Source organism: Nyctereutes procyonoides, unplaced genomic scaffold (assembly GCF_905146905.1).
Source record: "Nyctereutes procyonoides isolate TBG_1078 unplaced genomic scaffold, NYPRO_anot_genome, whole genome shotgun sequence".
NCBI lineage: Eukaryota > Metazoa > Chordata > Mammalia > Carnivora > Canidae > Nyctereutes > Nyctereutes procyonoides.
In genome coordinates, this window is record NW_026575024.1 from 5,238,364 (window position 1) to 5,307,524 (window position 69,161).

General features: G+C 57.8%; 1 protein-coding gene across 4 annotated transcripts; it reads left to right on the forward strand.

Annotated features, from left to right (window-relative positions):
- The first annotated feature begins 3,719 nt into the window (after nt 1–3,719).
- On the forward strand, nt 3,720–60,316 carry PMEPA1 (prostate transmembrane protein, androgen induced 1). 4 transcript variants are annotated; one of them, XM_055303929.1, is made up of 4 exons: nt 3,720–4,324; nt 50,646–50,797; nt 55,566–55,619; nt 56,054–60,316. In XM_055303929.1, the coding sequence occupies exons 1-4, from the start codon at nt 4,216–4,218 to the stop codon at nt 56,600–56,602; spliced, it is 864 nt and encodes a 287-aa protein (XP_055159904.1). In that variant the 5' UTR covers nt 3,720–4,215; the 3' UTR covers nt 56,603–60,316. The 4 variants fall into 4 exon arrangements, with proteins under 4 accessions (XP_055159904.1, XP_055159897.1, XP_055159921.1 ...); XM_055303922.1 differs by having other exon boundaries at nt 3,721–4,324; nt 50,643–50,797; XM_055303946.1 differs by lacking the exon at nt 3,720–4,324 and adding an exon at nt 15,210–18,885 and having other exon boundaries at nt 50,643–50,797.
- The last annotated feature ends 8,845 nt before the right edge of the window (nt 60,317–69,161 follow it).

Genomic DNA, 69,161 nt, shown 5'->3' on the forward strand with positions numbered 1-69,161 from the left:
GGGATATGCCACTAGGAGCCAGCCCTCCTTACTGGCACGGATAGGATCTTTTCTCTCTAAAGATCCTCCTGTGGTAGATCCAACCCGTGATCAGGACAGACAGCAGCACTGTACCGTCTGGAGGCCCTGAAAGGCCTGTCTTGGCGGTCACCTGAGGACATATACCCATTTCACAATCCTATGCCCTGTAACCAGGTTGGGAAATGCATCTCAAGCCCCAGACTTCATAGGACTATAAAGATCTCTTTGCTCTTCTTCCCCTCAAGGGTTTTCCTTGGGCACCTGCTGCTCCCGGCCTGGGACTCCCGCCCTGCTGTCCCCTCTGCCCAGAGAGGCCACTTCGTGGGCTCCAGCTATAGCCAGACCATGTCCCTTTGTAACATTTCTGGCTTTGAACTCAGTGACCCTCTCAGTCATCACCTGGACGTATATGTTTCCATATTCGTTGTCTGTTTCACCTACAAGCAATAGGAGCCCCAAGAGGGAAGAAGGGGTTTGTACCTGGCTCTAGGTAGATGTTCAGTAAATATGAATTGAATAAAATGCCACCTCCTCGGGGGGGCTTTCCTGATCTCCAACCTGGCCTCTAGCTCATCATGACCATATCTGAAGTGACCTAAGTTTAACTATGGGTTTGTGTGTGAGTCTATAATCTCTCCCGTTCCTGCCCCCTATCCCATGTGACACCCCCTCCCCATGTCACATGAGGGTGGCGATTTTGTTTTGTTTGTTGCCCTGCGTCTGGTACCCAGCACAGAGCCTGGCACTGAACAGGAACACAGTATTTGCTGAATGTATGAAGGAGATCTCTTTCCCTGACTTATGGCCTCGCTCCCATGGACTCAAGCTGGTCCAGCAGAGGCGCCCCGTCCTCCCGTACCCACACTCCCAGTAGGGGGAGTGCTCCCGCTCGCACTGCACCATTCACACCTTGGCTCCCCAGAAAGAATCTGTGGGTCTTCCTGTGCCCGGCCTGACCGTGGGCCCTGTTCCTCCTCACTGAATCCCCAGCACTACAGTGCCTGGTACACACAGGGCAGTCAGATTTAGCAATAAAGATACAGGCATACAGTTAAATTTGAATTTCAGATAAGCAACACACAATCTTTTAGTGTAAGTCGATCCCAAATATTGCACGGGATATACTTACACCAAAAATTATTTGTGATCTATCTGAAATTCGCGTTTATCTGGCAGCCCTAGGCACATGCAAAGCCTCCCCTGAGTGTGGGTTCTCAAGCGTATGCTTCTCCCAAAGCAAGTCTGTCCTTTCCCATTAACCACCTTAGCCAAGGATGCTGTCATTGGGTGAAGCCTTCCCGATTGCCGATCCTCTCATCTGCAAACAGGAGGATAAAATGACGCCAGTTGCTCCCCTCCCCAGTGTGCCATGAGGATTACACAAGACCACCAGCACATATTCAGCCTCTTACACACTTTCACGGCACTGACTCCTTTATTCGTCACTCACTATCACCTCAGTCAAGGACACCATTAGGGATGCAGGCCATTTTGCAGAGGAGGTAACTGAGGTGGGACAGGTGAAAGGACTTGCCAAGGTCCCGTGTCCCACCCATCTTTAGAGATGCAGTTGTGGCCACCGTGCCCGACACCCCACTTCAGACCCCCAGCAGAACCAACGTTGGAACCAGGGCACAGACCACGAACCAGTCCCAGGGCCACCGTTAGAGCAGTGATGGCATACTGTAGGTGCTCAGTAAATGTGGCCCGTGCTGTTGTCCCAGGCAGATCAACCAGAGGTCAATGTTGTGGCTAAGGTGGTTTTTTTTTTTTTTTTAATCCATTGAATTCACTGGTTATTTTTGTCTGCTGGTGGTTCAGTCTTGATTGAGTAAATGCTGCTTCATTTCCAAGACAAAGTGCGGGATTTTTCACTGCCAGACAGCCTTGGAGCCTCTGCGAGAGATTTAGAGGGCAGGGGTTGTTCCTGGCATCCTGAGTGCCCAGCAGAAAGGGTCCAAGCTCCTGAGAGTTTGTCGATGGGCTGAAAGAAGGAATAGCAGAAAGGAGGGGCTGTGATGGTGGTCTTCTTTGGCCCAGGAGGTGAGTGGGACCCACCTTCATCCCCAGGCCCAACCTCCATTGTTAGGGTTCCCCAGGCAACCATCAGGACACCCTCCCCCCAGTTTTTCCTCCAAGATGCAGAGGCCAAATTGCAGCAAGACCTCCCTCACCCCAGACCTGTGGGTGAAATCAATCCCTCCTCAAGCTAGGGGCTGAGACTGTCCAGGCATCCAGGCCCTGAGCGCTTCCCCCCTCCTCCTGGTCCCTGGGGTTGGGCACAGCTCTGAGAGGGAGCCTCTCTTCCCAAACAAATCGGGGACAGAACCTTTGAACCTCCCTCTGTGTGGGCACCTTGAGCTCCTCCGTAAACCTGGAACACCCAGTCACCCCTGAATTTGAATTCCTTCACAAAAAGTGCTCTGTGAGAGCAAGGGGGCCTCCCTGGGACCAGCTGCCCGGAGAGATGTCACCCACTTCCTGGGCCAGCTTTCTCTGAGTTCTTCGAATCTCTGGTCTGGTTACAGTCTCTTAAAAGGCAATAATTTTAAAACTCCCCTCCCACCCTGCCCAACACAAAAGGAGTCTCTGCTCTTTCCTAAACTCCAGTAATTGCCTGGATATGTGGATATTTAAAGAAGGAGGAAACTATGTGGGGGTGCAGATACCCCCCACGGGGGGGGGGGTGGGGAGCCGCCTTGGGTGAGGACCAGGCTCTTCCACTGCGTGGCCCAGAGCAACCAACTCCCCAGGCCAGCTCCCACGTCTGTAGAATGGGGCTCACAACATTCCCGTCTCGGGGAGTAGGTACCAGGTTGAGGTCCTATTTGGTGAGTTTCTGGCACTAGGTAGGCGCTCCCCAAGCGCATACAAAATAGAGACTGGAGCAGAGGTCCAGGAGGGGCCCCACCACATTGTAGAGTCTGGAGGTGTGCCAGGGAGAGGACCTCTGACGTAATATCTCCATTCCTTTTTAAACCAGGAGAATGTGTTCTTGTAACACTTGTGTAATTAAAACTTAATGAAATAAAAGGACACCCCCGCACTTCCTCCCCCTCCCCCTCCCCCCTCCCGCGTGTTTTGAACTCGGGAGCCGCGCCCCCCAGCCGGCGGCCCCTGGGGCAGCAGACCACGGCAGTGGTTTCGCCCCGGGCCCTGCCGGCTGGGTCGCATCTCGAGTCCCAGGACACGTATTTACATGACAAGGGCTCCCGGGCGTTCCTCGGAGCCGTCCGGGGCGTGTCTACACGAATTCCAGCCTTCCCCGGGCGACCTCCTTGGGGTCGGGGTAAAGTGCGCAGCGCGGGGCGCCAGGGGACTAGAGGCCTCGATGTTAGGTAAAGGGTGATGGGGGACTCCCCTCATCCCCTCCAGTTCCCCGTGCCCTGAGTCCAGGGACCTGCTCCGGGAGAGGACAGGCTTCCCCTAAACCTGGGGCGAGGATCCCGGGCACCCAGGACGCACCCGCAGCGCGCGGGGGCGAGGAGCCTGCGAGCCGCGCTTCCCCGGGCCCGCGGGTCCGGCCACCGGCTCCAAACCGGCCCCGGGAGGCGCGGAGGCGCTGCGCGGCCCCCCGCCCCCCGCCCCGCCGGCCCCGGGTCTCCGCGGGCCGCCTCGCTCTGGCCCTTTAAGAGCCCGCCCCCTTCCCCGTCACCCCGCCCCGCGGCCCGGGAAGGGGGTGCGGGGGAACCTCGGCGGGGATTGGCGCAGCGCGCGCCCCCTCCCCGGCCCCCGCGCGGTGGGAACCGGCAGCCCCGTCTAGCGCTGACGTCAGACCGTCTGCCTGCCTCCGACCGCGGTCTCGGAGCGAAACCCGATCTCCTTGGACTTGAATGAGGAGGAGGCGGCGGCGGCGGCGGAGGCGCTCGGCTGCGGGAAGCCAGCGGCGGAGGCTCAGCCCCGGCGGCCGCGCGCGCCCCGGCTGCCGGCCCATTTCCCGGACGCCACCCGCGCGCACTGCCGACGCCCCCGGGGCTGCCGAGGGGCGGCCGGGGGGCGCAGGGGAGCGCGGCCGCGCGCACTGAGCCCCGCGGAGCCGCGGGACCTTGGCGGCGCCCCGAGCCCGGCGAGCCGGGGTGCGCCCTCCCCGCCGCGCGCCTCCTGCATGCGGGGCCCGAGCGCCGGGCGCCGGCCGGAACCCCCCCCGGCCGCCCCCGCGCCCCCCGCGCCCCGCGCCGCGCCGCCGCGCCGTCCATGCACCGCTTGATGGGGGCCAACAGCACCGCCGCCCTCGCCGCCGGGCAGCCCAATGTCTCCTGCACGTGCAACTGCAAACGCTCTTTGTTCCAGAGCATGGAGATCAGTGAGTGACCCCGCGCCCCCCTCCCCGGAGGCCCCGTCGGGCTCGGACCCCGAGGCCGGCCGCAGCCGCAGCCGCGGGCGGGGGCGGGGGCGGGGGCCGGGGCCAGGCCGTGCGCGCCCCCTCGGGCCGTGCGCCCTGCGCCCCGGGCGCGCCCTCCTGGCTCGCGGCAGCTGGCGGCCGGCCCGGCTTTGTCCCGCGGCGCGGCGAGCCTGGCACGGCCCCCGCTGCCCGCGCCCCGCCCGCGGGGCCTCGGACCCGGGGCCGAGCGGCCGGGAGGGCGGCGGGGCGCGGGAGGGCCGGGGCGCTCGGGTCCGCGAAGTTTCCGTTTTATTTCCCCGAGGGGCAGTCTCGGTGGAGCAATTAGGCCGGCTCTTTATCAACTTTGGCTGGGGGGGGGGGGGGGAGGGGAGGGGGAGGGGGTGGCGGGCGTGTGAGACGCTGTCTGGCCTGCGGGGTGTCTGGGGCCCCGGGTGTGTGTCTGGAGTGTGCGTGGCGCTTCTGTCTCGGTCTGTGCGAGTGGGTTTCCTCGCGTCTGTGGAGCGTGCGTGTCTGTGTGTCTCTGTCTGGGTCTGGCGCGTCTCCGTGGCTCTCTGTGTCTGTGTGTCTGGGTCGCAGTCTGTCCCGGGCATATGTAGCCTTCCTGCGCCCCTGCCTGTGGCCCGGTCGGGGTGCCTCTTCGGAGCGTGTGCATCGTTCTGGGGGCTTGGGGACCGTTTGTGCCCAGGTGTCTGGATCCAGGGCTCCGCGCCGGTGGGTCTGGCCCAAGGTGGATCTGGAGTGTGTGTCTCATTGTGTGAGTGTCTGTGTCCCCGACGCACCTATAAATAGCCTCTGTCTGGACAGCTTGGCTCAGCCTGGCTGGGACCGTGGTTACAAATGAGTCAAAGTTTGGGGCTGTCTGTGTTTGGGACCGCCTGGCCCTGAAAGGAGGAGATAGACCGAGGGTGGGGAGGGGGTGTTGGCAGCTTGGCACCAACTCACCCTGTGCACCCAGAAGTTGAGACAAATAAGCCTCTACTTCCGCCATTCGGACCCCACTCGGGTAGAGGTTGGGTTGGGTGGAGCGCTGTCTAGCCTGTACCCCCACCCCCACCCAGCCCATCGTTTGGTGTGGGGGGCCCTCTTACCTCTCTGGGCTTCGGTTTCCCTACCCTCACCCCTAAGCACCGAGGCAAGGGAGCACACAGCCCCTCCCCTGCCAGGGCCAGCCTTCTTCCAGCTGGGACCAGGAGCCAGAGGCGGCCACCACTGAGCAGGGCAGTCACTGGGTGACTCATAAGCCAGTTTCCGCAGGCGGCTGCCACAGTGCGTGGCCCCTGAGCCTGTAGAGTGAGGCACAAGACGTAAAAATAACCCGTGACCGGCCCTGCCGGGGCAGGCAGGCCAGCTTGAGTGGTGGGTCCTTCCATCCGTGAGTGTCCCCTCCCTCCAGCCCCGGGATGGAAAAGCCTGCTTGTCCCCACCACCCCCCACCCCCAACCCCCAAGCCGCCCTGCGCCAGGCCAGCGAGGTGCCAGGAGAACCTGCCCAGAGCCAGCATGTGCGGAACTGAGTTGCATTAAACCAGATTGCTTCCCAAAGGCCCTTTATGAACTCAGGAGGCTAATGAAATGCACGAGGATATTATTAAAATATGTTCGCACATGTTTGGAGAGAGCCTCGCCGGTGCTAAACGGATTGCTGTTTAAGTACCCGAGGTGCCTCATTTTCCCTCTTCTGTAAAGCTGCCTTAGGGCGCTCCCCGCCCCAGGGGTCCCCACTATTGTGTTGAACCTATGGAGTCTGTCTTTAGGAGGACTGGGCACAGGCATTTTGCTCTTGTCCTTCCTTTGTGTTCAGGACTTTTAAAAAAAAAAAAATTCATTCTTATTCCTGTCCCTCCTTAGGCTCTTCAGCCCTGATGGTATTTTGGCTGACACCAAGGTGTTGTTAAATCCATCGCCTTCAACCCGTGTGCTTCCCCCAGGCGGGCATCTGAGCTGGGCCCTGGAGGTTAGCGCCTGGAACCCCGGCCTGCTCCAGCTGGCCCCAGGGTGGTACATGAGTCACCAGTGCACAGTGTATTTTTTACACACGGCCCCCTACTTACTGGAAGAAAGCCCAGGGCAGGAAGGGAAATGATCTTTAAAATGCAGGTATAATGTAACAGTTTGTTACAAGTGCTAATCAGATTTCCCCGAAAGGGTCTGGTGAGGAAGCCTGAAGGCCTGGAGTTTCTTTATACAAAAAAGATGGGGAGGAAAATTTGAAGTGAGGAAGAAAGGCCACATTTCCTGTGATACGAGCTTGGGGGGGGGGGGTTGTTCGCAAGCAGAACGGCAAAGATGGATTTGGAGCTGGGCTGCGGGGCCTTGTCCAGGTGGCCCTTGGTTGGTTCCTTAAATCGCCTTAGTTTCCTCATCTGAAAAATGAGATCTGGACAGTTGAAATTTAAAAAGCTTACCATCTTTCAAGATGGGGCCTCTGCCCTCCCAAGTCAGGCTGGAGGCTTCCGTGCCAGCGGTGGCTCCCCTCCCCCGGAACAGTGCTGGGTCCCTGGGGTGGTGTACAGTTGCCCCAAATCTCAAAAGCTGGGTGGAGCCTTGGCCGGCTCGGGCTTTACAGATGAGCGAAGGTGGCAATGGAAAGCTTTGCTCCAGCTCTTCCAGCGCACACTGGACCCAAACCCAGGGCTGTTTCTCAGGAAGCGCACGCACTGTCTCTTGGGACTTTGGCCCCACAGTAGGCCCGTCTTGAGCTGGAGGGCTGGAGGATCTCAGCACTATCCCCATTGCGCTTGGGAGGGGGGGAACTGGGTGATCTCCAAGGAAGCCAGATAGGAGATAATGCCGGCACGCTCCAGGGGCCCCAGTTTTCTCTGAGAGTCAAGAGGTGAGGGACACTGTCTGATGAGAATTGACTCTTCCCAAGATACCCCACAGAAAAAGAGGCTGTTCTTTAGAAAAGCCAGGGGTCCTGGGGTTAAAAACAGCTGGCTGACACCAGAGCTGACAGTGGGGAGTTGGCCGGGCAACTTTTGAGGAAAGGGTTCCTTCTTGGCCTGCCGCTCTCTTGGTGTTCCCTTGACTTCTTTACAGATCTGTCTCTCTTAGAAATTAGCCCCTGCTTTTCTCTTCCAGCTGCTGCTTGAGGCTTTTGGGGAGGGGGGGCAGATGGATGCTGCCTCTGCCTGGACAGACTGACTTGTGTCATACGGCTGTTGGCGCTCGTGCCCCATTTCTGGAGGGCCTTGGGCGGCGCACCCTGCGCTGGACCCACCCTGGACCCCTGCGGCCAGTATCTCTGGTGGCAGTTTTGCTTCCTGACACTCCAGTGTCACTGAGTCTCTGATTCCTCTTGAAACCCAATTCCAAAGAGATATTCCCAAACACTAGAGACTGAGCTGCAGGAACTCCCAGGATGCCCGGTGCCCCATGTCTCAAATCCGGGGCATTTCACCCATGGCACTAGGACCTCCTTGTTGGGAGGGAGGGGGAGGCTGTGTGCGATGCTGGGTATTTAGCAGCATCCCTGGCCTTTGTCTGCTAGATGACCATTGGAGCAGGCTTCTGCTTCCCCCTCCACCAAGTTGTAACACCCGTAAATGTCTCCAGACCTCCCCTGATGTCCCCTGGGGAGCGCATTGCCCTGGCTGAGAACTGCTGTTTTAATCCATTATTTCTCCAAGGGGCTGGGGGGCGGGAGGGTGGAGGTGAGTTGCCAGAAGCTGAACCTCGGTCTCTTACAGAGATCAGCCCCTGGGAAGACCCGTGGTCGTGCTCGAAGTTGGCGCCTGCCTGTCATTCCCTTGGCCTTTCTTGCGCGCCTGTTGTGTGCCACGCAGGAAGGATGGGGAAGGATGGGGCCTCCGAGCGCCTGTTGTGCACCACGCAGGAAGGATGGGGGCTCCGTCTTCAGGAACTTCCCAGTTTTCATCTTGGATTTGCATTTATTAGGAGGAGAGACTCTGGCACCATGCAAGCTTGTATTTTAGGATTTGGTTTAAACTGTGGCTGTCTAGCTGGAGCTATTTCCCCCATGGGCCCTCTGAGCGGGGACTTTTAACCCACATGTTTTCTGACTGTCTGGGTTTTAGGTTGAGGTGCAAATCCTAGACTGGATCTCAGATCAGACAGTTGGCCACAGCTCCCCAGGAGGTCTGGGGTAAGCCAGCCACACCACCCAGTGTGACCCAGGGTCAGGGGTGAGCTGAGTGTTTGTCAAGGCAGAGAGTACATAATTGCTCCTCCTGCGTGCATGCACACAGATGCACGCACGCGCACACACACACATATACGTGCATACTCGTGTGTGCGTACAGCCAGTGCATGCACACACGTATGCACACACATGCTCCACTGCTGCATGTCTTTGCCAGCTTCTCTTCGGGTAATGGCTTTACCTTCTGGGCACGTAAGAAAAAGGGGAAAAAAGTGCACACGCACACAGTTGGGCCTTTAAGTTGTGCAGATTTATGCACTCTCCCTTGGAAGGAGAGGGAAATGGAGCGGTGTGTGCACAGCTGCCCAGGAGAGGAGGCTGTTGGGGAGGGCCAGGGTGGCAGCAGCTTTTCTGGGACAGCTAGGAGCGCTTGCCCCACGGTAGCCCCAGAGCTGCCGGTGCAGGTGCACCCCCGGACCTGCCCTCTGCGCGTCCCGGCCCACGGCTTGTCAGCGTTCCTGGTTTGGTCAGTGGTTCAAACGTACAAATGTGTTGTGGAGGAGGTTACTGGTGGTAGGGCCGGAGCTGGAGGGCCCACGTGGCTTTTCCTCTTCGGGTTTTATCATCCAAAGGCCAGGTTTGCAGGCATCTCAGGGTCTGGGATGCTACCCAAGGAGAAGGAGCCCCTAGCAGTGGAAGTCGGGAGGCTGTCCTCCTGCCAGCCTTGGGGTCTTGCTTGCATGGGGCACGCGCTGAGGAGGTGATCAAAGCCAGGGGCCTGTTCTGTGTTTTTTAAAAGGTGTCGTGTGCATATAGGCGTGCACGTGTGTGTGTGCATGCGCGTGCCAATGCCCAGTTAGGGGCACGTGTGGAGGCCCTGTGTGCTGGCACGTGCCCACTCTTCTCTCGGTGCCTGGGAGCAATGAGGATGGCACCGTGCTGTGCCCGGGACTTCCCGAGGCCAGCGAAGCGTGGCATGGGGTGGCAAACTCAGCTTTCTGGGTGGGTGAGTCCTGTCGTGGTTGGGGGGCAGCTGCCACGTGGGCCCAGTGAGGCCAGACCTTTCAATTTCCGGGACCTGGACAGCCGGATTTTGATGTAAAACCCTTGTTTTTTAAGTACTGGCAATTCTTTTTTTTTCTCTCACTTCGAGGGTCCCGCAAAACCCGCCCGCAGACCTGATCTCCTCGTGGGTTGCAGTGGGTTAAGTGTGGGATTGGGGGCCAGGGAGATGGAAGCCCAGACCGGCTCCAGAACTTTCTGGCTGTCCTGTGGTCCAAATGAAAACGGGGTACCAACAGCTCCTGTGTGCTGGGGGGTTGTGTCTCTTCAGAGAACCCTCTGTGTTCCCCGGGGGTTGGTGGTGACAGTTGAGGGGGGGGAATCTCAGCTGTTCACTCTGTCCTGCCCCCCGGCGGTTGCTCCCTGAGGAGGTCCGCGCTGGAAAAAAGGTTTCCCCGTCCTGAGGCTGGGGTGCTGGCAGGGCCGGGGACGTCGGAATAGGCAGGCCCACGTGGGGACCGTGACCTTGAAGGTGGAGATGCTTGAATATCTCCCTCTCCTTGTCCCTGCCAGGCCCACCGCAGGCCTGGCTGGGAGACCCCCAGCATGCCCACCCCTGGGCAGGAAGCCCCCAGGCTCTCCTAGGGACGCCCTCGGGCTCCCGCAGTCCACTGCCAGCTTTGGAGGCTGGGGGCCAGCTGGGGCTGTGAGGCACAGACCCATGAAGTCAGCAGCACCCCCGACCTCCAGACCCCCCCACTAGGTCCAGCTCAGAAGACTCAGAGCACAAAGCCCAGGAACTGGTGATGCTTTGCGGCTCCCATTTTTTGAAAATTAATGTCAGGGTTTTTTTTTTTTTAACAAATAAGGGTGTACAGGCCGTGGACCCTCAAAATAAGAGCCTGATCTTCTTCGCCGATGGGGGTGGGTGGGGGGGCACATCTGCTCCCCGTCTCCGAGAACCTGTGTCTTCTGTGCTGCCCTGCCCCCTCCCCGAGGTGGGCTGCACCCCTCCATGAAGTCATGACAACTCGGAGCATTGACAGTCAACCTCCCTTTCCCTTCGGGTGACACTACAGAGCCAATCTGTGACACCTCTGTGTCTCGTCAGGGCCTTGTCAGGTACCCGTGCAAGTGCCTGTCACCACGCTGGGAAAAGTCCCAGAGCGGCTTGCTGACGAGAGCGGGGGCTTCGGTGCCCTGGGATGGGCCTGGAGAGGGTTGGGGCATCCCCGGGCTTTCCGAGAGCCACAGAACGGCGTTTCTCTTCTGTTTCCAGGGTGACTGATGGATTTTTGCTTCCCCTCCCTTTCCTAGTTGGATATAGAGAACTTATTATGTGCCAGGTACTAGTGACGCATTTTTCTTAATCTTCAAAACAGCTCTGCGAGAGCTAACGCTGTCGCCAATTTGCAGATTCCAAAATGGGTCCAGAGAGGGTGAGACACTTGCCCCAGGTCACACAGCCAGGAACTGATGATCTGTTGGAATTCAGACCTAAGCTCCCTGACCCCCATGCTCGGGCTCCCCTGATTTCTAACCCCACAACACCACATCGACTCCCTGAGCCCCAGCATTATCTTTGCAAGACTCGACACGGCAGTGGTAGTTTGGATTTTGTCCCAAGACTGCAAGCGCCCATCGGACTGTTCACTAGGGAAGAACGGGAGCAGATCTCGGGTGTGCGGTCGGGTCCATTCCACTCTGGCCGGACACTAGCTATGTGAGATGTCCCCCAGGCAGGTGAGATGTCCCCCTGGCAGGTGTCCCTTAGGAGGCTGCACCGGGAGCTGGCATCCCTGTCTACACCCCCCTCCCACCACCACCACCGTCAGATGTTGGGGCAGGAGATTGCTGCATGGCCCAGGGATGTTCCCGGAGGAACCATGTCTGTTAACCTTACCCTGATTTCCAGGCCATCTGGGGTCTGCACTGCCAGGTGAGGAAAATGCAGACTTTCCGGGGGCGGGTGTGGGGCACGTGGCATCCTTTAGGTGCTCAGCCATCCAGCGCTTCGTCACGTAGTTAGTGACTGTGGTGCAGAATGCCTGGACCGACCGTATAGACACAACCCTGCCCTCTGAGAGCCGCCCTTCTAGTGAGCAGACGCAAAGTGAGTTAATTCCAGGGAGGGAGCCAATTGGGAATGAACCCGAGGCGACTCTCAAAGCCTCTCTCAGGCAGGTCCCCCCAGGGTCTCAGACCCGTCATCCGGTTTCGACTCCAAGAGCACGCCGGGCTCTCCTGTTGCACTTGTCGTGTTGTGTGGGGTACCGTTCAATTAGTTGTCCGTTGTGTTGCTCCTGGTCCCCAGACACTGAGGGGTTGGGGACCGTGCCCGTTTTGCTCAGTATATCCCCCTGAACCTGTGGAAACCCTGAGTGTGAATGAGGTGGGGAAGGAAGTGGGCATGGGCAGGGCGGTAGGCAGCCTGGAAGAAGAGTCCGGAGTGGACAGGATACGGTCAAGATAAAGACTCTGAAAACCATCTTTTTTGGGACAAGGGCCGAGTCCCTCCCGGGCCTCCACTAGCACGTCTGTGAAATGGAGAGAAGGCTCACACCTGCTTCCTAGGTTGGCAGGGCAGTTGCCTGAGCAATGAAAAGTGCCTCCGGCACCAAGTAGTATTCTGAACCATCAAGGAACTTTCCACTGTTTGGGGCAGGAAAGGTGCCTCAGCCTCCGGGCTTCGTCACCTCGGGGAAAGGTCAAAGCCGCACTAAGGGGCAGGCGGAGAAATGCCCTGCTGCAGACCTGCCTCCCCTGCTTCAGCCACGGTGGTCCCACGAGGTTGAGGTCTCTTCCCTATTGTCAGTCCTCAGAGTATCGAGATGACAAAGGTGCATTGCCACCCGCCCCGGCAGGAGAATTTATAGGGCAGTTCTTTTCTGCACAGACCTGCTTTAGACCTGGGGTGTTTTGGAGGGTTACTCTCCCACCCATTGTCACCCGCGAGCAGAGCTGGAGGTCGCTCTGAGGCGACGGTGAGACGCCACGTGTTGAAAGGAGCCTGGGTGGCTCCCGTGACTCACCTGCTGAGGTATCAGGGATCATGGGATCTTCCTGATGTCCCGGCAGGTTCTAATATGTATTTGTTTTCTGTTGGGTCGGGGGTGGGAAGAAGAAGGGGTGGGTCCTTTGGCTTAGAGTTGGTGCCTGCAGTGCCTGGTGAGGATGTCAGAAGCCTCAGGGAACCTGGAGTCTTGAGTTTCTTCCCTTTAGACGTATCGGATCTAAAATCCATGAGTATCGTGCCAGTGGGTTTGGGAAATAGCTCTACTAGCAGAAGAGTTTTAATTATTTGGTAGCAAGTGTACCATCCCCAGTGGCCCTGGGATCTGGAAGCTGAATACAGTTTGCTTCTGGCCCCTAGGAGCCAGCTCTGAACGCTCCTAAGGCTCCTCCGTCCCCTACAGAAGCACCTGCCAGCTCTCCTTGGCCTGCAGCACTGGGCTCCCCCGGGGCCTGACAGACAGACACACCTACAGCTCTGAACAGCCGCGCAGGTTCAAGATCCCACCCTGCCTTTTACGTTTGGAGAGCTTGTCCTGTGTCTTTTGTCCCTCGTGGAGATTTTGGCGGTGATGGAGAGGGGGATGGCGGTGCCGAGTCCTGGTCGGCTTTTGCATGCTCTTTGGCTCAGAGTAGGTGTTCAATAAACAGTGAAGCAGCTGGTGAGGGGATGGATTTACGATGTCCCTCACTTGCCCCTGTGACCACTGGGTGCGTGGGTGATATCCTGTGAACTGCTGACACATGATGGGGTCTGTCGGGAGCAGCCGCCGTCCTTTACTGTCACCGATGGGGAGTCGTCGATCCCTGGCATGCACATCACGTAGGCTGCAGGGGTCCGAGAGTCCCTGTTGGTCCTTAGGTCTCCAGGACATGGTGGTTCCATCCCTGGCTTTGGTGGGGGGTGGTAAAAGTGACAAATCCAGCTGCGGATTTGTTTGGGTGTCAGTGGTTAAAAATACCGCAATGTGTGCTTTAATATATAAAACCGCATATCTTTGGATCTATGAGAGATACATAAATGTTTCATGATACAAAATACGCATGTTTTAAAATGTGTGTGTTCCACCCACCAAGCCTTTTTTGAGGTCCCTTGACTGGAGGCCCCCGTGGGGACCCTGCCTCCCACAGGTGTGCCCAGCATTGAGCCTGAGCCTTCCCCTGGCTATGCCCGGGTCCACCAGCGTGGGTGAAATCGGGGTTCCCAGGCCCCTTTTTGAGAAGAAAGAGACGCAGGGAGCTGAGTCAGATTTCTAGCAAATTTTGGGGAAAGCAAACAGTCCTTTCCCAAAAGAGGTTTTTCTGCCCCAGTGGCCTGCGTGACCTGGCCACTACCAGGGGCTGGCGTTGCCCAGGGCACCTGCTTGCTGTACCCATGAATGGTCCAGGGAGCCGGTGGTTAGAGGCCCGGCTGCCTGAGAGCATAAGCCAGGTGTAAGCTCGGTGTTATTCTCTCCCACGTCGGTTTGCCCACAGGATCTGACATTCCTGACGGCGATGCTCCTACACTTTGCAGAAGTTTGTCCAGGAAGCCTGGCCAGCAAGCCCCAACCCAAGGCCTGTGGGCTGACTCATCCCAGAGGTCACACTTTGTTAACGGAGAGGCTCAGAGTTTGCATGTGGCCACAGCGCATGCTCTTTCTTCATCTACCCCCAAGTTTTATAGTAGGTAAAATAGCTTTGGTCTGAATTATCTGCAGTCGGTTCGCATGGAGAAATTGTGTGAGCGTTTGGTTGTGGTAGATGATGTGTTTCCAAATCCTGGTCCCAGAAGAGAGGATCTCTATGTTCTACTGTGGCTGCTGCATTTAAAGAATAAAAATAAATAAATAAATAAAAGTTGATACCAAGATTTCTACAGGAACTGGGTGTAAATGTGCCTGCTTCCTCTACGTCGCTGGTGTGGCTACAGGTTTTAAGGATTTCACGGAAGTCTTAAACAACCCGCCAGGGGGAGGCAGAAAGGGAGGTCCCTGGGTGCCCTGCAAGACTTTGGGGGCTGCCCTCCTCTGCCCCATTTTGCACATTCCCATGTCGATAGGCTGATGATGGTGCCGGAGCAGGTCATAGCTCTAATTGCCTTCCTAAAAACAATTTCGTCGGTAATAATTCTGTAAACCTATGAATCAACTTTGCGCAAACACCCTGAGTAATTTCTTTGTTCTTTTCTTTCTACTTTGTAATTGGTGTCTGTAAAAGCCAAAGGTTTGGTCTTGCGGAAGGCATGATTCATTTATTGGTGTCTGTACCGCCCCGTTATCATTCAGTCATTTGAAATGCCGTCGCGGTGAGCCCCGAGTGATTCATACCAGGCTGAGCTTGGCAGCCGATGGGGTCACGGCCATAGCAGGAAACTATTTTTTCTAATCTATTTATGGTATGGGAGGGAGAGGTGGGTGTATTGAGATGATGGAGAGGGTGTCGATTACGTTGGTGAATATAACCGATTAAATAACACCAACAGGCCCTTTAAACGCCACTCCATTTGCTGCTGGTGATCGTTACGATAGATCACAGCTAAATACGCTCCTATCTCGGCTGTATCTGGCCCGTGTTTATGGATCCCGGTTCCCGAGCAGGCTGGCACATAGGGACGCCCCCGTCGGCGTCCTGGAGCCCTTTACTGTTGAAGAGGTACAGATGCAGAGAATCTTGTCTTAAAAAAACGAACAAACAAAAAAAACAACAAAAAACATCGACGGGGGGGGGGGGGCGTGTCCACCATGCAACATTTTAAATGTCCAGGCTTAAGAGTCAGAGGCCATTCCCCAGCGTCCCTTCGGTTTTCCTAACAACGACAATTATTAGATGTTTGCAATTGTCAAGCCTGTCATTTCGTTATTCTGCAAAGTGTGGGGACTTTACGCGTGGAGTGGCTCATTCTGCCTAATTTTATTACTTACTTTTGGCCCTAAATAAAATTGTCACTACCCTCCCATCTAGAGGCTAATTAGAGTTGCTCGCTGCATGGCCCAGAGGTGTAATTACAAGTCCAGCTTCCAGTTGTCCGTGTAAATCCAGGCCCTGCCTGCAAGTGCGTAATCCCACAGTCACTTACGTGGAGTTGACGAATACTTCTCCCCGCAGCCTGCTTCTCTGGTGACTCTCCGTCAGCCTAATAACTCACTCCGCTGGATCCTGCGGTCTGGCTCGCGAATTTGTGAATCCCCAGCTCCTGTGACCCTTTCCTTAGACTAGGAGAGCCCAGCTGGTGTTCGTTGAGCGGCTTTGTGACTCCCAGGGTGTGGATCAGGGATGAGTGCGTGGCTGTCGGTCCCGCACTGTCCTTCCTGCCCCGTGACAGACATTGCTCCTGCATAGCAGCGTCCACTCTTGGCGGGGCTCGGGGAGGGCTCGACGGTGATGTCGACGATCCTCAGGAAGGAAGCTGAGAGTTGTCTGTGCAGGGAAGTCCGGCCGGGAGAGGCGTCAGGGCCGCAGGACTTCGTCCCTTCTGTGAGTTCTAAGAATGTGCCACCACCTTGGAGTGGCCCAGGCCCCTGCCTTCAGCTCTCAGGCTTGGGTGCCTCCCAGACCTCCAAGCTCATGCAAGGTGAGATCTGCAGAAAGACCCATCCCTGTTACTCCCCAACTCCCCGACAGCACTTCATTTGTCTTTCTTTAAAATCGGGGTCACGAGCCTACATGTCACAGAAGCCTCCCCTTTACCTCAACAGCATCTTTGCCCTGGATATCCTGAGGCCTATGCTATACACATTGTAGCATTCCTTTACACTCTAGTAAGAATGAGCTCTGGACCCTTTCCCCAGAATAGACTGGGACGAGGGGGGATGAGGATTGGGAGCAATTTTCTCTGCGTCCACCCATAGTGGCCTTGTGGCTTTTAACACCCTGCTCTTCCTCTTGTGCGTGCCCTGCCTCACTGTCCTTGGGGTGCCCCTCGTGTGTACCTGAGGAGGCCAAGCCAGGTCACGTGCTGCGGTGTGGGAGATCACGAGTAGCAGAGCAGGATTTGAACCTGGGCCACGGGGCTCCGAAGCCTGTGCTTGGCCTGCCATCCTCTAGACTTCGGAATCACTCGCCCCCCACTGCAAGGGTGTTGGTGTCCCTGCCTTTGCTCCCTGGCTTCTCCAGCCGCCTCTCCACATCCCTCCTTGGAAGGGTCACCTGGTGGCGATGCCTGGGGCACAGGCCTGAGATAGCAAGGGTTTGTCCGGCATTGAGCTGCAGCTGAAGGGAGAGAGGGGTGACTGCAGCCTCTGGGGTGCTGGGTAGGCCTGGGCTCCCGAGAGGGGGTGGAGACAGCTTAGTGAGCCTCACGGCTGGAAGGTGCTCCTGCAGCACCCTCTGCACTCAGCCGTTGCCGTGCTGGCTGCACAGGAGGTCCGCCTCGAGGCTCATAGTCGGGCACTCAGGTGCACCCCAGGCCAATGACTGGGGACAGGGCAGGGAGCCAGGATGCAAATCCTCTGGGTAATTCCAGCGTGTGGCCACAACTAAGGCTGCTCCAGCAAGGGAGAGGAGCAAACCAAGGCCAGTCTTCACCCCCAGAGCCCCTCAGTTATTAAACGAAGCCTGCTACTAATACTGTTGTCATCACAAGGATACGTCATAGCAGCAGGGACTCTGGGTATGCCGGCTTGGTGCTCCCACTCATGTGCGTCCGTCCTCCCAGCAGCAGGACGCCAGGGGGCCTTGTCTCCCAGCACGGGGCTCACCTGTGTGTTGTGTTCTGGACCAGGTGCTTGGAACGACTGAGTGACCCCGGAGGCCTCTGGCCAACCTCGGGGTTGGGGGGATTACCTGGGGTTTGATGGACACCATGGTCGGGATGGGCCCTTGGCATCCTGACTTCTCTTTCCACGCCCTGTGGCTGGCCAGAAACCTCGATTTCTGGCAACCTATGTGAGGCTTTCTGCCTCACCGGAGGTGGCACATTGCTTCTCTGCAAAGGTTTCTTGGCACAAGGTGCCAGAGGGGGAGAAGACAGGCAGAGATGGCACTGGTGGGCCCCCGTTTGAAGGCTTTCTGGACAGGAGGTTTTCTTGGCCCTGATCCCCTAGAAGAGCCTGTGCTGGTCTCTCCTATCATCTCCTCCCATCCATTTTCTTCTCTGTCAAATGGGCGCAGTCAAACCTAGCCCGTTGCAAGAAGAAGGAGCCCATCGGACCTCACCTGCGCGTCCCTTCTCTTCCCCTAAATTGTTAGCCTTCCCCTGGAACCCATGTCTTCCCTGCTCTGATGTGTTTATTGAGGTATAACTACAGGCACCAAGGTGCACAGACATAGCGTAGGCCGTGATGAGTTTTGGCAAACGTGTGTATGGGACACTCGTCCAGACTGACCCGACAGCCCCCCATCCCGGGACAGGTCCCCCGGCCCCCTTCTGGTCTGTGCCCACCCCCTGGAGCAGACACTGCCGGCCGGTCTTTCCTAGTGGAGAACTTTGCATAAATGAAATCACACTGTATGTTTGCTGTGACTGGCTTTTCCCGCTCATTCTCCCGACTTTGAGCCCCATCGCGTGGTGTGGATCCGTAGTGATGCCTTTGTATGGGTGCGTCCTATTCCCTAGCGCAGGGGAAGCTCGGGGTGGCAACGCTCACCAAGGCAAAGGAACTGTAAGGGGCCACGCTGGACCCAGAGAATCACCGTCCACTGGTGGAACGCCAGCTGCCGCCGTTGGGGGGGAGCGTTGATAACCTGCATCTGGGCCTCGTAGACGGGTACCCCAGACCCGGACGTCTGTCTGTCCAGCCCCAGCCAGGGGGGACTCTGCAGCGGAGTCCTTGAGACCCCGCAGGCTGCACCTCTGGCGCCGCCCGGCACCCATGCCAGCCCGCCTGCTCGCCTCACCTGGCGTGCATTCCTTTGCAGGGAATGAGGATGTGGGTGACCCCAGACAGGTATGAATCATGTCTGGGGGAGGCGGTTACTCAGAGGCCCTAGCAGTGAGGCCGCGTTCCTGCCGGCTGACGGAGGGCTGGGGCCTCGGAATGGGGCTGTGGGTCGGGGGTTGGAGCAGGTCCCCCTGGGGAGTGTGGGGCTGGCACCCTGGGGGCCCCGGCTCGCCTTCTCTGCGGGAGGAACAGACCCCACAGAACCGCTTCAGAGGCCGGGGCCGCTTCAGAATCGTGGTGGCATTGCTGTTGTGGCTTTTGCACCCCTGGTCCTTGCTTCGGCCATAAAATGGGGGGTGGTTGCAGTGTTCTGGCTCCCTGGGGCTGTGTGTGGCAACACGATTCGGTCCTGCCGTCGCTGATGCCAGCCGCCACGTCACATGGAGCCCTCGTGGGAGCCGCTGTGACTAGACCTGTTTTCCGGATGGGCAGACTGACGTGCGGAGGACAGAAGGCGCTTGCCCAAGGGCACGCGTGCCCACCATGAATTGACGGAGCTACATCTGGATTCCGTTGAAACCACCTGTGTCCTCACTGCCCTACCTTGTAAGTTTGGAGACGTCGACAGGCCCACGGCAAACCAGGAGCCCGGGAGACCACTTTCAGTGGCATGTGGATGGGCGTTTTAAATTTCGCCGTTACGCACTTAGGCTGATGTATGTTAAACGCATGTCAGGATAAAACGGAAAAAGCGTGGCCCTGATTTCATGAGGGCTACTGTTTAAGACGAGAGTATGTGGTGAAGGTGAGTTGATAGGCTAGAATTTAAATTTTAAAAATTAAAATATTTAGGATTTTTAGTTCCTTTAAGGGGTATTTGGAAGTGGCCGAAATCGGGAAGCCTGGGGGAGAGTCACGTTCTAAGAGGCTCCTGTCAAGGACTCCTCGGGGGTCCCTATTAGCAACCGCAGACGGGTGGCACCTCCTGCAGAATGGAAGCACCTCGCCCTTTGGTCTTCTGAGGTCACCCAGCCATTTGAAGGTTGGGGTCAGCTCGATTCTAATGAGATCAAGGTTCAGGGTTGCGGGGTCCTCTGAAGGAAGGGAACCCAAGGTGGGGGAGCAAGATTGGGGGTGGGAAGTTAGGGATGAAGGGGAGATCCGCATCCTTCCTCCAGACACAGAGCTTGGGGCAGTGTCAGGCAGGTGACAGGGCTCCAGGCTTGTTCTCGGGATGGTGCCGGTGATGGGGAAGCCAAGCCTTTGCCCCCTTGGACTCTTGATGCACCCCACACAGTTTGCAGGGGAGTGCCTGTCGCAGCTGTGTGTCATCTGGATCTCTGTGTGTGTTTTAACCGAGATCTCTAAGTTCTTTTTCTGTAATGGAAAAAAACCTCCTTAATTTAATTGTCCTACGGTGCCTGAAATGGTTTGATGCTTTGCAGAATAGATCTGTGATTTACTACCGAGCCTCCTAATGCACAGTTTTGGCTCTGGGGGTAAGGGGACACAGTGGGAAGCAAGTGAAGCAAAGGGCCTAGGTGTGTCGTAGCTCTGGGCCTCTCAGGGGTGCATGGGCACGTCTGCCAACCACGCTGCATCATCCCCGCCATCGCCGGGTCACTGCTGGGAAAGGCTCCGGTGGCAGAGGCGTTGGGGGAAGTTCTGCTGCCTGTCTGGCTCAGGCTTTGGCAGAGCTTGTGCTTTATTTCTGCTACTTTCAAAACAGTTGGCGTGTGACAGGTGCTGGAGGGAGCTGTTTGAGGACCCCACAGTGACACCACAGTCGAACCTCCTCAGAGATCTGAGAGTCCCTCGAGGGACCCACCCCGTGAGGCTGGTCTGGCTGGGGTGAGGCCGGCTCCTTCCCAGGGGGCTCCTGACTCACTGACCTTCCTGGACCTGGAGCCCAGGCCTCAGACCCCGGGTCTGGGTCTGGTCCTAGGGGACCGTGGGGGCACAGGCGAGGAGGATACCCCACCGGCCACACTGGGTAAGGCCAAGGAGAGCTCATGGCGCTTACCCCCTTGCCCCCTCTCTCTGTTCATCCTAGAGCCGGCCTCCTACCTGACTACCTGTCTAGGAATTTTTATTGCAACCCACAGAGGCATTGCAGCTTGGCTGGAATGTGAAAGGTCCTGGCCGCACGGGTGGGAATGCAGAGGCGGAGGCCCCTGGCCTGCTCACAAGAGGAGTGTGGATGTTGTGGTGGTGTTGCCTCGGGGCCTGCCCGGGCTTTGTGCTGTCTCTTTGCGCCCTCAGTCTGCCTGGTTGGTTCTGGTCAGATTCGGGGTTGACCACTTCCCCTGAGACCTCGATGCACAGCGGGGCCTGAAGTAGCAGCTGAGGACGATGAGGTGTGAAAGCCGGGAAGACAGCCCCGAGAATGGAACGGCTCGCGGGCAGCCCCGCTGTGCCCCTGAGCACATTGCCCAGCACTCTTCTCCCTGGGTGTGGAATCCTCCCAGCTCCCTGGCAGCCTTTGCTGCCGTTAGACCCATTGTGCAGATGTGCACACCGAGGTTTAGAGGGTATTTGCTTTAGGTCCCATGCCTGGTAAGTGGCAGAGCCAGGACCTGAACCCCTAGCAGCCTGGCTCCCCGGCCCATGCATTTAGCTGAGTGTGGGCTGCGGGCTCCGCCAAGGGATGGATCCTCATGGCCTCTTAGGGATCGGAACTGCCTTGCCAGTCACTGGGGGAGATGGAGGCTCAGGGCTCCCAGAGCTCTTCCTCTCTGCCTGGAAGAGCGTCCAGGTGACATGGGGGCTGCACCCTGGAGAGGACTTGGAGCTCCAGGTTGACTCTGGCTTCCATGGGCCGCCCTGCCAGTGGGTGCCAAGCCAGCAGCGCCAGCCGGCGTGGGAGAGGCCACTCTGCCTCTTCTCCATCTGGCAGCCTCAGCCCTCAAGGAATTCGTCCTGGGGCCAGGAGTGGCCTTGGCCGCGCTGTCCTGTCCTCCGCTGGCTGTAGGCCAGGTGCAGGTTCAGGCTGCTGTGAAGCAGCAGCGGCCTGAGCAGAGGAGGGGTCTTCTGGAGAAGGACCAGGCCCGGGGGCACCGGGCACCAGGGATGCCGAGGTTGGGGGCTCCAGCCCTCTGTCCCGGCCCTGAAGCCTGCAGCCTGGCGAGGTCCTCGGGAAGGCCAGACCCCCGTGTCTGGAGTGGGCGGGCACTGCGGACCCAGACCCAAGGAGGGGAAGGCAGCAAGGGCCTCTGTGGATCCCCACCGCCAGGGGAGTGTCCCTGCGGTTGTTTCTCCGCTCTGGGCCTCTGTTTCCTCATCTGTAAAATGGGGATCCTAAGAGTCATTTCGTAGGATCATAGTGGGGATCAAATGAGGAATATGTGCTTAGCTCAGTGCTCCGTGCCTTGTAAATGCTCAAGAATTGTAGCGTGTTCTGTTATTAAGTCGTGGTCCCGCGGGCAGCAACTTCACCCTTGCCACAACCTGCCCAGAGACCCTTTGTGACTCAGCCCTGCGTCACCGCCCCTCCCCCTCCAGAGCCTGCGGTGCCTCCAGACCCCAGCCCAGCCCCCTACTGGAGGCACCTCTGTGGATGTGCTCCTGAGGAGGAAGAGCTAGGGAAGAAGGGTCCCCTTGTGACATCCTAATGGGGGGGGCCAGAGGCGAGGGCGGGGTGTCTTATCCGTAATCTTGCGCTCATGTAGGAACCTTCCTGGTGGGTTATCTCCCTCCGTATTTTACTCCCTCGTTCACAAGCTCCTTCACCACATCTATTGAATACCTACTATGTGTTGGGCTGAACGTTCTAGAAGTATACAACCCTGACAAAGAGAAACTCGACTATGGCCGCCAGAAGATGCCTCCTCATTCATCAGGTGCAACGGTTCACTTAGATATGGAACTGAAAAGGAGAGGCTTCCCGCCTCTCCCGCGGGGGTGCTGGTCCAGAAACCTGGCGTAGGCCGGGAACCTGCATTTTTGCAATTCTCTTGTAAGGAGATAGGGATTCAGGAACGCGGGTCCTAGATCCCAATCAGCCGGGGCAGAAGAGAAACTGCTAGTTCTGGTGGGTGGGGGCATCCTCGAGACTTTGGTTCCCTCTCTGAGTGCTTCCTAGGACAGATTCCAAGCCGGGGATCACGGGGCGCACCTGCGTGCCCGCTTCTCTGGCATCTGCCGTGTATTTCCAGCCAGGACCCCTGAGGACGCCCAGAAGCGATGCACCCCACCCCGCCGGGGAGAATGGGCAGTTCTCCTTTTGTTTTGCCATGAAAATAGCGCAGTTCTTCTGATGGTAAGAGGTGATATGTGCCCCTTATTTAACAAAAATTCAAAGAATTTGATAAATGACCAAGACAAAAGTCAAAATGCCTGTGATCCCATCACGTGGAGACAGGTTTATGCTGCTGAAAGTGCTCTGCGGGCCCTTCTCCAGGCATTTGCAGTGACGGCTGATAAAGAGTTGGTAGCAACGGCTGGGGAGATGGGTGCAGGTCCACCCCCCTGCCCCCATACACACACCAGCATTTTGGGGAGGGGGAGGGACGTGTCACCTCCCCACCCCCCTGGCTGTCTCTTCTTGCACAGCTGCCCAGCATCTCTTCCCTGGGACGTGTGGGGTGGGAGGCCCATGTGGGGACCTCCTGCCGCGCCCCCGGCGCAGCTCTCTACAGACAGGTGGCCTGGCCTTTGAGCCTCTGCTTCTGCCACTCAGAGCCTTGAGCTCCTTGTCTGTCAAATGGGCTGATACCCAGTTTCAGTCTCAGAGGCAAAGGGACGAAGCCCACGGGTGTTAGAGGAGGCTCAGCCGGCACCCGGCACGTAGTAAGTGCCCAGTAAACCTCGGCCACTGGGTGCAGAGCCTCACACCCTGGGGGCCTCATGGCAGTACTAGCAGGGCTCTTTGTTTCTGTTTGATCCCTGGAGCTCCCAGGTCCGCCCTTCCAAGCCAAAGGCTTCTGCTGGTAAGATAATCCTGAAAAACCACAGATCTGATCCGAGCCCCTCTTTATACAGATGGGGGTCCCTGAGACCCAGAGAGAGTGAATAGGGGACTGGGGTCACACAGCCGGCAGCCAGGGAAGTGTCCAGGAACGTGTCCCCTCCTCCACGTGGAGCAGGGTCTTCCAGACTCAGGAAGACCCTAGGGTCCCTGAGGGGGCCTCTCCCCCCCGCGTCACCTCAGCCCAGAATACACATGAAGCTTCTAAACGGGTCATCCCGAAAGACCGCTCGTGTTTATGGGTGCTGCCCGGACTCAGGCACCGTTCTGAGGGCCTCCTGTGGATTTGTTCCTTTAGCGATGAGCCGAGGGATTCCCCACTTTTCACTTGGAGGCAGCGCGTCCAGCCTTGGCAGCGACCCAGGCCGGATTCCCGGTGCAGAGCTCTGGCCACGTCTCTTCTCCAGGACGGACAGGAGGTGCGTGGGACCGGAGAGGCGGGCCCGGCCAGAGCCACCCTCTCCTCGGCCCCGCGCCCCGACCTTTCCGCCTGGGAGGCCAGGCCTCCGTCCCGGTCACACAATGCCCCCTTCTCACGTTCAGACTGGCGGTCTAGACGCTCACGCTCCCTTTTGTTCTGCAGGGTCAGGGGTTGGGGAGCGGCCCCAGAGAGTGGGATTTGGGCCCAGGCAGGAAGAAATCTTCCCCAAACGAAGAAGGGGGTGGGAGTGAGCTTTGAAGGAGGCAGCCCGTTGTCCCCGCCTGCCCGTCGAGTGACCAGCCCTCCCAGCAAAGCACGCACCGCTCTGTGACGATGGAGGCAGCTCCCGACAAACGCGCTGTGAAACCCAATCGAGTTACGCCCCCTCAGGCCTGCGCGCCCGGAGCCGCTTAGCTGACACCGTCTAAATAAAACCCCACAGCCTGTGCCAGGAGGCCTGTGCCAGGCTGCCAGCGGGAACCCCAGGGCCAGAGGCAGTGCTCGGCCAGGCCCGAGCGCAGCAAACTGTGGGAAGGTCTGCAGCCCAGCCACGTCCCCTCGGCCTCCCCCGCTTAGGGGATGTCTGGGTGCTCCTCCGTCAAGGGCAGGGCGGATGCACACAGCCCCGAGATGCGACCCTGGAAGCCATCTCGCCTGTGCCACTGGTAGGGTGACGCTGGGAGCTGGCGCTGGCCAAGGAGAGACACGGAATCCCCCAGTTTGGTGCTCTGGTTCCAGACCCATTCTTGACCGGCGAGGTCTATAACCTCTTAGAGTCTCATCTGTAAAATGGGGACGTGAGCGGCCACAGTGATTCCTCACAGGGCGAGTCATTGTGGGGATTTGGTGGGATGATCACATTCCCAGCCGGGGACGGAGTGAGTGCCCTCACTCTTGGGTTGGGGGGGAACATGCAGGCGCCCCCTCGCCTGGTGAATGCAGAGCCAGGAGAGAGCATGGGGGGGGGCGGCCGCTGAGGCTGGGCTGATGGCGTGGGCAGCCGTGGAAGCTTGCAGCTGGGACGGGGGCGCATGCTCTGACCCGCACTTGGTGCTCTGTGATGTCGCCCACCACTTGTCTCTTTGAATGGCCTGTTCCCACTGGAGGGCCCCTCCCAGCTGGTGCAGAAGAGCCCCCAGAATTGGGGTGGCAGGTGGCGCTCATCACCCATTCGGGCCCTGGTACCTGTTGGCCCAGCCATGGGGAAGGAGAAGCAGGAGAGCCGCTAACATCTCTCAGGAGCAGCTCACGAGGCCCTGTGGGTTTGAGAGGAGTTTGGGAAAAGCAGAGCAGGGTCGAGAAGGGCTGGCCACAAAGGTGCTGAGAAGTGCCGGACCCTCTGGTGGCTGTTGGTGGTGCCCCCTGGTGCCCTGCCCCGCCCCTTCCGTGCCTTCCCCACGGCCCTGATCCCACCCTGCAGGACTTCTCTCATTCCCGTTCCGGCCCGGGACTCTCCAGCACTGCATTTGGGGGAGATGTTGGCAAAAGCGTGTCATGCGCTGGCTTGGCCGACACGGGGTGGCTGGGGAGAAGGAGCTCGGGGCTGGGCTCTGGGGTCGCTGATTCCCGTCTGCCCTGGTTTCCAGGTGAGAGTGGCCGCAGGTGTCGGGGGCCTGGGGGAGTCCCACATGCAGGAAGGAACTAACTGGGTTCTTTCTGGGCCTGACTGGGTCACCTGGGCAAGGCTCGGCCCCGGCTTGGGGTCCGGCTGGTAGATGGCACACCGGCTCAGCTGGCTTTGGCAGCTCCAGCCCAGGCCCGGGGACCGTGAGGACCTCCGTCGCCCACCACTGCGCCTGGACCCCCTTGACCCACGAGATTATTGTTCTAACTCCCCGAGTCCTGTCCCCGGCGGCGCCTCCACTCCGCGTGTCTGGGTGAAAGCAGGGGCTCTGCCCACAGACAGGGGAGCCGTGGGCCGTTCCCCGTGGGAGGAGCGGAGATTAGCAGCAGCTTTTTATTAAAAATGAGTGTGCAGAAGGGGGAGCGCATAGCCTGCGATGCCCCCCTTTATGTGAGCAGTTTTTGGTTGCTGTAGCCCCCTGGGGAGGTTTTGGGGTTTATGTCACCAGTACGGAGATCTCCCAGTGGACTGGCCATGTGTCCAGCCCTAGGCTCAGCTCGGAGCATGTGGATCCCCCCCTGGCCCCATCTCCTGCTGCGTGTGAGTGAAGAGGCCCCCTCTTCCTGCCTCCCGGGGGCAGAGGCCTACGACCCAGGCCAGCAGCCAGTCACATTAAATGCTCACAACAGCCCTTCAGGGCTCGTGGCCGGGACCCTGTTTCACGATTGGAGAAACTGAGGCTGGAGCCCCACAGCCTGATGGGGGCACGCAGCTAGAGTTTGGTCTGTGGCTGTCTGGCTCCAGTGTCTGGACTCCACAACATTTGAGGACGGCAGGGAGGGACGCAGGAAGGGAGGGCAGGCGAGTCTCAGAAATAGAAGCTGCCTCCGGCGGGGACAGCCATGCAGAGGAAGTGGCTGTTTGGCCAGCACCCTGGCAGGGAAGGCCGAGAAGGTTGGCAGAAAGCATGACCCCTTTGGACACCTGGCGGGCACGAGGCTTTGCTCCAGAAGCTGGCAGTCCTGAACAGAAGAGACCAGAGACCCACATCTAGGGGACCCAGGCCTGTCGGGCCGCCCCGGGGGTAGCCTGGCCGAGGGGTCTGCACACGCCCTGTGCTCAGCCCACCGCCTCTTGGGGGCGGTTCCTCCTCCCTTTGACCTGGCCTAGCTGAGTAGAGGCACGCCCCGGGTTTAGGATCTGTTTGGGTGACCCTGAGTGCGTCCCAGGGATGCCCCCTGCGGCCAGCCCCCCCCCCCCCCACTGTCCTTTCCTGGGAAGGGAGCAGCAGCCCTTTGTGAAAGCAGGTCCAAGAGCCTCCTGCAAAACATTAGTCGCAGGTGACACCGAGTTTCTGCCCCGCCCCCCCCCCCCCCCCCCCGCCACGCATCTTATTTTAACCCTTTTGCCACCCCCTTTAAATGAACAGCGCTGCGGAGAAATGGCCCGCCCCAGGTGTTGGGAACATGCTAGTGTCGGCGTCTCAGAACAAGGGCGAGAATTATTTGCCGGCCAGCCACGTACAGGCCCGGAGCAGCCTGGAGCGTAGCCCAATCAGAGAGGATTCGTTTTCTACTCCTCCGGAGCGGCCGGCCCCCCGACGTCCCCCCCACCTGGCCCCGTCCACCGGCAGACCCCAAACCAGACCGATAACTTAGCATTTTCATTTAAGTCCATCTGACAAATCGTTTTAGACGGAGAAAGCAGTACTGCATCTTTAACTGGCTACTTTGTCAGCGCGTCTCTGGGCGCTGTAAAAAGTCCTTTGTTATCTGTGTCTAGACAGCACGCCAGCGGGATATTTGGTCTGCGTGAGGGAGAGAGATCTGACAAGGTTGAATTCATTTACCGGCTTATTTAAAGCAGAATTTCAAAACACTTGCTCATAAACTGTTTTCGGCCCAGACTGCCCCAGCCTCCCCCTAGCCCACACCGGCTTTTCTTGTTTTATATAATTTTTCGCCTGTTCGGGCAGTTCTCGCAGGTTGCAGCCGATGCCCTGGCGAGGAGGAGACGCGGGGTGACCGCGGCTTGCAGCTTTTTTTTTTTTTCTTTCTTTCTTTAATTGTCCTCTTTATGACTGTCTAGACGCCCTGCAGATGGACGTTCGCAGGGAAATGGCTTTTCCCTCTGGTTATGGGACGCTAAGTGGGCAGGTTGCGGCCGCCACCCCCTCCGGCCGTTTGACCGCCCGCCCCCTTCCCCCCCAAACTGTTCTCCTCGATTCTGATTCTTCCCTCCCTGAAACGGAGGCACTTCGCCTCCCGGCAGCGTCTTTGTGTTTATAACACATTTACTTGACTGTGCTAATTTTATACCATCACCAAAAAAGAGAGAGAAAGTGACATTCCAGGCGTGCGTCCTCCCCTGTGCGGGCGGCCAGAAACCCCCTGCGGCCCCTGCCCACAACTTTCTCTACTTCTTATCACTTTTGCATATATTTTTTTTTCCTTTTCTTTTGGTGGCACACGTAGGCAAATAAAACGCCGGAGGTTGGCTTTTTAAGGATGGAAATATCAGGGCACCTTGAATGGGTCCCACGTTGTAGTTACACCCAACAGATGCATTCATTAACCTTGTTGCCATAGCGACTAGGTGATTGTTGTGGGGTGAAAAGGGGGCAGAGGGTGGAGGCGCCGCCCCCCCCCCCCCCCCCGCCACTCATTGCTGCCATCCCTGGAGGAACATCCCTGCAAACGGCATTGTCCTGCCCGCCACCAGGAAAGTGGGCCACTCTGGGCTTTCTCCCGACTCGGTGATGTGTGGGGGAGGCTGCTCAGCTTCCTCCCTCCCCTGGAGGCGGCCACAAAGCCAGTGGATTTAGGAAATTGAGTTGAGTTACGGTCCCGTTATATGTTAGGGCCGCTGGGAGGGGGCAGACAGCAGTGCTCCCCCTTCTGAAGTGGGGGCTGCAGGATGGAGAGGCACGGAGGCTGCGTGCCCTACCCCCCCCCAGCCCCCTGAAAACTATTGTCATTGCTGTTGACCCGGCTGCAAAGCCATAAATTTCCACCCTCCGCCCAGCAGTCATCAATCTGCCGCAGGGTTTTACATGGTAGGAGGCACAAAAGGTGGGGAGAGGGTTGGGGGCGGGCAGCCGACCAGATGTCTCCTGGGATCCCGAAACTGCATCTCATTTCTGCCAGGCCAAGCAAATCCAGCGTATCAATCTGCTTCCTTGGGGGTGGGGGGCTGGGGGATTGGGCATTTCGTCTGCAGGAGATAGGACACGGGGAAAACACGTCTCAGCGCGCTGGGCTTCTTGGCCCCATCCTTTTATTTCTTTGATTTCTGCTCCGCAGACGGATCGCACCCACAGGGCAGGAGCGGTGTGTTGCGCCGCTGTTCCCATTGTGCCCACACCGGTCTGTTACTATTACCGGCTTTGTTTGGGCAGCGACACAATGAGCTGCGGGGAGAGACAGGGAGCTGTGGGCTCTTCCTCGTCCCCCCACCCAGAACCTGTCATTCCTTCTCCCTGGAAGGCAGAGGTCGGGTGCCCGAGTGTGTCATGTCTCCGAGCTTACCCTCCACCTCCCCCCCCCCACAAGGCCAGCATGTCCATCTTTAAGGAGAAAAATCCAAACTGAAGAAAAGGAGGTCTTTCTTTAAAAGAGAGGGAGAGAGAGACCAGAGCAGCATCACCAAGTTTGTGACGCGCGCAGACAGTCCAGTCCGCTGGCCCCGCTCCCTCCGCCAGGTGCCCCCGCGAGAAGGGGCCTCGAGGGCGGGCAGCCGCGTCTGTGGCTGGGTCTGTGTTGGGGTAATTAAAGGCAGATGATTATATTAACCCAGTCACCAAACCAGCGTGGCGTAGAGAGATGAGTGGCACCAGCATTGATAGTCCCCTCCAGAAATTGTCCTTTCCCAGCGTATTAGGAATGCGCTCTTGGGTTGAGTCTTGGGGGCTTTTTTTTTTCCTGCATTTTTAAATAATCGATCACGTCCCCCAGTCTTCTTAAAGAACAGCGGAGGACCCCCTGCCCCCGGATAAGAGCAGCTTCGGTTCGTGCAGGGACACGTGAGCCTTTGCAAGCTCCGCTGGAGCGTGTGCGTGGCCCAGACGCCCTAAGAGCCCGCAGCTTGAGAGATGGGATTTTAAAGTCGACTTTTCAGAGCTCCAGTCTGGGAGGCCTGACCTTATTTCTCCCTCCTCTGAAGAGTTGGAGAGGCCGGGGTTTCAAGGCGGCCTTGGTGTGCTGCCTTCTTTAGGAGGCGAATTGCTGCTCATTTGTCAGGCAAAACAGATGTGGCGAGGAGACAACATCTATTTTCATAATTCGAAACAAATCTGGTGAGCCGCCTTCCTTTTCAGTGGGGCCCGCTCATGCAGAAAGCCCCACTCCCGGCAGCATTTAGCAGAAATATTTATAGTTCGTCAGTTGAACTTTCTTTCCTCCAGGATGAGTTCGTTTCTGCTGGCGGCTGGGACTGGGACCGTGGGCTCTCCACAGATAACGGGTGCTCTTGCAAGGATGTGTGTTTTGTTTTGTTTTTTAATTTTAAACAGGGAGAAGTCGGGGGCCCCAGCCAGTCAGAGCACCTTGTGCTTCACCTCATCGGTGGGTCCTCTCATCTTCCGAGTGTGGGGGGCTGTTGGCTGAGGTGCTCTGTTTCCCATCATTTGTCAGGGGGGCAGTTGGTGGCTGGACTTAGAGACATTCCACACCCCCACCCCCATACCCTCCGGGGCAAGCAGCTGGCTCCCCTGGTGCTCCAGGAAGACCCAGGACCTGGGTTCCTAGTCGGTGGGGAGCTTGTGCTTTGGTTTGCAAGGAAATTTGGGAGTCATCCCCCCCCCCCATTTTAGGGATGAGAACACCGAGGCTGGGAGAGAAGCAGCTTGCCTGCAGCCACGTGGTGACTTGAGGATGGAGGTGGGGCCCTGCCTTGGAGGCAGGGCCCAGAAATGACTCGACCTGTCCAGATTCTGCTCGAGCCTTCATCCCCGAGCACAGCTGTCGTAATCTCCAGCTCATTGTAGCTGCATAAACAGGGATATGGGCCCTGCATGGGGAAGAGCCTTTACCTGTTCATCACTCAGATAGCAGAGCTCCTGTTTTCCTACTGGAGGAGCTGGGGGCACTGGAGATGCTTGCCCTCCCGGAGCTCAGACCCTAGTGGGGAACAAGCAGAGGATGTGGTTGCAGATGCTGGTGATGCCAAGGAGGAGGAGGAGAGACAGGGTCACTTCAGTGAACCAGGGGGTGCATGTAATGCAGGGGGTCATGATCCCAAAGGTCTTTGAGGGCTGACCCATGCCCAAGACGGGGGCGGAGAATCTCGGGGAGGGGAGTTAAGAGGGGTGCAGCTCCTCTGGCTGTGGTCCTGGAGGAGGGGCTGCCCAGGCTTCAGTCCCCTGGTCTATAAAACAGCAATTGAGTGCACAGTGTGGAAGTTTCTGGAACAGACACAAGTGGCACCATTTTGCAAGATGCTACCATTGGGAAACTGGGGTACTCAGTTGTTGGAGATCTTCCTGTATGATTTCTTATGACGTATGTAAATCTAGTTATCTGAGAATAAAATTTTTTTGGAAAAAAAAAAAAAAGGTGTGGGCAACCCGAGTGGCTCTGGTTTAGCACCGCCTTCAGCCCAGGGCATGATCCTGGAGACCCGGGATCGAGTCCCACGTCAGGCTCCTTGCATGGAGCCTGCTTCTTCCTCTGCCTGTGTCTCTGTCTCTCTGTCTCATGAATAAATAAATAATTTTTTTTAAAAAAGGTGAAAGGTCTGGGAGGGCCTTTTTGCTTCTCGTTGCTGGGACCACCTGGGAACAGATTGTATCCTTGTCATCGTGGCTCAGGATGGGAAGACCCTGGGCCACCTCTCTCATTTTCACCTGCAAATTATAAGAGTGGGAGTCCAGGGGATCAGGGCCCTTTATTGCCGTGGCAGGAAGGAGGCCCATGCTGGGGTCCAGGTGCCCTCATGGTCTTGGGCAGGTTGCTGGTTTGTGTGTGTGTGGGGGGCATGGGGGTTCCCCATGCCAGCGAGGACTTCTGGAGGCTACAGTGTCTCGTTATCCCCTGTGGTTGTTCACCTCGAATGGATGGAGTGTGTCCCACTGGCCCATGAGCGGGTGAATGTGGTGGGGGCTCCCGTTCGCAGAGCTGTGGGGAAGCCTTGTAGCTGGAGAGCCGGCGGTGAAGATAGCCCTGCAGAGTTCCCCAGCCGGTCAGGGGGCACATCTTTGTCATTCATAGGCCCCCAAGCTCCAGACCTCCCGTGGTCTTGGGAGAACGGGCTCTCGGATGGTGACTGCCCTTTGCACAGAAGGCGGAAGCTGGAGGTTGTCGCAAAGCCTGGTTTTCCTACAGGTGGACACTCCCATTTCAGAAATCCTTCCCCCCTCTTTTCTCATTGACCTGAACCCCACAGATGCTTGGCTTCCTTCTCCTGTCTCCAGAGACGGGCCTGTAAACGGCGGCTGCTGTTCCTGCCCGCTCGCTCGTACTCTCTTCATACGCGTTCGTTAAGCACCTACTGTGTGCCTGGCGCAGGCGATGCTTCTGTGATCAGGCTGGCTGTGGCGGCTCCGGCCCTCGGAAGTGTACAGTTGGTGCCTTTCCCCGAGTTCTGTGCTTTCAAATCCAGTTTTTAGACTGAGTTGTTTTATTTTTCTTCAAACCGATCATGTGTGATTTAAGTCTTTGCTGCTGTCTCCGTACAGGGGCCTAATTAGGACTCTCTTGGTGCCTGGCGGCGCTTCTTGGGCAGCTACTGTGCACCAGGCACTGTGCTTTTTGGGGTCGCCTGCTGCCTACTTCATCCACGGCTCCTCAGCCTCAGCACTGTCGACATCTGAGCGGGATCATTCTTGCCCGTGGGGTGTCCCAGGCACTGTGGGATGTTTAACAGCATCCCTGGTCCCACTAGATGCCAGGAGGACCCCTTCCAGCTGGAACGACCACAGACATCTCCAGGCGTTGCCAGATGTCCCTGGTGGGCAAAAATGTCCCCAGTAAGAACCATGGCTCTAACCTGGAGGGTCTGCCCTTGAGGTAGCTGAGTGGGTGCGGGGAGGCCTGGTGTCTCTTTGTCAAATGCAGGTGATGACAGGAGTCCCCACAGTGGCTGGTTGGGAGCCTTGAATGAGGAACACACCAGAAGCTCTTCTCGGAGCCCCGTGGAGCCCAGCGGCTGAAACCCTCCCTGCCGGCCTGTCTGATGGGCAGGAGTCATTCAGTCCACTCATCTGTCCGGGCTCCTGGGGTTTACGGTGGGCGAGAGCCCGGCTCCACACTGCCTGCTAGAACCACCTTGCGAGGACGGGCAGGCCCTGGCGCTCAGCCTCTGTGGTGGTGCCTCCCGCCGACCCTGACCGCGCACACCACTGTGGCCGGCCTGTGCCCTGAAGACCGGGAGGCCGGCGCCGGCTCCCCACTTTGCCAGGGTGACTTTCTCTTCTCCGGTCCACCCTTCCTGCATGCGACCCACGCTGGGGCTCTCCCGTCCAGGAGGCTTGTTCCTTCCCCACGGCGCATTCAGGCTTCCAGGCGGGGGTCGGGGGGTGAGGTGGGGGTGTCTCTGAACCACTCCAGGTGCCGAGTGTCCACCCTCTTAGTCTCTTGCACCATAATCAGTTAAATTAGGCTCCAGCATTTGTTTTTACATCTGGGACGTCGGCTAAGAGTTTACTTGAACAAGCGGTTTGTCTGCTAACGGAGTGAAAGCCCGACAGGTGCAGGTCGTGGATGCACCCCTGCAAGACATTGACTCGGTCTGTTGGACGTGGGGGACGTGGGGCTCCCATGACAGCTCTGACACGTGGACTCGTTTGCACCATCGCGTTGGAGAGTGGTACCCGAATCGTCTTCAAACTCGCATTTTCCGTGCTGCCTCTGCGCACACAGCTATCGCCCGGGGGTCTTGCGTGCGTCTGCCAGGCCTCCAGCAGCTCACCCCTCATCAGACCCGCATTCCATCTGTGTTTCCTGTCCTTGAAGGTGACACACGTTCCCACCTCGGGGCATTTGCACAGGTCAGCCGTTCAGCCCGGCACCGTCTTCCCCCAGCTGTCCTCACCTGTCAGGTCTCAGGCAGGTGGTCCTGACGCCCATCCAAGGGACTGTCCTTCCTGAGCACTCGGCTCACCACCCTCCTGTGTTCTCTGCGTAGCGTGGGGAGCTGTGGGTGCTCATTTGCATGGTTGCCGGCCCGGCTTTGGGTCCCCCCAGGTGGCAGGAGCCCCATGGGGCAAGAGGTTGGCTTCTGCTGAGCTAGCACAGGGCTGACATGGCCTCGTCTCATGTGGAGGGACCCACGTTCCTTGCAGGACCAGCTGCAGCTTCAGTTCAGGGTTCCTGAGCAGACAGGTGAGCGCCTTTGGGAGGAGGACACTCAGGTGTCTTCAGAGATGCCCATGTCATTGGAAGGTCCCTGTGGCTGGGCCTGAGTCACGGTCCCTGCAGCAGTCACAGTCGCTGGCCGTACGGTGACACTTTACCATGATACTTTACCTCGGGGACACCAGTGACCCGCTGAGACTTTGTATTGGGGACATTTGATCGTTTGGGGGGTGATACTTTATGTTGGGGGAACCCAAGCTGCTGTCCCTGCCTTGGGAGAGAAGCCAGCACTTCCTTGCCCTTTGCTAGGGGGAAGCCACCAGCAGCCGGCGCCTAGAGGTTACTTAAATTCTTCTTTCTTCGTTTCTAAATTTTAAATGGCATGTTTCGAACGTAATCCTCAAACCTGGGAGCCAGACCTGCAAGTTGAAAGATGACAGCCGAGAGATGGTTTCATTTGGCTGGCTGCAGCAGCCAGATGGCAGATGCTGTGAGCGGGAGAGGGGAGGCGGCTTCTGTTTCGGCTCCTGCCCCCCCACCCCCCGCGCCGCCCCACTGCAGCAGAGCACCCTCCTAGTGCCAGGCCTGGGCCAGGCCCCGGGGATCATCACTTGGGGCTGCCGGCCTTGCCCTCTGCCGGGGCGACCCAACGCTACAGCCCCAAGGGACAGGACGCCCCCATACTTTTCCCTTTTAAAAAAAGAACTTTTTTTGTTTTGATACAATTATAGATTTGCAGCATTTGCAAGAAATAATAGAGATCTCGTGTCCACGGCACACAGCCTCCCCCAGTGGTGATGACTTATGCCGCTATAGTACAGTGCCACAGCCCGCAGACCAACATTTGGTACAACCCATCGACCTCCCTCAGATGTCCCCAGCTGACGTGCGCACATCGGAGCGAGTGTGTATTTGTGGGTACATGTGTGCGTGTGCTTGCATGCGTTTAGCTCTGTGCAGTTTTATCACATGTGGAGGTTTGTGCAAGCCGCCCCCCCCCCACTGTCCAGACACGAAACAGTCCCATCAGGAGGACCCCCTCGCCCCTCCCTTTGTGGCCACATCCACCTCCCACCCGCTGCCTCTGTAACCCCTGGTGGCAACCTGTCGTCTGTTTGTCTCTATAATTTTGTGACTTTGAAAGTGTTACATAAATGGAGCCATACAGCATGCGACCTTTCTTAACTCGATTCTCTGACGATGCATCCAGGTGGTTTTGTGTACCAACAGTTGGCTCCTTTTCCTTGCAAATAGCCTTCTGGGAGGTGGACGCACCATGGTGAGTTTAAGCATTCACCTGTTGAAGAGCACCTGGGGTGCCTCCAGGTTGGGGCTGTGAACAGTCACGCACTGATCTTCATGCAAAAGTGAGTCTTCATTTCTCTGGGATCGAAGCCCAGGAGTGCAGCCGGGTCATCCAGTGGTTGTGTGTTTAGTTTTGTGAAAGATCCTTCCCTTTCCATCAACTCCCCTGTGTCCTCCGGCCTCGGGGGAGAGCTGCGAGACTCCTGCAGGACAGCCTCGGACATGAATGCCTTCCTGCTTCAGGTGGTCACTGTGGGCCGTGCCCTGTGCCAGGCCGGCGTTAGCCACCAGGGATGCGGTGAGACCGGGGTCGGCAGGGGCCTTCTCACGGGCTCCCTTGCTGGTGAGTTGAAATCGGCAACAGATAGATGCTCTAATAAAGGAGATAGGCACTCCTAGCCGCCGACCCTCACACAGTGTGCTTCCCTTTGAGCCATGGGCTCTCTGGGTATCTTGCGATCCTCCAACAGGCCGGTCACATGGGGCTGTCCTTCGCCCCATGGTGCAGATAAAGAAGCAGAGGCACAGAGAGCCAGAACAAGACGAGCCAGGAAAATCCAGGCCTTTGTCAGTACACTGCGTTGCCCCTCGTGGCCGACACAGGCCATCAGGGGATGCAGAGGTCAGAGGTGCAGCGTATTTGGGATGGGGCAGCTGGGAGGCCTCCCTGACGTGGTAATGTGGAAGGCTGTGCGAAGATCCCGGGACAAGACCACATGTGCAAAGGTCCTGGGGTGGGAACAGGGAAGACGCCAGTATGGCTGGAGTGTGGTGAACGAGGGAAGGAGGTGGGAGGTACAGAGAAGAGGTTGAGCAGGCCTCGTAGGGTTTTAATCTGAGCATGAGTCAGTGATTCAATCCATGTTTTTAAAAATTGTTCTGGCTGCTGGGTGCAGAATAGACTGGGGAGGGGAGTCCACGTGCCATGAAGGAAGCGGAGATATGAGGAGGACATGTAGGCAAACCCTTTGGTCTTGAGGGATGACTCCTGGGTGTCCCCCAGCGCTGCCCTGTGAGGGCAGGACCCCAGCCAGCCACCCCCCTTGGGTGTCTGGGCTCCCACGTATGTGTGTCCCCCAGTGGATTTTTCTTGTTGTTTCTCCTCTCCCTGTCTCCACACTAGCTGTCATCATGCAAATTGAATTTACGTGCTCAGTGTCAGCCACTCCAGATCATTTAATAAATGATCACTGACATCTTTGTACCCCTCATGCCCTGCTCGGTCAGGTGAGTCGCCTGCTTTTTAATCGAATGATGGCCCCCATTTGTGAGGCCCTTGCTGGGTGCTGGCCAGCGCTGAGAGAACTAGTGGACCTCTCCTAGCTCAGCTAATCCCAGCTGTCCTGGGCCGCTACACATTACTGATCCATCTTTATGACGGGGAAACTAAGGAAAGTGGGCCAGGTGACTGCTTGAGGTCACATGTACAGGATGTGGCCGCGTCTGGATTCGAATTCAGAGCCGGGCGCCTGGCCTCCCACGGCCTTGCCACGTCCCCATCTCGGAGTGCAGAAAAGGAGCACCTCCCTCAGCTCCTTCAGAGAGCAGTTGGTCAGGACCTCGGTCTTCCCAGCCGTTGGGGTTTTCTGCTTCTGGAAGATGCTGTTTCAAAAGGAAACGCTACTGAAGGCTGAGATAGCCTTGCCTGTGGGGCGGGGACCGGGAGAGGCGTCTGGGAGGCTTGTAACTGCCCGCTGGGAACGTGTTTCGACTGTCGTCTGAAAAAGAGTAAGAGCTCGTTCAGAGTCACGGGGAAAGATTCAGCAGATTTAGACCACAGTCAGCCTCTCTCTCTCTCTCTATGTCTCTGTCTCTGTCTCTCGTGCACACACAGGCAGGAAACACCCAGAAACAGAGACAAACATCCTGAGACACAAGCACACAGATGATCGTAGGTGGGAGGCAGACACACAGACACCCCCAGACACCCAGACTCCCGGACCCTCGGGGAGAAGCAGGGACTGACTTTCTTTCTGTCTCACCTGCTTGGGGCAGGGGGCGGGGTGGCCCTGCAGGGGTGACGTCACTCCCCACCTGAGCGCCTCCCAGGCTCAGGCCCTGCCCAGCCAGGTGGTCCATGCAGTGGTCCACTGTCTGCGGGTCCAGCCTTGTTTCCTCAAACCTCCCCTGCGAGGCTTCAAAACAATCTGGCATCAGGGAATGCCTCGTCCCGTGCCAGGGTCCCTCCTGCAACCAGCAAGTTAGTGACCTTCCAAGGCCAGCCTGGCTTCTGCTGGTCTCAGGCCTCTGCCGTCGAGCTGCCCCTTCTCAGAGATGACCAGATGCCGGAGGGAGTGAAGGGCGGCGGGGCTGCCAGGAGGTGGCGGTTTGAGGTTGTGGCTGTCGTACTGACTCTCTTGTTGGCTCTGACAGGGGAACAGTAGTTAGGACACCAGGTTTCAGTGTCCCGGGCCCTGTCACACAAACCTGTGCACACTGGGCATGTGGCTCTGTCTCCCAGCCTCAGATCCCTCGTCCTTAAAATAGGAGGACATAGGACCAGGGCCACCCTGGAGAGCCTCGGGAAGGGACAGGAAGCACAGCAGGTGTGTGCCCTCCTGGCAGGCCTTCACTTAGAAGGGCTTTCTGGGTCTGCGTCCATCTGTCCCACATACAAATCCAGCCAGGTTTCGGGGAGCACAGAATCAAATTGTTCTGCCGCAGAAAGGACACATCACGGTGGGATTTGAGGTGCCTGCGGCCCTGGAGAACCTCGGCTCCAGGTGGCCCTGGCACATGGTGGGGGCCGGGAAGTGTGTGCTGCTCGAGTGAACGAATGGGAGAAGCCCCTGCTGTTGTGCCTGGAGACCGAGGCCCGGCTGCGGGCCGTCCTGTCCTGAAGGGGGTTCATGTGGGACTGCGTCTCCCTCCCTAAGTCCTTACCCCCACCTTGGACAGGCGCCTGCACAACTGGTGGCTGAGTTCCCTGCACTCGGCTCCTCTAGATGGTCAAGGTGTCCTAGTCAGCTGGAGTCACTCTAACAAAATAGCCATAGTCCAGGGGCCTAAAGAACAGAAATTTCTTCTCTTTCTGTTCTGGAGGCTCGAAGTCCAAGTTCAAGGGGTCAGCAAGTTCAGTTGATGGGGTGAGCGCTCTTCCTGGTGGGCGGGTGGCCGCCTCCCCCGTGTGAGTGCGGAGGGAGAGGAGCTGAGCTCTCCGCTGTCTCTTCTTCTTCTTTTTTTTTTTTAAAGATTTTATTTATTCATGAGAGACACAGAGTGAGAGAGAGAGAGAGAGAGAGAGAGAAGCAGAGACACAGGCAGAGGGAGAAGCAGGCTCCACGCAGGGATCCCAACATGGGACTCGATCCCGGGACCCCAGGATCGCGCTCTGGGTCAAAGGCAGGCGCCAAACCGCTAAGCCACCCAGGGATCCCCTCCGCTGTCTCTTATGAGGACACTAATCCTATAAACCCAGGGTCCCACCCTTACGACTCCCCATAACCTTCCTTACGTCCTGAGAGACCCCACTCCAAATACAGGGAGTGAAAGCGTGGACATAGGGATGGGGGGAGACATCCGGTCCGTGGCCGAGGAGGCCCCCTTCTGACCCAGGGGATTTGGGGAGGCCGCTGAGCCCCGCCCGCTCCGCAGGCTCTTGGGTTAGGAACAGCCCCCGCGGCAGCTGTCTCCTGCAGGGTTCACCGGGAGCCTGGCACCACGGGGGCCTGTATTCCGGGGAATTCAACCCCCAGGTTGGTTCCAGGAATGAGGCCCCATATGGCGGTGAGGGGGCTGAAGGGAGAAGAAAGAGCCCAGAGACGTGTGTGTGATGTCTAGGTCCACACCCAGGGCTACCCGGCTCCTTGGTGTGTGGCCTCTAGTTTCTTTGCTGCCTGAGAACCGCAGTGGCCCGGACGCCAGGGAGAGAAGCCAGTCAGGGGGACGCTCTGTCCTCGGAGCTGGAGTCCCGCGTGACCGTGGCCTGGGCTTGCGGCATCATGGTAGGATGTGGAAGTCGCCCTGGGGCGGCCAGGCCTGGGCTTGACCTTGGCCAGCAGGCCACCTCCCTGCCCAGGCCCCAGGTCAGCGCAGAGACCACGTCCGACGGGGCCCCCGGCACGCGGCTGGAGTGACTGAAGAGCCGGTGACAAGTGGCTAAATACGCACCCGCATTGCGGCTCCTGGTTTTGTCCGAGAGGCTCGGAGAGGGAGCCTGGGCTCACTTCTGGGCTCACTTCCCCTCTCCTGGGGCTGCCGTCCCGGCTCCCGTCGGGAAACACCAGGCTCTTGAAAATTGGTAATTGAGAGAAACATCTGCTGGTTTTCAAGGAGCACACGGTGCCTCCCAAGTGGCAAGGGCAGGCGTGAGTGGCATTGTCAGCCTCTCTCGGCAACACACGCCCACAAGCACGCACGTGCCTGACTTGTTGTGTGTGAAGATTTTAAGAATTAGAACGGTCAACGTTTGCCATAAAAATGCCAACAATATACGGACACAGAGAGTAAAAATAAAAAAGCATAGTCTCCCTCTTCCAGAAGTAGTCCTGTTGACAGTTTGATGATTATCCTCATTTTTGCAATGAAAATGGGTCCGTATTATATGCGCTGTTCCAGTTTCGTTATTCCTGCTCAAGAATAATTGTGAACATCCCTCCAACATCAGACCTAGACCAGTAGTCCTCAGCCAGGGGTGCTCTGCCTCCCACCCCCCACCCCCAGGGGACATCGGGTGATGTCTGGAGACATTTTTAGTTGGGACAACTTAGAGGTGATGGTGTGACTGGCATCCAGCGGGTGCGGGCCAGGGTTGCTCCGATGCCCAGAACGGCCCCCACAGCAGAGAATTATCCAGCTCAAGACGTCAGTAATGCCAAGATTGAGAAACCTTCTGGTCGATTGAGGTGTATTTTGAATGGCCCCATTGGATTCCATAATGTGATGTACCGGGGTCTGTTTAGGGGGACTTAGGCGCTCTCTGATTATTTAGCTTTTTAAAAAAAAAAAAATAGCCTGCAGAGATAGCCTCATACATAGATGCTTTCAGGGCTTCTGTGAATGTTTCCGTTGGACTCGATCCTGGAAGTTAAAATTGCTGGGTTGCAGGGTAGCTCGCATTTTTAATTTTGATGGCTATTGCCAAAATGCCCTCCGAGAAGATTATGGCCAGCAGCACAACCCTCGGCAGACAGACGCACTCACCCGTGCGACCCACTCCCCATTTGTTTCCTGTTCTCCTCAATTAACAAGACGCGTTTGATTTATTTTAAATAACTTTCCCTGGCACCTCCAACATGTCCAGTGGCAGAAACGGGTCTCTCCCCGTGAATCCACTCCACTCTGCCAATAACTCTCGAACGGTGATTGATATTTTGCTGACAGTGGGTGTTTAAAGATGTTCGATGTCAGTGACAATAGAAAAAAAAATCTCATTAGTTCTTTCCATTTGGTTAATAGCAAAGAAAGATAAAAGGCACGGCTTTGTCTTTTCTGAGTGAGACTCTGCTGTCCCTGGGGTTCTCAGCTCACGTCCTGTTCCCATGCTCTCAGCCCTGGGCTTGCCCGTTGGGCAGCTGCAGCCTCTCCGAGGCCACCCCCAAAAGGTGACCCAGGGACGCGTGGGGCGAAGCCCCAGAAACGGGTGAAGTTCCGCACAGTTCTGCTGCTTTGAGCAGCAGAAGCACTTTGTCCCCTCACCTGGGTGATCCTTCACAAACTAGGACAAGATGCCTTCCCAGTGAAAAGGAGACATACCCACAGCGGGGTATGTGGACGGAACTGGTGGCCACTCCAGGGACCAGTGTCCTTTTGGCACGTGTATTGTTGAGACAAGAGATGGTCCAGGCTGACACCGTTCCCTCGGCCTGGAGGCTGCTTCCAGCCTTCCCCCACCCGGCTGACTGGCTCTCTCCCTCCCTGGTCATATGTGCACCTGCACACACTTCCCTGCCGGGCAAGTCCCCCTGCCATCACCCCCACCCCCACCCCCACCAGGCTCCGGAACACGCAGCTGTCCCCCGCCGACTCTCACCTTCTGGCTGCCCTCTGGCCAACTGTGTCTCAGGATGGGCTTGCAGGGCTCAGCTCTAGACTCCCCCCTCACCCCCTCTGTGGGTCCTTCCCAGGGTCACCATGCCAGTCCGTTTCATTTTGCAGGTGGCCTGCTGGTCCCCGGTCTGTGCAGACACAGATAGTCTCCCATAGGTGTGCATCCCAAAAGTCACTTTTATTTGAAAGATTCTATGTACTTGACAGAGAGACACACAGAGAGCATACAAGCAGGGGGAGCGGCAGGCAGAGGGGGAGAGGGACAAGCAGACCCTCCCACTGAGCAGGGAGCCTGACTTGATCCCAGGATCCTGAGATCATGACCTGAAGCCAAGGCAGACACTTGACTGACTGAGCCACCCAGGGGCTCCGATTTATTTTTATTTTAAAATATCTATGTTTCGGGATCCTTGGGTGGCACAGCGGTTTAGCGCCTGCCTTTGGCCCAGGGCGCGATCCTGGAGACCCGGGATCGAATCGCACGTCGGGCTCCCGGTGCATGGAGCCTGCTTCTCCCTCTGCCTGTGCCTCTGCCTCTCTCTCTCTCTCTCTGTGTGACTATCATAAATAAATAAAAATTTAAAAAAATAAAATAAAATATCTATGTTTCTTATCTTTTAAACAAAAACAGACTTGTCCTAGCTGGTGGCTTCTCCTCTTTCTCTCATCCGGGCGTCTTTGGTGCCAATACATACAGATGTGCTGGCTGTGGCTTCCTGGGTTGTGTCGGCCCTTCTGGGGGCCGTTTAGGTGGTTCCCAGTGATTTTTTGCCCTTCTGTGCAAACCTGCAGTGGGCCTTCTTGACACGCATCTGTGCACACAAGAACAAACGTGATCATCTATTCAGCGTATTCCTTGTGTGTGCTATCACGGGAATGTGCCGGGGACATAGGAGAAGCAGAGTCACCTCCGGTGCCACTGACCTTCTAGTAGGGAGAGGCAGGAAGTAAATGGTTAGACAGGTCACAAATAGCATTCCAGAGGAGTGTTTTGGGGAAAGGAAAGCAGGCACAGGACATAGGGTCCTGGGGCTTGGGGCAGAGCACCCTTCCCCTGAGGAAGGGACGTTGCAACAGAGGCTGAAAGGTAAGGGAGGGGGCAGGCATGTGCATAGGGGGAAAGATCATCCCAGGCAGAAGAGAGGGCACATGCAAAGGCCCTGAGGTGGGGCTGTGCTTGGTCCTTTTACAGAACCCGTGATTACAGCCCTGTGAGTGCGAGGGAGAGTCCCAGCAGAAATGCACGTGGAGATCCGTGCCCGGAAGCTGACATGCCAGGTCAAGTGTTCACACATGAAAGTTTTGAGAGCTTGTGAGTTTGACTCTACGGAAGTGTTTCCAGTTTGTACCGTCCAGGAGCTACAGCGCTGGTGGCTGGGGGGGGGGGGTGGGGGGGGGACACCCGGGGGGACACCCACCTGGTTGACCCACAGCCGTTATGGATTCAGGGTGCCCCAGGCCAGGTGTGTGTGAGGAGACGGGGCAGGCACTGCCCTGGGCCTGCAGATCCTAGTCCCAGGGATTCCCTCCTGGCTCCAAATTAGCTGAGGTGATTCTCACTGCAGCCATGGGAAGGAGGGACGAGGCTACCCCTCACCTTATCTCTGAGTGATAGGCCTAGGGTCACAGTATGTGGCAAGGCTGGTACTCGAACCCAGGGGCCTTTGGGTCAAACATGTTCTTAACGTGTACCCTGGGATTTTACCGTGACCGGCAGGGCAGGGAGCCTCAGTCCTCACCCCCTCGCTAGCCAGCATGTGACTTTTTTCTTGAGGCCACCAGACAACACCAGACAGCATCGCAGGGCTTACATGTTCAGGTAGCGGGTGCCAGACACCCAACCGCGTGCTTGGCACAGAGTAGGCACTTAGTAAGCGGTTCGGTCTGTTTTTAAAAATGAGAATACTGGCCTAGATTTGCTGCCCACCTCTCAAACCTCAAAAGAAAGACAGATTCATTTTTTTTTCTTTCCCCTATAAATGGTCTTACCCTAAGAAATAAATGTGCCGTTGGGGGTGTTTGAAACGGCACCAGGAGTGATCAGAAAGTTATTCCTTTGACGTCTGGTTCAATTTTATTTGACATCCTAGGTGGGGGGGAGCTGGGTTCTTATTCAAATGCAGGGTGGGGGGAGGGGGGCCGTAATGATGTGGCTGGAACCCCAGGCAGGCCGGGGCTCTGCTGAATGACAATGAAGCCCGCCCCAGTGGGTCTCATCCAGGCAGGTCTAACAAGATTAGATTTTCATAAATTTCAGACAGTGCCAATTCCTAATTCCTTGGTGTGCGGCCGGGAGGCCAGACAGGGCCGCCTGCATGGGCTGCTTGTTAACCAGGAAGCAAACTGGCTGCCCCTCCGCTGGGAGCAGACACGAGGGGGGCGGGCGGCGGGGGGTCGTCTGGTCTGGAAACCTCCTGGGGGCTGGCGGGAGCCAGGTGGACTCTGGCCCAGCTCTCCAGCTGAGGAAAGAGAAATGAGCTCCAGCACCCAACTGCTACTCCGATGATTAATCGAAAACTTAGTGACAGTCACACTCCCTTACGAGTACCTGTACGGCGGACGCGTGTGGTTCTCACGCATTGTGCGAATGCAGAGGGAAGAGCGCGTGTGTGTCGGCCCAGGTCCGCCCGGGCCCCTCCCCAGGCCGGCTGGGAAGTGGCTGAGCCGGGCTTTGCGCCCAGGCTCCCGAGCTTCCATCCGGCCGAGGCTCTGTCACCGAGAACAGGGGGGCCACAGCCTTGGATGCCAGACAGGCGCGTCTTTACCTTCACTAACCGGATCAGGAACCAGGAACGCCAGCCAGCTCCAAGCCAGCTCCAAACCGCAGAGGCCTCAGCAACCCCCGCCCCGCGGTCGCCGGTGGAAACCATGGATCTCGTATCCCCCCGAAATCCTCCAGGTCCTATTTCACGCCTTCCTATCCCCGAGCCACAAGAACAACTCCGTCCGTTCTTGCCGTGTCACGCATCTGGTTGAGAGTTCGGGAATGGTTTTTGATGCCATGGGCTTCCTTTTTCAGCCTCGATTGTATTTCATTTTAATTTAATTTTAACTGAGTCTTAATTGAAAACCCATATTGTGTGAGAGGGCGTCCCGGCCTCCCCAGTTGCTGGGGTTCCACCACAGGGAGGAGGAGAACCGGGCTCGGCCTGGGCCCAGGACTGCGCTCCGACTCGGCTGCTGGCCTGTGGCGTGGCCGATGCTCCCTCCCCGCCGGGGGCTGTTGTGGGAATTAGAGGGGGAGTCCCGTCCTGCCCTGGCCCCCGCTTGGCGCGCAGGTAGCAGCAGAAGAGATGGGAGCCGTTAGGATCTCTGCTCTGTGCCCAGAGCTCCGCCGAGTGCCTGGGATGGCCTTCCTGACCCTCCTGTGATATTTCTCCACTTTAGGGGCAGGGGTGGGGGAGGGGGGTACCACCTGCCACAAATCCTGCCCATAGGGACCGCATGGCAGGTGATGCTCCCGGCAGTCCTGACCCAGCCTGGTGACCAGTTCCATTCCACACGAGTCCTTTGCTGGAACCTGGGCTGTTCCTGACCTGGAGCCGCGGTGCTCAGGCCCGCCGGGTGTGGTTGGTCAGCTGGCTGAGCCTGGCCCAGAAAGCACGGGCTGCGGGGGTGGCCCTGGGCCTCGGCGTTGTGTGGCCTCTGGCCAGCCATCTCCTCTGTCAGCCTCACTTTTCCTGGGCCGTGGGCATGTTGGCACCTGCTTTACAGAAGGACGGTGAGGATCCACTGAGGCGATGCCCGTGAGCGTGCGGGCCGCACCTGGCATTTAGGGGGCGGTGGGCGCACGCTGCCTCCCCAGTGTCAGGCGGGCTGGGAGAGGACCCGCGATGGGCGTGCAAACATCTCAAAGTGACTGTGTCCGTCTCTGGAGGAGAAGACAAAAGGGAGGGTCAGGCCACTCCGAGGAGGCAGACGAGCCTGTTAATTTGAAATTATTCACCAGGAAAGAAGACGCTAAATTAAATTAGAGTGACCTTACTTTGCATGTGGAAGATGGGCTTGGCCACCCCCGAGAGCCTGCTGCATCTATCACCCACCCCAAGGGGGAAATTAGGAAGAAAAATGGCAGAGCCGCTCCCCCGCCCTCCCCACGGCGAGCAGACCCGGCGCCCAGAACAAAGTGTTCTTCTCCCGGAGGCTCCTGTTGTAGTCAGGCCCTTGGAGCAGGACAGGCGCCCCGAGTCCCTCGTGACCTTGGGTCTGGCTGCCACCCAGGGTGACCACGTTGGACACACCTGACTCTAAACCCCCGACCCCTGGGCAGAGGCCAGTCGGGCACGCCAGCCCCGGGCAAACAGTGTTTCTAGAGCATCGGCCTGATTGAGGGGTGTCGGTGACATGTGAGACATGGCGACAGGGGAGCCCGCTGTGTCCTGCCCCCTCTGAGCTCCAACATTTGCTTCATGTCCACCACGCCAGGTTGTAACTGGGGCTCCCGGAGGTCCGCGTGCCCGGGGTCCACACAGCTTGTAGCTGGCAGATGCAGGGAGGCAGCACCAGCCTTCCTCGCAGGTGCTCGGGACGTGGGGAGGGGACACTAAGGATTGCTTTAAGTGCTTTATTGCACTAAGGATTTAGTGCAGCAAGACCCTCAGGGAGGCTCTGGGCTGAAGTCCCAGCCTTGCTCTCTCTAGGCGCGTGGGCTGGTGCCTTCTCCCTGCACCTCAGTGTGCTCATCTGCAAAATGGCAGAGGGGGCGGCTCCCACCTCCTAGACTCGGGGGAGGCAGTGGGCTCCGCGTGGATGTCGTCGCTGCTGGGATCATAGTAACGGCTCCAGGGACTGTTGACCAGCCCGCCCACCCCTCTTGCTCGGTCCCACTCCGTCTGTGAGCAGGCCTTGGCTGTGACTCCTGTGGTCACGGGAGACTTGAAGGCAGGGAAGGGGGAGGGCGGGCAGTGGTAGGACCCGTTCTGCGTGCACCGTGCTGGGCACCTGGCCTATGTCCGGGTGCAGGGGCGTCTGTCGGAGTGAAGAAACAGAGACAGCGTCAGGGTGGCCCCATATCTGCCCTTAGCAGCTGAGCGACTTGGGCCCGTCTCGTGGCTGGAAACCCGCAGGCCACCCTCCCTGCAGGCTTGGGCCGCCCAGTGCTTTTAAAACTCTTGCATGTGTTGCCAGCGAAAGGCCAGCGAGCTTCACGGGTGGTTTCTGGGTTCTGGAGAGATCGGGAGGTGTGACGGCACGGGGCCGGCTGCCTCAGGCAGCTGGGGTTCCAAGGAGTCGTGCCTGTCCGGGGGTAGGGGGCTCATGCTCAGTTCACAAGCCTGCCTGGGCCCAGGAAAGAGGAGTCGGGGGGGCACAGGCCCGAGCCACCCGCCGGGGCCCAGCAGTCAGCACCAGCCTGTAGAAGGAAGGCAGCCCCCCTCAGCTCTTCCCGTTGGGGGGGGGGTGACGCTGTGGATGCACCTGCTGTCTGCCCCCTCTCTAGCAGGTGCTTTCCTGGCACATTTCCTGGAGAAGGTGTGTTCGGCCCCCAAAGGTGGATTCTTCGGGAAGCAGCCCCCTGAATGAGAGCGCACGGAGGTGCTGTCGGCAGGACCACAACGCCCTCGCCCCATGGCCAAGGCCAGAACACCCAGAGGTGTGCTCTGCCTTGTGGGTTGGTGTGGACCAGCTGCTGGCCGGAGGCTTCTCCTGGACCCTCAGCGCCTCCACCCACCCATGCCGGGGCCGGGCCTGGCCTGGAGTATCTAGCACGGCCCACTTAACCCTCTCTTGGTCGGCGTAGGGGCTTGGGCTTCCCTTGTTTTGCCGTCCTGGAGTGCTGGGAGCTCCCCAGTAATCGTGGTCGCTGAGGGAGTGCTCCCGAGTGCCGAGCACGTCATCCACACGCAGCTCTGCCACCAGGTGCCCTCTGCCTCCTTTCCCGTGGGGAGGCTGGGGGGGCCCCGGCAGTGAGGTCCAGGGTCACACGGAGCTGGCCCAGGAACCCTCGGGGGCCTCCCTCCTCTTCTGGTCCTACACCCAGGCCTTGGCCTTCCCAAGTGCAGCCCAGACATCAGTCGTAGCGTCTCTTTCTCTGAGAGGTTCTCCCTCCCGTCACCCGTGTGGATTTCCTGGGTCCTGGCTGTCCCGGGTTGTGGCCCAGGGCCCGGGGTGGTCACAGTAGTGCTTTTAAGATGCCGTGCTCATTTATGGGGGTGATTCTCTCACAGAAACGTGTTCTCCTGCCCCGTTGGTCCGGCCTGGTGGGGTCAGGAGAGCGGCGGAGAGCTTGTCACACCCGCTGGGGCCTCTCCCGCTGCCCCCTTGCCGTCCTGCCGCAGCTGCTGTCTCGCTGCCCCACCCGGCCAGGGACAAGGACAAAGACAGCCGGCCGTGCACCTCCTTCCTCCAGGCACCTCCTTCCTCCGGGCTGGTGTGGGCAGGGCCCCCAGACAGCAGCCGGAGGGGGCAGAGGGGAACCCACCGCCCTGGTCCCGGTTGGGGTGAAGAGTGCACAGGGCCGGGGAGGGGAATCGTAGGCCCCTCTGAGGAGGGAGGGCGTGGGGGTTGCACAAAGCAAGCCTGTGTGTCCCCTGAATGGGCGGCTTTATCCTGGGCCCTAACAGGCAGGGCCGGGCCCTGGGGAGTCAGACCAGGCCGCCAAGGCCCCGGAGCAAACTGTCTGGGGAGGCAGGAGGTGTGGCCACGGTCGCTGGGTCTGAGGCCTAACCCAGGCCTTGCTGCCCGCCCTCCTGGCAGGAAGGTGAGGGTGTCCCTCCTGTGGGTCCAGGCTTGGTGATCCGTCTCCTGCTGGGCAGGGCCCAGCCCTCTCAGCACTCACGAAGTCTCACCGAAGTCCCCGGCCGGTTCGTCCGCCCTCCGGGGCCCTCCAGGGCAAGGTGGGTCGCACTCCCACTTGGGAACCAGAGCCAAGGCCCAGGCTCCAGGTTGAATTCCTGGGTGCAGAGGCCAGCACATGGCTGACTGGGAGGAGCTGGCACGTAGGGCCCTTGGGCTGAGAGTCTGTCACTCGACCTCTGGACCTTGCTCTCCTGGCCGGTGAGATAGAATGATGAAAGGGCCCGAATGTACGCTCAGCCCTGAACAGGGATTCTCAGCCCTGGTGCTGTGGACCCGTCACTGCCTGTCGTGGGGCATCCCCCGCGCTAAGCAGCCCCCACCCAGTAGATGCCCGAGGGCCCCCAGGCGCGACAGCCGCCAGTGTGCACAGAAGTCGTCCCATGTCGCCCGGTGGGCAGGCTCACCCGACTTCATAAGAGCCGGAGGTATTAGAGGCGTAATCCGTAAACACCGGTCCAGCCGGGCACACAGAACGTGGCACGAGAGGGCGGGCATCCTGGGGCACTGGTGTGCCGGGATGGGGTGGCCAGGGCTCCGGAGAGGAAGTTGAAGTGTGTGTGTCGGGGGGTCCGGTGTGGACAAGCTTCCACCGTTTTGCGAACAGTAATCTTCCCACCTAGGATGTGTTGCTTTCCTGCTGGAAGCCATAGGGAAACTGAGGCAGGAAAGGCTGGCTTTTGCCCGGTTGGAGTTTGGGTGGTCCAGCGTGAGGGCCCAGAGCCCTTGAGGCCACACCACGTGCAGCCTGTTGCCCCCCCCCCCACCCCTCCAGCCGCGGTCTCTTGGAGGAGGAAGCGCTGAATCTGTGCCTTGAGCTTGAACCTGTGCCCCAGGGAGCCCTCAGCTAATTGCTCGTTAGCAGCAGGAGGTGGGGGGTGCTGCCCCCCGTGGGCAGCCGTGGGCTGGGCGAGGCCGGTGGGGCCGGGCCCCAGTGCTGCCGGCCGCTGCCCCGTCTGCCCCGTCACCCCCCGGGTCCCCGGCGGCCCTGGGCGCTGGCACCTCGCCCGTGGCTGGGGGCTCTGCTGGCACCGGCCGCGGCCAGCTGCCGAGCCGCCTCGACACGGACCCGCTCGAGTCAGCAGAAACCGCCCCGGCTCTGGCAGGATCAAAATAACCTTCTTCCTTTTCCAGCACTTGAGGGTTTTTCCGCCTTCGAGGGGAAAAACAAAACAACATCAAAAAAAAAAAAAAAAAAAAGAAAGAAAGAAAAGAAAAGAGAATGGCAGCATCTGCAGGCCCCCGGAATGTGGTTTTTCTGAGGCTTCTCTCCTGAGAGCTGGGGGGTGGGGGGCATCCTCACACATTCCTATCTTGTTGGGGGGTGCGTGTGTTTGTGATAAATGTTGGGGGGTATCTGTGGTGTTTATGTTTGTGTGTTTTCTGTGTTTATTTGTATTTGGGGGAAGGTGTGTGTGTCTGTGTGTGAGTATTGGGGTGTGAATGTGGGGGTATGAATGTTGGGGTGTGTGTCTGTGGTAAGTGTGAATGTGGTGTGTGAGCATTGGAGTGTGGGTGTTGGGTGTGTGAGCATCGGGGTGTGTGTGGTGTGGGTGTTGGGGTGTGTGAGTGTTATAGGGTGTGTTGGGTGTGTGAGCTTTAGGGTGTGTGTCTGTGATGAGTGTTGGGGTGTGAGCGTTGGGGTGTATGAGTGTTGGGGTGTGAGCGTTAGGGTGTGTGTCTGTGGTGAGTGTTGGGGTGTGTGAGTGTTGGTGTGTGTGAGTGTTGGTGTGAGCATTGGGGTGTGTTGGGGTGTGAGTGTTGCGTGTGTGAGCATTGGGGTGTGTGTCTGTGGTGAGTGTTGGGTGTGTGAACGTTGGGCTGTGTGTATGTGTGAGCGTCAAGGTATGACTGTTGAGGTGTGAGTGTTGGAGTTTGTGTCTTGATGAGTGTTGGGGTGTGAGTATTGGGTTGTGTGAGTGTTGGGGTGTGAGTGTTGGAGTTTGTATCTTGATGAGTTTTGGGGTGTGAGTATTGGGGTGTGTGAGTGTTGGGGTGTGAGTGTTGGAGTTTGTGTCTTGAGTGTTGGGGTGTGAGTATTGGGTTGTGTGAGTGTTGGGGTGTGAGTGTTGGGGTGTGAGCGTTGGGGTGTGAGCACTCGCGTGTGAGTGTTGGGAAGGGAGTACTAGGATGTGAGCATTGGGATGTGTGAGTGTTGCAGTGTGAGCATTGGCGTGTGTGAGCGTTGTGTGTCAGTGATGAGTGTTGGGGTGTGAGTGTTGGGTTGTGTGAGTGTTGGGGTATGAGTGTTGGAGTTTGTATCTTGATGAGTGTTGGGGTGTGAGTATTGGGGTGTGTGAGTGTTGGGGTGTGAGTGTTGGGGTGTGAGCGTTGGGGTGTGAGCACTCGCGTGTGAGTGTTGGGAAGGGAGTACTAGGATGTGAGCATTGGGATGTGTTGAGTGTTGCAGTGTGAGCATTGGCGTGTGTGAGCGTTGTGTGTCAGTGATGAGTGTTGGGGTGTGAGTGTTGGGTTGTGTGAGTGTTGGGGTGTGAGTGTTGGAGTTTGTGTCTTGAGTGTTGGGGTGTGAGTATTGGGTTGTGTGAGTGTTGGGGTGTGAGTGTTGGGGTGTGAGCGTTGGGGTGTGAGCACTCGCGTGTGAGTGTTGGGAAGGGAGTACTAGGATGTGAGCATTGGGATGTGTGAGTGTTGCAGTGTGAGCATTGGCGTGTGTGAGCGTTGTGTGTCAGTGATGAGTGTTGGGGTGTGAGTGTTGGGTTGTGTGAGTGTTGGGGTGTGAGTGTTGGAGTTTGTATCTTGATGAGTGTTGGGGTGTGAGTATTGGGGTGTGTGAGTGTTGGGGTGTGAGTGTTGGGGTGTGAGCGTTGGGGTGTGAGCACTCGCGTGTGAGTGTTGGGAAGGGAGTACTAGGATGTGAGCATTGGGATGTGTGAGTGTTGTGTGTCAGTGATGAGTGTTGGGGTGTGAGTGTTGGGTGTGCAGGGAGGGTGAGCGAGCGCTCACAAGGGCTGGGCCCTGAGCCCGTGGCCTGAGTCGGGGTCCCCCAAGGCTCACGCGTCTCCCCCCGTCTTGCAGCAGAGCTGGAGTTTGTTGAGATCACCATCATCGTGGTGGTGGTGATGGTGATGGTGGTGGTGATCACGTGCCTGCTGAGCCACTACAAGCTGTCTGCGCGCTCCTTCATCGGCCGGCACAGCCAGGGCAGGAGGAGAGAAGACGCCCTCTCCTCGGTAAGTGCCCTGCCCCTCCCGTCGGCACGGGGACGGGAGGGCGTCCGAGGTACAGGCCCGATGGGACGGGCGGAGGGCAAGGTGCCCGGGGTCCTGCCGCCTTGGCCCAGACGGGTGGGAGGTGGCCCTTCCCTCTTCTCAATGGCGCGCAGGCATCTGGGCCGGGACCCACAGTGTTTTGGACACCGCAGGTCACCCCGGAAAAGCCCTCCAGCCCCAGGGGCCCTGGCCACTCCACCCATGAAACGGGGCTCCCGTTGCCACTCGATCGTGCCGCTCCCCGGAGGCTGCGGGCTTAGCGCGGGGCGAGAGGCCGAGCACTGCGGGCCGGGACGGTGCAGGCTCTTCCGTCCCCTCGGTCGCTCGTCCATCCGTCCCTCACCCGCCCGTCCGTCCCTGCCCCCCGAGAACGCCAGGGGGGTGAGTTTGGTCAGGATGAGCCTCTTAGGCCAAACCCTGAAGGAGGAAGTGACGAGGGGTCCAGGCAGGTGAGGCAAACGCTGGGCTGGGAGCGTCCTTGCTGTGAATACTGCATTTTGGTATCTTACTGGAATGGTGAGCTTCACCCGCATCCTGGAAGCCCCAGAAGTTGCCCCAGAAATTGCCCCTCAAGACTCCACAAAGTGGGGGCCCGGCGGGGGCGGGGAGGCCTGCCTTTCTGCAGCTCTGAGCGCTGGGCCCCTGCTCCCTGCACCCTGGGCGCTGCACTGTGCCCTGCCGCTTGGCACCCTGCAGCCGGTGGACCGAGGTGGGGGCGCAGCTCACCCCCGAGTGGTTTCTGCCCCCACACGGGCGCTGTGTGACTTCGCCTGGCAGGAGCAGGCTGTCTGAAGGGCAGGCTGGGATTTGCAGGGAGAAGCTGACACGGGGGTGGCCCCAGGGCCGTGCCCCGAGCACACCTCTGAGCCTGGGAGGACAGCGACAGCAGGGGGGGTGGCACCGGGGGTGGCCTCCCAGGTCTGGGGGACGGCTGCCCGGGGTTGGTGGCGGTGCCCAGAGCCTGCGGGGCTGAGCCGGGTCAAGCCGGGTGCCTGGCAGGTTTGGGCGTGTCCCCCCAATCAGGCTGCGGCGCGGCGCGGCGGGGCGGTCAGCAGGTGGCCAGGGCGAGGAGCCTCCGCTGGGTCCCCCGGCCCGAGGCTCAGTGGGCATCCGGAGGGCACTGGGCGCCGCTGCTCCGGCCAGGGCTCACCCATGTGTCTGCTGTGCCTGTCCCCCCCGGTGGCTGTGCCGAGGGTGTGCCTCCCCGGCTCACGGCAGCCCGGAAACCCCATCCCACGGGGAGAAACCGGGGCCCAGACAGGTGGGCGTGTTGGCCTGAAGCCGCACAGCTTGTCAGCGGCGGTGCGAAGAGCCCCGGCCCCCTTGTGCCACCTCACATGCTGGGGCAAAGGAGAAGATGCGAGCCGGGTGGCCCGTGCCCGGGGTGGGCCTTCTCGCCCTCTGAGCCCCACTCAGCCAGACGGGTGGAGCTGGCCCTTCTGCTGCCTGCCCCTGGGTGTGGTCACTGAGGACGACGCTCGCCCAGCGGGCTGGGGGCGTGGCGCAAGTTCCAGCGTGAGGGATCCTTGCTGCCACCGGGGGCAGGGAGACAGCCCCGTGGGCAGCACCTGGGACTTTGTGCCCAGACAGAGGGTTAAGATCCTGGCCCTGATTCCCAGACACCTGGAGCCACAAAAAAGTCCCCGCCCCATCTACCCAGCCACCTGCATGGGCCCCTGGGGATGCCCGGCTGGGTAAACACAGCCTCGTTAGGCCTGCAGCAAGTGTGGCAGCTCCCTTGGGGACCCCTCCCTGCCAGACAGCGTGCGTCTCAGGAGTCTCAGGGCCCCGTGACCTCCCACAGACACCCCAAACCTGGGCACTCTCCGCCTGGGGCCGGGCCTGCCCCTGGCCTGACTGTCCTGCCTCGGTTCCTTTCCAGGGGGACCCCATTTGCTCATCTGTCCGAGAATAAGGCTCAAGTGCAGGTACGCCACTGGCCCTAGAACGTCACTTCCCCGCCCGGGGCTGTTCCCAGGGAAGCCACACTATATTGTGTTGTGCTAACAGCAGTGGTGATCTTGCCCTGACGGCGGCACGGAAGATGGGTCTGCAGGGGCTTGTCCTGGAGTTGGCGGGTGGGGGGATGTGCCCTGTGAGGCAGGTACGGTGCCACCTGGCACAGGTAAGCAGGTTTATAGGTGCCACCAACCCCACCCAGGAAGCCTCCTGCTCATTTCTGAGCTGCTCCTGGGTCCCTGAGGTTTGTTTTCAAACATTCCCTGCTTTGAATTCCTCCCCGTAGCAGCTTTAATTATTCCCCCAAAGTTTATGCATCTTAAACAGCGACGGTCACATCACCCATAGGTCTCTTGGAAGACGGTTTGTGCGTGAAGCCTGCTCAGCGTGGGGCAGGATGGATTCAGACTAGAGGCTCAGCCAGGAAATTGGATGGGGCAACCCTTTGTTCATTTTGTCCCCAAATCAGCCCTGGCATGGGTCTCCCGCTTCCCGAGCGGCTTCTGCAGGCACAAGGCTTCTAAATCAGGGACAGGGCAGCCAGCTGGACGTTCGATTACTGTACAGTGAGCCAGGCCGATATAGGAGCTGAGATGCCATGGGAGTCTGGGAGGCAGGGGTGGTGGTGGGTGGTTCCTGGAAGGCTCCCTGGAGGAAGAAGTGACTTCCAGGTGCACACGTTGGAGGTAGTCAGCTGACGAGGTCTGGTGGGTGGTTTGGGGCTCTATGGTGGGGCTCCTGGGGCGTTGGTGGGTGTTTCCTTAAGCTTCCTGGGTGGTGCCAGGTAGCTAACCACTCTGTTGGGACTGGGAGTGGGGGTGGGGGCAGTGGTGGGAAGAGGTTGTTGGCCACGTCATGCAGAGCCCGGGACAGAGGGGCTCGTGTAAAGGTTTTAGGCAGGAGTGTATCTGGGTCACCTCTCATCCAAGCTGGCCTTAGCTGCATGCATCCACCACCCGGGGCCCCTGACCCTAGTGAGGAGCGGGTGGACGTGCCCATTGGCTTCCTGGCACGCACATGGGCCATGCCAGTGGCCTGGCCCGGGGCTACACAGCCAGGATTGGCCTGAGCCCAGGTGGGTCTGGAAGCGAGCAGGTGAGGGTTTGGATCCCAGCACGGCCTCCTACCAGCTGGGCCCACTCAGCTCTCGGTGCAGTGTCTGGCACCGAGACGACGATTGATAACATGACTAATATCAGTAACAAAACGGCCTTTGACCACGCCAGCAGCAAGGCTGTGTGGCCGCTTGCTGCATCCTACCACCTGGAACCTACTAGAGACCACAAGGAGTGCTCATGGGTGCTTTCCCGGTGGGACCGTTGTGAGAGCCACAGAGCCCCCCAATGGCCATGTAGGCAACTGCACTTCTCTGGGCAACCAGCCCCCTCTCCAGGTCACCCTCCGGCCCCAACTGGGTGAGAACGGGAACCCCCAGGATAACGTGCCCCGAGGAAACCTTTGGAGCGCTAGATGTTTTGATTGTAGTCACGGGTCTCTGGTGTATGCACATACCAAAACCTAACCAAATTGCATACTTTGAATATGTACAGTTTATTTATTTTTTAAAGATTGTATTTATTTCGTGAGAGACACAGGCAGAGGGAGCAGCAGACTCCCTGCAGGGTGCCCAATGAGGGACTCGATCCCAGGACCCCGGGATCATGCCCTGAGCCGAAGGCAGGTGGTGGCTCAGCCGCTGAACCACCCAGGCATCCCTAGGTACAGTTTATCTCCATCTCTAGAAAGCTGTGAAATTCAGAGGCGACATCCTTCCCCCCGGGCCCAGGGCTATCTGTCACCACATAACCAGCATTGTCTGGGTTTGCCTCTCAGACAAGCTGATCCTGGTGTGGGGTCCCACATGCCTTGGGTCTCTCCCCGAGGCCTGAGAAGGCACGTGGCATGTCCCCAACTCAGCCCATGCGGCCCGGCCACCCATGGGGAAATCTCAGAGCAAGAGGGTGTGAGCTTCCTGAGGTGGCAGCTACACACTTGGTATGGAAGCGGTACCACCTTCCGCCTTTGTTGACTGACCCCATCATTATTTGGTGGCAGAGCAGCTGCATGGGGGCATTCAGCTCATTAACTAACTTTGTCCAGTATTTCTGTACCCGTGAACTGGGCTCCTGGTATACAGGTTGAGACAGGCTGTAAAGAGGTAAATAAATAGAGACAAGTTGGTCACAGGTAAGAGAGCTGCTGGGAAGGAAGTTAGCCCATGCCAGGATTGTAAATGGGGGCAGGCCCTTTAGACGGCAGTGTCAGAGGAGGTCTGCGGGGCTGTCGGTGCAGTGGGACGGCCAGTGCAAAGGCCCTGAGGTACATGCATGACCCTTTGCACTAGAAGGTGCGTCAGCCTGGCCCCCAGCACTTTCGTGTAGTCACAGAGGGCCACGTGCGCTCCTTGGCATAGTCTACCCCTCAAAAGTTCTGGAAGTTTAGTAACTTGCCAAGATCACGCTGCAAGCACGTGGTCCAGGTCAAGGTCGGGAGGGCCAGGTCTCGCCAGGCTTCCTCATCAGCCTAAGGCACGCGGGCAGCTGCTGGAGGGTCTTACGAAGGCGGAGCCTACAGGTCAGCTGTAGGCGGTTGGGGTCACATCTGAGAAGTGGTGAGGGCCCCAGGCCGGGGTAGCAGGGTGGGGATGGAGGGTGGCCGATGGCTGCCAGATGCGACTCCAAAGAGAAGATGTCAGGCTCAAAGCCAGTTGACCCTGTGTGCGCTCACCTGTGCTCAGCCTGCTGACCCTGCCCCTCTCGTCCCCACACAGGAAGGATGCCTCTGGCCCTCCGAGAGCACGGTGTCGGGCAGCGGAATCCCGGAGGTGAGCCCCCCGCGCGGCCCCAGTCCCCTGCCCACTGCCCCCCCGCCCCCCGGGGTGCTGTAATGGATGCCTCCGGCCATGCTCCCGGCGAGTCCCCTCTCCAAGCCGGAGTCGCCTCCCCTGGCCGCAGGAGTGTGGCTGCCAGGCTCACCTCCGTGCCCTTCTCTGAACAATTGTCCTTGGCTGCTAGCACCGCCCGTGCCAGCCACTCACCCTCTCCCACCCCGCAGTGGGGGGCCCACAGGGTCCGCAGCGTGGAGGACACAAGTTGCCCCTCTTCCAACTCAGTGATGAGGATCCCAGCCAGGGCTCCCCAGTGCACCCCTCCCTCCCCCCCACCCCCAGAGAGCAGAGGGTCCCCGCCCAGGCAGCCAGACCCCACCGCCTCGGGCTGCTTCGGGGTGGGGGGCCCTCACTCTGCTCTGCCCCCGCAGCCGCAGGTCTATGCCCCTCCGAGGCCCACCGACCGCCTGGCCGTGCCCCCCTTCACCCAGCGGGACCGCTTCCACCGCTTCCAGCCCACCTACCCGTACCTGCAGCACCAGATCGACCTGCCGCCCACCATCTCGCTGTCGGACGGGGAGGAGCCCCCGCCCTACCAGGGCCCCTGCACCCTCCAGCTGCGGGACCCGGAGCAGCAGCTGGAGCTGAACCGCGAGTCGGTGCGCGCGCCCCCGAACAGAACCATCTTCGACAGCGACCTGATGGACAGTGCCATGTTGGGCGGCCCCTGCCCCCCCAGCAGTAACTCGGGCATCAGCGCCACGTGCTACGGGGGCGGCGGGCGCATGGAGGGGCCGCCCCCCACCTACAGCGAGGTCATCGGCCACTACCCGGGGTCCCCGGCCTTCCAGCACCAGCAGAGCAGCGGGCCGCCCTCCTTGCTGGAGGGGACCCGGCTCCCCCACGCACACATCGCCCCCCTGGAGAGCACAGCTGCCTGGAGCAAAGAAAAGGATAAACCGAAAGGGCACCCTCTCTAGGCACCCCGGGGCCGGGGCAGCGGTAGGGAGAAGACAACACGCTCCGCACCTCTTAGACGAGAAGACAGAGGAGGACCGGGCGGCAGCCACCACACGCGGCGCGTAACCATCCTCTCCCCCCTCTCTGTGTATAAATATTTACATGTTCTGTGTGGTCTGAATGCACAAGCTAAGAAAGCTTGCAAAAAACCACGTTTCTTTGTTGAGCTGTGTCTTGAAGGCAAAAGAGAAAAAAACAAAAACAAAAAGCAACACACACACACACACACACACACACAAAACCTACCCTAGTCTTTTCTGTTTCTAGTTGAGCTGCGTGCGTGAATGCTTCTTTTCTTTTGTTTGTTTATGATGATTTCACTTAACTTTAAAGACATATTTGCACAAAACCTTTGTTTAAAGATCTGCAATATTATATATATATAAATATATATAAAATAAGAGAAACTGTATTGTGAGGGCAGGAGTATTTTTGTATTAGAAGAGGCCTATTAAAAAAAAAAGTTGTTTTCTGAACTAGAAGAGAAAAAAAAATGGCAATTTTTGAGTGCCAACTCAGAAAGCGTGTATTACCTTGTAAAGAAAAAAAAAGTACAAAGCAGGGGTTTAGAGTTATTTATATAAATGTTGAGCTTTTGCACTATTTTTTAATATAAATATGTCAGTGCTTGTCTGATGGAAACTCCTATCATGTCTGTCGAGACTTTTAAGGGAGAAATGTGGAAATTTCACAGTCGGCGTCAGGCAGAGGGCGGGCTCGACACGGAGTTTGGAGAGCTTTCCGGAGGGGCCGCTTTCCTGCGAAGTGGAAGCTTCTGGCTAGCGATAGGTTGTTACCTCGTTATACATTCCCCACCGAAGGAGACAGTTTCCCCCTCTGGGCCAGAACAGCCTTGGGATGGCAAACCCATAGGGAAGTTACCCTAGGCACCAAGTTGCAGGTGGTGGCTTTGCCTTTCCCGAGATGAAAATAAACTTCTGGAAGAATCTTAGTTTTTCCTCCTGTTTTTTTTGTTTTGTTTTTTTAAAGCATGAAGCCTCCCCCCCGCCCCCACCCGTCTCCAGCCGCAGCTGCTCCCCGCACGTGTTGCCGGGGACCCCCCTTCCCCTGGCCCCCCAGAGGGGGCTTGGGTGGCTGCTTTGCCCAGAGCGCTTTGGGGCGATGCGCTGGCTCCAGGATATATCAGCTGAGGTCGGTCGGTGGAGGCCACCGACAGGTCAGAAAGGCCCAGAGTATTAGGAATTTGACCTCGTTCCTGTCTTTCCTCTTTACGTAGCAATTCTCACCTAACAGGCCAACAAACGGAACCCCGGAGATGAAAAAGCGACATGCCCCGATCTCTCCCAGGACATGCAAAAGGGTTAAAACGACAACAACAAAAAAAAAACAGTCGAACCTGTGCTTTTATGTTTTCGAAGCACAATTCGTTACCTTCTGCTCTCCCGCATTTTCGTTCCCTCTCCCCGTGGAAACAATCATGTTCGATGTGCTTATTTATCTGTGTTTTCACAGCCTCTTTAGCAGATACAAGTCTTGTCTACCAGGATTTTCCTGAGTAGGCTGCAGTGTGGCGGGATCCCCTGGTGGTGCGCAGGTGAGGGCGCGTGAGCGGCGCAGGTGTGTGCGCGGTGGCGACAGGCGGGACATGGAGTGGGGGTCCCTGGGGTCGACCAGGGACAGTGGCTGGAGCTGCAGGTTCTTCCTCCCGCTGAGGACTTGTTCACATTCCATGGGGTGATCCCCCAGATGGAAGAGCAGCCCCCCGCCCCCCCCCCCCAAGCCCCTCCGCACGGAGCTGTGTTTTCATTTTGGCAGAACACTAACTAGCAGACTAACATAAGAGGAGGCATCCGGGCAATAACTCTTGTTTTTAAGCAACTTTTTTATTACTTAAACGCCTGAGAACAGTTTTGAGGTTCTGACCATTTGGACTCTATTTCTACGTACCCTTCCCCAACACGGTGACCAAGAGATAAACACGGGGTCTGAGTGGCCGCCGGCCAGCCTGGTGGAAAGTTCTTGTACTTTGACAATAACACCTGCCTCTCCGTGGCGAGGTCGGGGCGGTGGTGGTGGTGGGGGGGGGGTCTTCAGCCTAAACTTTGCTTCTCAAAGAGGATTCTTTTCAGAAGTCGTGCAGAAACATCGGTATTAATTTGTCCTAAAAGGTACAGGGACACATTTATAGATAAAATTTTTAAAAACTGTAGCTTTCCTCTATGTGAAGAGCCTCCCTAGTGCCTTACTGAGGAAGGAGTGCCCTCTTGTCACCAGATGGGGGCATCCCTGGACAGTGACACCAACTCCCCATCCCCACCCCCTCCACCCCTCCGCCCCGGGGACTGACCTTCCCACTCTAGGTCAACAAAGGGCTGCCACTTCTCAAATCTCCCCATCGCCCTGCCCTCCCGTGTCCCACCCACGCACCCACCCACCACCGTCTTGTCAGATGCGGTGTTTGACTCCCATGTGACTTGTAAGCCTAGAAGTGGCCCTGGACTGTGCGGGTCCCCAGGTCTGGAGCCAAGCTGTTGGAATCCCATTGGTTGGTGGTGTGGTCTGCATTTGGGGTGTTTGGAAGGAGGCGGGGGAGTGGCTCCCTGACCTCAGCTGGCTTGAGGGCAGAGCACACCCCTCCGAATGCACCCCAGGATTGCAGTCCAGGGCTCGATGCCACAGCGCCCCTGGCCTTCATGCCCGGCAGATGCCGGTTGCAGAGGCTCAGGGCAGAGCAGCTTGTCCAAGTCGGGACACATCCCCAGAAAACCTGGGGTGTGTGTTTCTGGAAACAGCTAAGCTCTTGGTTTCTCTGCTGGACCCCAGAGCTGGGGGTGCACTCATTCCTCTGGATGTTGGCTGTCGTGCCGTTATCTCTGAAAAGATTCCGAGCACCCCTGAGGAGACCTCCTTTTTCCAGTAAAAAGTCTGGGGGTCCTCAGCTGTGGCTGGTTGGAGGGGGACCAGGTTGGGCTTCCTCTACTCCTCATCGTTTCCCTGCTTGTCCATCACATTTCCTACCCCCCCACCCCCGAGGAAGAAAGAGCATTTCTCCCACAAAGGCCAGGTCTCCGCAGACCAACTTAGGAAGGGGCACTAAGCCATCTCTGTCCCCCCCAAGCCCCGGTGTTCTTTGCAAAGAGCTGAAACTCCCCCCAGCCCACCCCCACCTCCCACCATCTAGCGAACCCCAGGGCAGGGCAAGAACCGAGTCCAATCCCTGTCCTCGTCTCCTCTCTGAATTGTATGTTCCAGAAATCGTTCTCTACACGCACACAAAGCTTCCAGATCCATAAAACATCCTGATGATAAGGAAAAAATAAAAGTGTCTTTGTTTTGTTTATGTTTGTTTGTTTCCTGGAAACTGCGCTTCAAATTCTGCTGTACTATAGAGCCCAGAAGGACACGCGTTCTCGTTTGCCTGCCTGATTCCATGGTGGTGTGCTGATGGCACGCTTTTATGTTGCGTTCTTGGCGTTGGAACCGCTCACCTTTGCAGCCCTGTTTTCCCAAGTTCTGTTCAAGTTAAACTCATGTAAATTCTCCATGGCACGCTGGGTGCGGCGCCCACGTCGCTGCCGCGTAAGACTCTGTATTTGGATGCCAATCCACAGGCCTGATGAAATCGCTTGTTGTGTATCAATAATCATTAGTGGCAATGATGACATTCTGAAAAGCTGCAATACTTATACAATAAATTTTACAATTCTTTGGAACGAGGCTTTTTTACTTCTTTGGCTGCATTGCCTTCCCCAGTCCCCCATCGCTCTCAGCAATGGTCCCAGGGCCCATTTAGTGGGGAGGGAGGGAGCCTGCTGAGCTGCTGGGGGGCCCGAGACCTCTGTTCCAGTTCAAGCAGCATCCCTGGAGCCCAGTGAAAACACTAGCTCAGGCAGGTGGTTCTAACAAAGGGGTTTATTTTTTTTTTAAAGATTCTTTTTTTAAAAGTCTTTATTTTTTTTTTAATTTTTATGATATAGTCACACACAGAGAGAGAGAGAGGCAGAGACATAGGCAGAGGGAGAAGCAGGCTCCATGCACTGGGAGCCTGACGTGGGATTCGATCCCGGGTCTCCAGGATCGCGCCCTGGGCCAAAGGCAGGCGCCAAACCGCTGCGCCACCCAGGGATCCCCTAACAAAGGGGTTTAAAATTAACTCACCTCTTTAAAAAAAAATGAAAAAATAAAAATAAATAAAATTAACTCCTCTCTTTCATTAATTGGGGTTAAAAGAGTTTGTAAGGTGTTAACCTACTTTTCTTCCCTCTTGGAAAAATCAGTGCTAAGGCTCTGATAAGGTCTGCAAGAAAGAAACTGGCCTTACGTGAGTCCCTTCCAGAAGGAAACGCTGAGGCATGGATTTGTAAGAAGGGACGTATGAAGGGAGCGCTCCCAGGGAAGACGGTTAAGGAAACTGGGGAGAGGACAGAGGAGGAAAAACGAAGCAAAGTAGCGACGGGGTTTAGGCAAAGTCCCCGCCACAGCCTGATCCCAAAGATCCCAAAGGGACTGTGGGGAGCTCTGGGGTGTGAGGTGCTTCTGGGTGAGAAGTAGACTCTGAGATGCTCCTGGCTTCTCGGGTGTGAGAGCGCAGCAGTGAGGAGTTCCCCAAGCCCCAGGGTGGCCCTCAGAGATGCTCCCAGGAACCAGCCATTCGCAAGGCCCGTGGAAGCTGGGAAGGGGCGACAGGAGTCTAAAAGGGATCCCCCGGGTTCCGAGTGTGCTCCCCGCAGTGCCCACTACAGAAACTCGCATTTATTTCTCTAAACAGAACCATCTTTGACGTCTGGTCCAGGTGTTTTAAAGATCAGCGCCCCAACAGTTGATTCCCCGGGAATGACCATCCTGCAGCCTCGACCCCACGGTTCTGTAAGCTCTGGGAGTAGAGTCCTATAATCAGGGCAGAATGTGAGGCACACACCGGTCTTGCTTTCTCCCTCTCTGGTGGAGGGAAACCTCAGAGTAAAAAAGAAAAAAGAAAGGAAAATTGATGAGAAACCAAAGGAGCCCATTACTCTGCGGTGTTGTTAGTGGGACCCCACGGTGCGCTCCCCAGCCTGGCTCCAGAGCCCCCCCCCTCCGGCCTCTCATGAGCACCCACTCTCCTGGCTGGCCTGTCACTGTAGAAAGTGTTGCCGCAGTGCCTGTGAGGTTGTCTGAAGGACATCTTGGGTCGAAAAGGAGACCCTCCCCGCTCCTCTGACCTGGCAAGCACATATCACTGAATCGGTCCGGAATAAAGGCGGAAATCGGAATATCTGCTATTTGTTGAGCACCTACTAGGCGCCAAGCACCATGTCAAGGTCTCCACTGAGGTTGGCCGCTTGTCTGGGGAGATCTCATCTCATTCATCTGCCTCTTGGTTTTCTGTTTTTTGGTTTTTAAACACGGTCTCATGCTGGGCTCTGCTGGGGGGGGCAGCGCCTGAAGCCCGACCTCTGACCTCAAGGAACCCACCTTCTGGTGGTCGAGACAGACTCACAGACGCAGCACAGCACAATGCCTCGGGGGCAGGACCCCGTGCTGTCGGGGGGCGGGGAGGCTGGATTCCAGTCCCCCCCCCAGAGGTCAGGGAGGAAAGGGGGGGGGAGAGTGAACCAGGGCCCTGCACGAGCAAAGGCCTGGAGGAGACGGCGGGGCCCCCGCCCTGGAATCGGCTCTTCCTCCGCTAAGCGAGCCAACGCCAGCTCGGGCCCGGGTGTCAGGACTGGGGGTTGCGGATTCTTGCAGCTGAAAAGCAACAGGTGGAGCGGGGCCGGGCGAGGCCACCAGGCTGGATGGGCAACTGTGACGTCACCGAGACGTCTGCCCCCCGCCGTCAGACGCTCTTCCCCTGACGTCCCTCCCGCGCACGTCTCCCTCCCTGGCCGCTCGCCCAGGGGCCCCGGAGCAGGAGGGAAGAAGCCGGCTCCCGACACCCGCAGCCGAAGTCCCAGAATCGAATCCCATTGGCCTGGCTTAGACCACGTGGCCACCTCTGAGCCAATCACTGCGGCCGCGGGGAGGCGCGCCCTGATTGGCCGGGGTTCCGTCACGTGCCCCACCTGGACGGGGGCGGGGCCACCCCGGCGCGGAGGAGGGGAGCGGGAGGGGGGCCGCGAGGGAGGGGCGGGGCCGCGAGGGAGGGGCGGGGCCGCGAGGGAGGGGCGGGGCCGCGAGGGAGGGGGGCTTCGGCGCCAGGACGGTGAGTGGGGGCGGGGAGGGCGGGGGGCCCGGGGCGGGGTCGGCTCGCGCCGCTTCCAGTCGCGGTGATTGCGGGGTTCCCGGGGGACGGCGAGGCCGGGCGGGAGCCGACCCGACCCGCGGAGCCTGGGCCGGATGCGCCGCGCTGCCTTCACCCCTGCTGCCGAGATAACACAAGACCGTAGAGGCTTCGCAAATAATTTGGAACAAATGGTGCATTTGGATGTGCGAGTAAATTTTGAAATAAATATCCACCCGTGTGCGTGTGCGTGTGCGTGTGTGCTGGCACCCGCCGTCCTCCCCTCCAGGCCCTCGCCCCCTCCCTCCAGGCCCTTGACCCCCCTCCCCTCCCTCCAGGCCCTCACCCCCTCCCCTGCCTCCAGGTCCTCACCCCCCTCTCCTCCCTCCAGGCCCTTGACCCCCCTCCCCCGCCTCCAGGTCCTCACCCCCTCTCCTCCCTCCAGGCCCTTGACCCCCCTCCCCTCCCTCCAGGCCCTCACCCCCCTCCCCTCCCTCCAGGCCCTTGACCCCCCTCCCCTCCCTCCAGGCCCTCACCCCCCTCCCCTCCCTCCAGGCCCTCACCCCCCTCCCCTCCCTCCAGGCCCTTGACCCCCCCTCCCCTCCCTCCAGGTATTCACCCCCCTCCCCTCCTTCCAGGCCCTCACCCCCCTTCCCTCCCTCCAGGCCCTCACCCCCCTCCACTCCCTCCAGGCCCTTGACCCCCCTCCCCTCCCTCCAGGCCCTCACCCCCCTCCCCTCCCTCCAGGCCCTCACCCCCTCCCCTCCCTCCAGGCCCTTGACCCCCCTCCCCTCCCTCCAGGCCCTCACCCCCCTCCCCTCCCTCCAGGCCCTCACCCCCTCCCCTCCCTCCAGGCCCTTGACCCCCCTCCCCTCCCTCCAGGCCCTCACCCCCCTCCCCTCCCTCCAGGCCCTTGACCCCCCTCCCCTCCCTCCAGGTATTCACCCCCTCCCCTCCTTCCAGGCCCTCACCCCCTTCCCTCCCTCCAGGCCCTCACCCCCCTCCACTCCCTCCCTCAGGGTCCCCACCTCAGCATAACTGATAAGCCTGGAAGTGGGGGCCCGAAATCATGATGTTCATCTTATTAAAAGGCTTTTATTGAACTCAAAATAATTAAATTTGCCTTTAAAAGCATCCAACTTAATTGAGTGAACAAGTTTTAAGATGAAATTTTAAAATTCATAGTTAGACTCCAGCCTGCTTGTTATAGACATGGGCAGATGCAGGCGAAGAGGCAAAGCATGGAGTCAGGGCTCCGTGGTCGTTTGGTCGTGGTCATTTGATCTGGATTCAAATCCTCCTCTGTCCCCTTTCTGGCCAGTTAACCCCTCGGACCTCAGTTCCTGAGAAGAGGAAGGTGTGCAGAGAGCAGTAGGAAATGTCACCCAGGCCCCACCCATATTGCCTTGGCCCTTTTCACTTCTGTCCACATGGGCCCAACTTCTATCTAAAAGCACTTGTGTCCTGCTGCCTGAGGTTTCCTCTGGCTTCTGGAAGCTTCTCTGCTTGTTATGTAGCAGACCAGAAGTGCGGGGAACTGATGCCATTGGGAGCAGCCTCTACGGGTGATGGGAGTAGGGGATCAACACCCCAGTTCCTTCGCCTTTGGCTGGGGGCGGGGTGAGCAGGCCCTCAGATGATTCTCCGCAGGCTCCCAGTGTTCCTGTGAGCTTGAGGCACCGAGCACCGAGCCCCGAGACCCACTGAGGTCACTTGCCTGATGGCACAGCCCCGAGGAGCTGCCCACCTCCTCACTGCCCTCCCAGCATTTCCTGGCATCACCTTCCAAATAAACGGCTTGCACTCTGATCTCTGCCTCCGGGCGTGCTTCTGGGGCCCCCAGCCTCAGACCGGACGTGCAGTGGTGGTCAGCAAAGTGAGAGATCAGAGCCCCTCACGGGGCAGAGGGCACAGGTGGGCTCGTGTGTGTGCGTGTGTGTAAGTACATGCGTGTGCACGGGCATGTGGGTTCAGGGCTGTGTGCACCTGTTTGGCTTTTTTTTTTTTTAACCCAATATATCCAAAATATCATTTCTACACGGAATCGGTATAAAAATTGTTAATGAGAAAAAAATCTTTCAGGTGTTGGACTGTCTTCCAACTTGCCAGGTTTCACGCCCCTGAGTACTCAGCACGGTGCCCTGCTTATCTGGGCCCTGGTATGCACTGAATGCCTGTGCCCTCCTAAGTCCATACACTGAAACCCTATCCACCCCACACGGCGGTATTAGGGGGTGGGGGCCGCAGTGGGACCAGCACCCTGTAAGAGTCACAGGGCTTGGGGATCCCTGGGTGGCGCAGCGGTTTAGCACCTGCCTTTGGCCCAGGGCACGATCCTGGAGACCCGGGATCGAGTCCCACATCAGGCTCCCGGTGCATGGAGCCTGCTTCTCCCTCTGCCTGTGTTTCTGCCTCTCTCTCTCTCTCTCTGTGACTATCATACATAAATAAATAAAAAATTAAAAAAAAAAAAGAAAAACCCTTAAAAAAAAAAAAAAGATAGAGACGGCTTGCTCTGCACCTCCCCCACCACGTGTGGACCGAGCGAGGGGGTGGCCATCTAGGAACCAGGAAGCAGATGTCTCCGACGTGGGGTTGAACTTGTTCTCTTCCACTCACTAGCCTCGACCTTGGACGCCCCAGCCTCCAGAACGTTTGTTGCTTCAGCCCCCACCCCCCCCACCCCGGCCCAGTCTGTGCCCTTTGGTCATCACCGCTGAACTGCTGAAGGCAGGCATACTCTGTCGAAGAAACCTTACAAAGCAAATATCAGCTTTCCTTTTGCTGACAGGCTTGATGACGTGGAGGTGACGTAGAGGTGTTGAGCAGAGAAAGGACTGCTCCCTCTTCTTGCAGCGCCAGGACCACGCACCTGTTCCCAGTGATGGAGATAGTTGCCAAGAGCTTGGATGCTAGAGCCTGACATTCTGGGCTTGAACTTCCACTCACTGGCTCCATGGTCCTGACCAGTTTACCCAGCCATCTCTCTGCACGCCGTTTTCTTGTCAGTAAAATGCATATTTTTTAAAATTTTTATTTATTTATGATAGTCAGAGAGAGAGAGAGAGAGAGAGAGGCAGAGACATAGGCAGAGGGAGAAGCAGGCTCCATGCACCGGGAGTCCAACATGGGATTCGATCCCGGGTCTCCAGGATCACACCCTGGGCCAAAGGCAGGCTCTAAACCGCTGCGCCACCCAGGGATCCCAGTAAAATGCAGATTTAATATTATTTACCTACCTTACAGGTTTGCTAGGAGGAGGAATCAGTGAAATAATGGAAACGGAGTCCATAATAAGCTCCAACTAATGCTGTTGAACTCTGAACAACACGGGGATTAGGGGCATGGAATATCCTGTGAGGTCGAAAATCCATGTGTAGCTTTGACTCCTTAAAATACAACTAGTGACTAGAAGCCTTACAGATAACATAAACAGTCGGTTAACGTGTTTTGTATGTTATGTGTGCTATATCCTGTATTCTCACAATAAAGTAAGCTAGAGAAGAGAAAATGTTAAGACGATCCTAGGGAAGAGAAAACACATCTATAGTATCGTACCGCATTTATAAAAAAAAAAAAATCCACTTATAAGTGGACCCACATCGTTCAAAGAGGTTGTTCAAGGGTCGATAGTAGTTGCCACTCAGTGCCCCCGGTCTTTTAAGAAACACCTTTGGGTCAAATTTTAGAGCGGGATATCCATTTAAAATGAAAAGAAGTTACAAATTGACGGGTAAAATTGTTCTGGACCTGTCCCTGTCCCCACACTCGGCAACACCCTCACCCACAACTCAGCGGGGCCACAGCTGCAGAAGAGCAAGGACCCTGGCCCTTGGGATGTGTGTCTCCCCATTTCCCCATCGTACCTTCTAGGTGCAGGATTCTTAGCACCTCAGGCCTATGGATGTTTCAAGAGCCTTTGAAAATGTGTGAGCTCCAAAATATGGGCTGGGGGGCAAGATGTCACAAAATCAGAATCAACAAATGTTTAATGAAATGTCTAGGAAACCTAACGTTATGTCGGGTTCATTAATCGTTTCATCTAGTTGTCACGAAAATTTCATTACACTTCATTATATTTGAAATGAATTTATAGGTGAAATCTCATTTTGCCAGAATTCCCAAGAATCCTGAATGCTCAGGGAAGAACTTGTGGCCAGTTGTAATTAAAGAATGTCTCATAGGCAAGTAATTCGGGTGGCAATGTCGTCAAAATATCTCTTGATGGGACGCCTGGGTGGTTCAGTGATTGAGTGTCTGCCTTCAGCTCAGGGCGTGATCCCAGGGTCCAGGGATCGAGTCCTGCATCGGGCTCCCTGCGTGGAGCCTGCTTCTCCCTCTGCCTATGTCTCTGCCTCTCTCTCTGTGTCTCTCGTGAGTAAATAAATAAAATCTTTTAAAAATATAGCTCTTGATTATAAAAATAAAACTCAGATGTGAATTCATTTCAATACATTTGTTGGGATGTGGGGGAGGGCCCCCTACAGAGAGTTGGCGGGTGGGGAGGAAGAGAAACAACCTGGTGCTGGCCACCACCCGCCCTTGCCCGCCCACCTCTTGCCAACCTTCCTCAACCAGGGCTGCCTTTTTTTTTTTTTTTTTTTTTTTTTAACCAGGGCTGCCTTTACCCAAGTCAGCTTGGATGAAAATCTCCCAGTGGCCCTTCTTTTGCTCCCAAAGATCTCAAGTTTCTACCACGGCCATCCATGCCCCGGCCCCTGCCCATCCCCGGGGCTCACTTTACTGGCCAGCACAGCTGGGGGTGATGGGCCACCCTGGACTCAGCCTGAGCCACCTGTCAATCCCCGAACTGGGCAGTGTGGCCTCTTCTCCAGCTGGAGAGAGAAGTGGATCCAGGGACCAGCGAGGAGAGCTCTCCCTCCACCCTCACTACTTGCTCCAGCTCGTGGTCCGGATAAAGGAATCGCAAAACTCTATTCGATGAGAGACCAGATGAAATGGGACGGCTCGGCCATGTGGGAGCGGGACGGCTGGGGACCCGGCAGCGACGACGTGACTCACTCCTGATTATCGAGCATGTATATATGCTCGTTGCTCTTGCAGGACCTCGGTGCATGAGCTCGTTTAACTTCTGCAATAACCTCCGAAGGAGCTGCTTTCTGAGGTGATCTCCTTTCCCAGAGGGAGAAACTGAGGCTCGGAAAGACTAGTGACTCGCTCCAGGCCCACAGCTAGGAGGTAGAGGTGCCAAAAGCAGAGCCCCAGGTCCGTCCAACTGCGGTGGACACAGTGACCATGGGAGCCCCCTGAGCTCTGCCAACAGAGCCAGGGCAGGTCCCCACAGGGGGGAACCCCAGGACCCGCCGCCTCTGACGAAGCAGCTTTCCCCGTCTTTGTGTCTTGCCCTCTGTCGACAGCTCTCATGACCACGTGCAATCCCGGTCTCCTCCGTGCACCCCTGGGTCTCCGATCTTTGCCCCTGACCCAAGACACATTAGTACCCAGCTCCGGCGCCGTCAGGCCTTTCCGCTCCCTCCCCCGAGGTGAATTCACAGAGGAAAATGTGAAAATAACATCCAGGCTGCCTGGTGGAGAGGAGACCGGGTTTTGCCAACACAATGTGCAGTAAAAATATCTCTCCTTTAAAAAGGGAGAGACAGAAATGTAAAGACTGGAGATCAGTAACGTGTAATTATCATCTGGTTTGGGTGGAGAGTTCTAATAGTTTCCAGAAAAACACAAACCATGGAAAAGGAATGTGCTTTCCAAGGCAAAAAGAGATTGGGGCTCGGGCAGGCGGTGGCCCCGTCCTGGATCTCCTGTGGCTTTGAGGCCCTTCCCTGGCAGAGGAGGGAGGCACCTACCCCCTTCCTCTGCTGTTTTGCCTTCCACGCTGGGCAGGAGGCCCCTGGAACGTGGACGCTGCCTTCGAATCTGCTCAGTAAACAGGCTCCTGTGAGTGGACACATCTGCAGGCACAGAGGAAGGATCCGTGCTCCTCCCTTGGGGGGGAACAGCAGAGTCTCGAAATGGCAGCGACAGCTCGTATCCTCCAATATCTGTTGTCTTCTATTTCAAACTAATAAAACTTCCTATTTTAGCTCAGTCCGTTGTGGCGCAGAACAAGTACCATCGTTCCCCCACCATCCTGGCTGGGCCATGGAACCACTGGGATGTCAGTAAAATGTGTGTGCAACTTCTAAGTGTTCTTAAAAGGGGAGATCACTGCCCTTCTCTTTCCTCCTTCCTGCTGGAAGGAATGCAGATGTGAGGGCTGGAGCCTGTGCAGCCATCCCGGAACATAAGGCCAACCTGCGAATGCAGGCCACAAATGACAGAGCAACAAGATAGAAGGTGCACCACCCCACACCTGGACCGCCTACCACACCATTATGGGA

Coding starts and splice junctions, on each gene's coding strand:
- PMEPA1 (XM_055303922.1), top strand. CDS start 4,216: ATGCACCGCTTGATGGGGGCCAACAGCACCGCCGCCCTCGCCGCCGGG. Junction 50,798..55,565: donor GAGAAGACGCCCTCTCCTCG/GTAAGTGCCCTG, acceptor GTCCCCACACAG/GAAGGATGCCTCTGGCCCTC. Junction 55,620..56,053: donor CGGGCAGCGGAATCCCGGAG/GTGAGCCCCCCG, acceptor CTGCCCCCGCAG/CCGCAGGTCTATGCCCCTCC.